Consider the following 71,056-nt stretch of genomic DNA (forward strand, 5'->3'; position numbering starts at 1 on the left):
AAAATTTTAAAGTTAAAAGTTTAAACAACTTAACCCCCAAAATCAAAACCCAAAGAAAATGGCGCCATGATAGAATTTTAGATTAAAAAAAAAAATTGGGTGCAACCATGAAAGAAATATGTGATAGAGTTTTATTTACATTAAAACTTTGATATTTTGATTAATTCATATCACAATAGAATTCTACTTGCATTAAACCTATATTTTTTTTTCCCGGTTATAAATATATGACTTTGTATATTCAACCCATATGTAACCACCAACATAATAGTTTCCAAAAAAATTCGCAAGTTTTTGTGATCATGCCTGGGTAAATTTATAAAACTATACTCCTCTTTTATAAACAAGTGCTATATTATGATTTAATTACTCCATAAGTTTATTTTTCAGAAATATTTCTTTGATTCGAGCAATTAATTCAAGCAGATTCAATTACTCCATAAGTTTATTTTTCAGAAATATTTCATTAATTCGAGCAATTAATTCAAGCAAAAAAGATTGGAAAATGAATAGAATTAATTAATTATTACATAAATTTGACACTTAATTCTGGAAGGTCTTGTTGAGTAGTGTGAATGCTAACATACCCGACAAGATTATGTATTAATGGGCCTCCCTTTGTGTACGAAAATAGACAAACACGTGCATCGCACGGGCTTCAATACTATTAAAAGAAATAAAGGAGAGAGAAAGGGAAAAGAGAAAAAGAAATCTAAAACTAAAATATAAAAGGAAATAATTGTGGAAATAAAAACCCCCCAAATTACAAACAATCAGACTAAGACTCATGCTTCTTCGTCATTTCCTCCCTTTGCAGCCTAATAGGCCCACCAATTCAAGAATTAATCAGACTCCCTCCTTCAATCAAAACAGGTGCCCCCTTCTTTCTTCGTGCTCATCTTCGTTGTTCCTTCTTCACCTTCGTTCGTAGCTAATCATCCTCCTCACAAGTCATCCTCCACTTCGATCAACGCCCCTCCATCAATGATCAGCGGTTCAATCGTCATCCACCGTCGATCCTCATCGTCATCAACGATCATCATCAGCTTCCATCCGTCTATCATCACCGTTCACCCTCATCTTCAATCATCATCATCGTCAATCTAAATTAATCCAACAACCTACAACGTTTCTCCTCTTCAAATCAATCACAACCATTCAATTTCATTAATTCCGTACAACATTTGAGCGCTAAATAAGTTCGGACGAACACTTGTGATGTTCGGGCAAACTTTTGTCGGTTTGGGCGAACTCCATTGAGGTTCGACCGAACCTCATACAATCAGGAACTCTAAATTTTCAGTTCGGTCGAACACCGTTACGGGTTCGGTCGAACCCGAATTATTCTGTTTTTGCTCTGCTTTTTGCTTTGTTTTCTTTGTATTTTTGTGCTCGATTTTTGTTGTGTTTTTGCTGTTGTTGTTGGTGAATAGAGAAAGGTGAGAGGAGGGATGTTATGATTAGGCTTTGATTTCATGTGGTGCGGTGGTTTCTGTTCGAGGCTGCGGGTAGGTGAGATGGAGAGCTGAGTTGCGGTGGTGTGGTGTGGTGCTGCAGGGGATGAGGTTGGTGTGGTGGGGTGTAGGTTAACCAAAAGTGTGGTGTAGGCTAAGGAAGGTGTGCATAGTGGGCTTGGTTTGTCACTAGAGGGCATTAGTCAACAGCTCGAGGCCCATGTGACAAAGCCCAAACTTCATTCCTCTCGTTCCTTTACAAAGTAACACAATTTAGTCCGGCCTTGAACTTGTACTCGGATATTCCATACAACATGCACCTACACAAATAAAAATAAAGACAATGGGAGAAACGAGACGAGACAAATAAAAATAAAACGGATAGTAATAATAATAATAATAATAATAATAATAATAATAATAATAATAATAATAATAATAATAATAATAATAATAATAATAATAATAATAATAATAATAAATAATGATAAATAAAAATAGAAAACTAATAACGAAAACTAAAATAATTAAATTATAAAATTATAAAGCAAATAAAATAAATAAGTTACGGAATTAAGACCTAAAAATTAACTGAAGTAGTTAAAAATGCAAAACTAGGCTATAAATAATCAAAATAAGAAATTAAGGAAAATAAAGACTAAATATGCTAAAAATATAATAAAATGACTCGAACAATGCCTAAATTAATATCCTTTGAGTGCCATAAATGTCACTCATCAAATGCCCCCAAACTTGAGTTTTTGCTCGTCCACGAGCAAAACAATGAAACGCAAAGGGAAATGGGATAGAAATTTTGAGCAAAATGAGTTATTGAGAAACTAAGCTAAGGAAACATAGAAAATAGAAATCAAGGAAGAATATACACTAACTCACTGTCATAGGAATCACGGTTGCATTTAAGCACATGCAACAAGCCCTTTAAACCCCTAAATCGCTCTAGAGGGCGAGTGAGATCTCGCAAGGGTTTCCAACAAGATTAACCCATAACTCTTATTAAACACAATTAAGAAAATCCGCCCAAAGTCATCTCATCAAGCATGGTTCACCAAACATAGTCGATTCAAACAAACTTTCAAAGCACGACCATCATCAATATGCATCCACAAGTTAGGAATATAGGGGATAGACTAATCTAAGGTGCAAGAGAATCACAATCAAAGGATTGAATCATCAATTAGGTTCACTAAGGCATTGAAAAGTCAACAATTATTCTCAAATGGATAAATATGATCACGACCACCTAAAATGCACATTGACTCCCCCAAACTTGACTTTTTCTAAGAGAATCTTGGATTGTATGATTAAGGAACTTGAGTAATGGGTCTAGAGTCTCGATTCTTGAGCCGCAATGACATTCATCATCACTAGGGAAAACTTTACTTAATAAATCTTCAAGCTCCCACTCAATCATCTAAACTAACCCACTTTCTCAAGGACTTGTGGTATTTACCACTTATTGACTCTTTTTTTCTTTTTGTAAACTTTAATAGGCTTATTGATATAAGTGCTTTGACTGAGTCCAAGCACCTTATTAATATAAATTCTTTGACTGAGTCCAATCATCTTTTTAGATCTATCTCTGTAAATCTTGATGCCCAGTATGTACTGTGCTTCTCCTAGATCCTTCATCGAAAAACATTTCCCAAGCCAAATCTTGACAGAGTTCAACATAGGAATGTCATTTTCGATAAGTAATATGTCGTCGACATATAATACTAGAAAAGCAATTTTGCTCCCACTGACCTTCTTGTATACACAAGATTTATCTGCGTTCTTGGCGAAGCCAAAGTCACTGACTGCTTCATCAAAACGTATATTCCAGCTCCTTGATGCTTGCTTCAATCCGTAGATTGATTTCTTAAGCTTGCATACCTTTTTAGCATTCTTTGGATCCTCAAAACCCTCAGGCTGTGTCATAAACACAGTGTCTGTTAAAACGTCGTTTAAGAAAGCGGTTTTGACATCCATCTGCCATATTTCGTAATCGTAATATGCAGCGATTGCTAACATTATCCAAATAGACTTTAGCATTGCAACTGGTGAAAAGGTTTCTTCGTAATCCACACCGTGGACTTGCCTGTAACCTTTTGCAACCAATCTAGCTTTGAAAACTTCTAGTTTCCCATCCTTGTCCTTTTTTAGTTTGAAAACCCATTTGCTTCCTATGGCTTGGTAGCCGTATGGCAAATCGACCAAATCCCAAACTTGGTTTTCAGACATGGAGTCTAATTCAGATTGCATGGCTTCTTGTCGTTGCTTGGGGCTAGGGCTCGTCATAGCTTGTTTGTAAGTCGCAGGTTCATCACTTTCTAGTAATAGAACTTCATGGCTCTCGTTCGTCAAAATACCTAAGTACCTTTCCGGTTGAGATCTATATCTCTGCGATCTACGCGAGGTTACATTTCTAGATGGTCCTTGATTCTCACCAGATACTTCTAAAGATCTCTGAGTTTCATCCTGAATGTCATTTTGAGCATTCTCTAGAGTTTGTTGTTCGACTCGAATTTCTTCGAGGTCTACTTTTCTCCCACTTGTCATTTTGGAAATGTGATCTCTTTCCAAAAAGATACCATCTCGAGCAACAAACACCTTGTTCTCAGATGTATTGTAGAAGTAATACCCCTTTGTTTCCTTTGGATAGCCCACAAGGATACATTTGTCAGATTTTGGTTGAAGTTTGTCTGAAATTAATCGTTTGACGTATACTTCACAACCCCAAATCTTAAGAAAAGACACATTTGGAGGCTTTCCAAACCATAACTCATATGGAGTTTTTTCGACAGCTTTAGACGGAGCTCTATTTATAGTGAGTGCAGATGTATTTAGTGCATGTCCCCAAAATTCTATTGGAAGTTCGGCCTGACCCATCATTGATCTAACCATGTCTATCAAGGTTCTATTCCTCCGTTCTGTCACACCGTTCCATTGAGGTGTTCCAGGAGGAGTCAATTCTGATAGAATTCCACATTCTTTCAGATGGTCATCAAATTCATAGCTCAGATATTCATCGCCTCTATCAGACCGCAATGCCTTAATCTTCTTGCCTAATTGATTCTCTATTCCACTATGAAATTCCTTGAATTTGTCAAAGGATTCAGACTTATGCTTCTTTAGGTAGACATAACCATATCTACCGAAGTCATCAGTAAAAGTGATAAAGTAGCTGAAACCACCTCTAGCATTTGTACTCATTGGTCCACATACATCTGTATGGATTAAACCCAATAGTTCAGTTGCACTTTCTCCAACTTTAGAGAAATGTTGCTTTGTCATTTTGCCAAGTAAACATGATTCCCACTTACCATAATCCTCTAAGTCAAATGGTTCTAGAATGCCTTCCTTTTGAAGTCTTTCTATGCGCTTCATGTTAATATGGCCTAATCGACAATGCCACAGATAGGTGAGATCCGAATCATTCTTTTTGGCCTTTTTGGTATTTATGTTATAAACTTGTTTGTCGTGATCTAATAAATAAAGTCCATTGACTAATGTAAAATAAAACGAGCAACTATTGTCTTCTATTAAAAAGGAAAATCCCTTAGCATCTAAGCAAGAAACAGAAATGATGTTTTTAGTAAGACTTGGAACATGGAAACACTCTTCCAGTTCCAAAACTAGCCTAGAGGGCAACGACAAATTAATAATAAGTTCCTACAGCTAATGCAGCAATCCGTGCTCCGTTTCCCACTCGTAGGTCGACTTCACCCTTGCTTAACCTTCTACTTCTTCTTAGTCCCTGTGAATTGGAACATAAGTGTGAGCCACAACCTGTATCTAATACCCAAGAAGTTGAATTAGCAAGTGTTACAATCTATAACGAAAATAACTGAAGATGGAACGATTGTTCCGTTCTTCTGATCTTCCTTAAGCTTTGGACATATTCTCTTGTAATGGCCAATTCCATCACAATAAAGACAGCTTGATGTGGACTTGTCCTGCTTTGTCTTCTTTCTTGACTCAGCATTGCCCTTGGACTTTCCACCTTTCTTGAAGGGTCTCCCTTTATCCTTGAGTAAATCCTTGGCTTCACAGTCGAGTATTATCTCACCCTTTTGGACCAGGTGGACAAACTCTGCGACTGTTTCTTCTCTTGGTTCACTCATGTTTAGTTGCTTAAAGCGACCAAACCCACTGTGGAGTGAATTGAGCAAGATAGAGACTGTCATCCTTTCACTTATTGGTGTTCCTAGCGGACTTAGGCGATCAAAATATGAAAGCATAAGGTCTATATGGAACCTTAGTGGAACACCAACCCTTTTTTTAGTGCGAAGGAGCTGAACATGTGCTTCTTGGACCTCCATCCTAAAACATCTGTTATGAGAACTAACCTTTATGCCAGACATTGATTCAATCAACTCATGGACATTTATGTCCCTGTCCTCCGTGTTTCCACGACAGATATCCCTCAGATTCTTGATGAGCGTAAAAGATTCGTAAGCTACAAACCTCCTAGCCCATTCATCAGGGATATTGTTCAGCATGAGACTCATAACCTTTTTGAGATCCGCATCCCAGGCGGCATGTCCTTCAGGGGTCATGTCTCTGGCATAGTAGCTTGGCATGGGATGGAACAATACATACTCAAATCCATTGAGTCTCACTATTTCAATCAGCTTAGCTTCCAATTCAAGAAAATTTGTTAGGTTCAGCTTGACCATAAGCTCAGAACCCATGATGATGTTTTGATTGTTGTTTGCCATAGTAAAAACTACAATTGAAAAAGAATAAACAAATAAATAACCACTCACAGTTTCTCTTAATAAACTTAAATTCTAGCATTCATGCATAATTTATTATTTATTAAGCATTTTATTCAAGTTATGTGTTCCGGCAGGTGTGAATAAAATGATTCCAAGACCCTTAAATCATTGAAGAATTAAGCACATTATGTATTTAGACTCAATTCTAAAATATTTTAGGTAAGCAAAGCCTTTGCTAATAGTCTAGAAACTACTCTTGGTTGATAGGTACATCTAAGAACTTATTAGGTAAACCTATCGATTTTGCCACGACATAAAAGGACTCCTTACTTATATCGTTGAGTTTCACCAAAACTAACATGTACTCACAATTATTTGTGTACCTTACCCCTTTAGGATCAATAAGTAACACCTCGCTATGGCGGAAAACTATTACTAAGATTGATGTAAAGGTTATCCAAGTAAGTGTTATTTTGGCATGACACCTTTTAACTCAATTTTTAAAGTTTGGAACTTAAGGCTCTTACTATGTTGGTTAGATTTTAAGTGAACTAAAATCCTTAATCATGCAACATAATCAAGCCACAATCTCATGCATAATTAAGACATATTTAAAGCAATAAATAACTTAAAGCATGCATAAGATATAAATGTGATCTAGTATGGCCCGACTTCATCTTGGAGCTTCAACTTCAAACTCCGTCTTGAAAATGGATTGGAAACTCCGTCTTGAATTTCACCATGGGAGGCGCCATTTTCTTCAAATAGGATAAGCTATAATTGAAACTAATTACAACTATTTGATGGTATGCAGACCATATTTAAAGCAATAAAACTTTGGTACTTTAGACCAATATTACATTCAAATTAATGGTACGCATACCATATTTTCTATCCTATTTGGGCCATACTAGTCACTTTCCATAACCTGCAAAACAATACATTTATACAATATACCATTCACCCATTCATTTATCAATGAATGGCCCACATAGCTGGTTAGTAGAACATATTATGCATCACATAAATATTTGCAGCAATTAATCAAGGCTTCCAATAATCTACAAATTATTCAATCCTTATTAATTCTAATCGAGTTGTTTTAACCTTAAAGGAATGTAGACCTAATCAAGAGTTTATGACTAAAATTCTCCCACTAAAACCAAGAAATTTACATGCTTTACTAATTTTAAACATAAAATTGTATTTCCTAGTCCAACTGGAAACATACAAATTTAGTTAAAATATAAAGCTCATATAAATTATTATTTAAATCCTTTAATTTATTTTCAGTTTATTAAATTAATTAATTTAAATTTAATCAAGGTTTTAATTTTAGTAAAATAATTAGTATAAATAAAATTTATAATAATTAAATTATTCAAAATTAAATTCCAGGAAAAAATAAAATTACGAATTTTAAATTTAATTAAAATCGTTTTTCCAACTGAAAATTAAAATTAAATTAAAACGAACCAATCGGGTCAAGACGAGGGCATGGGCTCGCGCCCATGCCTCGTCGAGTCCAAATAGCAGCAGCCCATGCCACTCGACTGATCGTACGACAAGGCCGAGCGACCATGCGCAAACGCATCAGGCCCAGCGAGCCACGCTTGCGCGCAGCCCACTCGCCCACTGTCGAGGCACGCTGCTGGGCAACGCAGTTGGACGAGCCAGCCATTGCTGCCCGCGTGCACGATGCATTGTGCTCGTTCCTTGCCCACTCACCCATCCCGCCCACTTGCTCGCAGCATTCGATGCTAGGCAGGGCTGCTGCCTTGCACTCTCGCGCCACGCCCTTGGTCGCTGCATTCGTACCGCATGGCCGACGAGCTCCCTTGCCCGTCGTCGCATGCCCGCACTATACAACACCCCTTAAGGGTAACACTTAGCGTCCATTGCTTCGTGCGTGCAAGATTCGTGAACGGATTTTATAAAAATCAAAACTTTATTATTTAAATTTATCGACTTATTAATAAATCATATTAATTTCATAAATTTAGGGCGAAAATTCGGAAATTTATTATTCAAATTAATTTCCGATCCTATTTATTTTCATGGATTCAAATCTAGGTCATAAAATTTTAAAACTTTTCAATTTTAACAAACTTTATGGTGGTTTTTAATCATGGATTCCTAATTAAATTGCTAATTAATTATGAAAATCAAATCAAATTCTAAATTATTCGAATTTCAACAAATTAATTACAATTACAAATTAGGTTGTATAATTAACAAGCTTAGGCATTAAAATTGTTAAACATGTACAGTAGGTCAAAAGGCGTTTATAAGAACGTATATGTGTCGTGTAGAGCTCTCCTTACTACGCCACATCGCCACTACTAAGTATACTAAGTATCATGGTATGTCATTGACAACAAAAAAGCATGTAGTAAGGATTGAACACTAGACCTCTTGAATTAAAAGTTTCAATTTTTACCATCCTATATAGCCACAATGATGTTACATCTTTCAATAAATAACAAGATATAACCTTCTAAAATGAATAATAATGAATTAAAGAAAATAACGGAAAAACAAAAGGGAATTAATTACTTAAGTTTTTTTTTTTTTTTTTTGACGACATTACTTAAGTTATAAATGTACAATTCTTCTCTTCTCAACTTAAGCTTAAAAAACAAAAAAAAAACTTAGGGTAATGGAGTGTAATTATGAGTGTAGAAGAGGGAAACATTGACAAGGGTATAAATAATCAACTAATCATGAAAACCGAGGAGAACTCGACTTTGTTTTGATTTTCGGATATGGGAAGGAAGTTTGTTGACCGGCCACTGATCTTGCATGGAAATTCGATAATGGCACCAGCTACGCACATATTTTTTTTTTCAAAAAATAAATCCCACTAAAAGTAAAACCCTAAGCAATACCCGGACCACAAACTAGTTTTTACATTATTAGGGTGTAACTTTAAATGATACCAACTCTAAGTAAAAATTTGTGACTCTTACACAAATTAATAATCCGTAAAAAGACTTGCACCCAAAAAAGGAAAAAATCCGTAAAAAGACACGTTAGAAAAAAGAAAAGAAAAGGAATAATACTGTAAAATCGTGCATCAATTTCCGTCATTGTAATTTGGTTCTTTTCCTGACATCTTCTCCCGCTCTCCTTTGTCGTTCATTTGGGTTCTCTCACTATCCCCATCAATTTTCTCTCTCATCAGTTTTGTACCTTTCAATCAATCAATCAAAGAACCTCACACCAAATTTCCATCAAAAAATCCAAAATCGATTGAACACCATCTCAACCAGTTGCAGAAAAGGGCAAGAAATTTCTCTAACAAAAATGGAGTTTATCACCTCTTTTTACTTCTCATGAATCACAAATTGATTAGGTTTTGTTTGTTTATCTAGTTTTCCGACAAGTTCTACTTTGTTCAGGTTAGTTTGATTTTCGTTCGCCTAATTTTTTTTTGTGTAATTTGAAAAATTGAGTTTAATTGGTTTATTTTTATAGAGTTGCATGATTCATAAGAACTTATTTATTGTAAATCCGTTGCATGGAATTTTATTATGCAATATGTTGTTTGATTACTTGAATTTGCTGTCACTTGAACTGGACGACTTATCTCTATGATTGTATCGACATTGACTATTATATTAACATCGACCGTTAGATGCTTATTTTCACTGCTTTTGCCAATTTGTGTTGCCTGATCAACAAATTCAAGAAACATGAGTAAGACAGATTCTCTCGGAGTTCGATTTCAGCGATTTTTTCTTGGATTATTTGTTTGCTGTAAATTTCACTTGAACTGGCGGTGTTTGTTATTTTGACATTGAATTTTAGATCAGATACCTAGTTTATTACTTTTGCATAAAATAAGTAATAAATTTAAGGCAAAATTGTCAAAAAGTACCTTCTTTTTGCCTCACTTAGGTAGCTAGTACCTTATATTTTCAGTTTTGTCAAATAGTACCTTAGAATTAAAAATTTGTTTTAAAAATGGTACCTTGTTGCAACATTCCGGCCAAAATCAAATTTTCCGGCCATTGATTCAACCTTCCCTCCAAAAAATTGTGCGTGCGAAACAAACCTAGCCAAAAATCACGCGCCTATGTTAACTTCTTATAAGAACACCAGAACAACAACACTTAGACAAGAATTTTAGATTTACACTCATTTATTTTGGAGGGAAAGCAACTGGAAATACTTTGAATTTGGTAAGATGATGAGCGCGTGTGAACACGCGATGATTTCCCTCTAAAATTGTGGCAATAGCCGGAATCATTGGCCGGAAAATTATGATTTTGGCCGGAGTGTTGCAACAAGGTACCATTTTTAAAACAAGTTTTTAATTCAAGGTACTATTTGACAAAACTAAAAATATAAGGTACTAGCAAAAAGAAGGTACTTTTTGACAATTTTGCCTAAATTTAAGCCACGAATTTTGGAAAGATTGCAGTGAAGTTTGATTTTCCTGGAATTACAAAGTATCTAAGATTCACACTTCACGTTGCGCAGAAGGTTCCTTATGATGGTTCATGTTAGGCGACCCCAATCATTTTGGGACTAAGCTTGGTTGTTGTTGTTCAAAGTATCCAAGATTTCAGGAAGCTATTGGATGCTCTTGTTCTTCATGAGAAGCATCTGCTGATCATAAATTCAAGTGTTTTTAGTAAATTTCTTTTGATACAAAAATAAAAGTCATTCTACAGTATTAGTGCAACATTTATCTTACTTTGTAGTATCAAGACAACATTATAGGTTATTGTACTATATCAATACATTGATTGGATGTCTCTTAGTTAATTTTAAACTTAATATTTAGCACACATGTGAAAATGACTAAAACGACTTAGTATTGTTTATGGGAGGGTTAAGTTAAAACTAAAAGTTTGGTGGTACACTAGCGAGACTTTTTGATTGAGTCCTTGTTTTGAAATTTCAGACTAAGAATTGTTCAATAATGACTCTTCCAGTTACTTGGAGATGGGATTTTTTGTACTGCCTGGTCATGTTTAACGGTGCTGATTTTCTTGAGTGTTAATACAATCAGGTATGGTTGTTGGAGAGAATGGAGAAGGTCCTGCTGTGCTGCAATTGCACAGATGGGATCCTTCACATATCCAATTGGATCTATCGGAATATCGGGAAGCTTTTCTCTCCCCTACAAAGGAGCTCTTGCTGTTGCTTTCATATCAAAGTGAAGCCATACTGCTCCCTTTATCAAGAGGTGACACTATTCTGTTTCAGGGTGGGTAAATATTTTAGTAAATTATTTTAATTTGTATTCACATATCTTAACTTTTTGTAGGTGACTCATACTGCATTACCTCTGAAAGTTGTAAATATGAATGTCAAGAGAGTTTAAATTTGTCATCTCCTTCCGCTCTTAGGTCTGATTCATTGGATAATACTCCAAGTACTTCTGAATCAGTGGCAGTGGTTTCTAATAATGGATTTTCTGATGAGAGCAATATTTCACGATCTAATAATTTCCCTTTTATATCTGATGTAAATTCGGTAGCTTGGGGCTTGTGTGGGGATACTTATAAACAGCACAAGGAAGCACCATTTAGGGAGTTTCTCATTGTAGTTGGCAATTGTGGTGTCACATTCCATGCATTTCGGCAAGTTGGTGAAACCGATGCAATTGTCAGGCAGTCATTTGAAGACGAAAATAAGCTAGGAAGATGGATGGAATGGGGCCCATGTAGTGTGTCTCCGCGTGATAAAGAAGCTCTTGGAGATGTCAGTGTTGCTAGTTCCTTGACCTCAAAGAAGTGGCTAAGGTCCTTTTTGAGCTCATCCAGGGTTATGGAATCTGATGGCACTGTTTGGACCCATTTTCCTGAGAACTCGGAGCTTCCCTGCTCGGCAACTGTTGTTTCATTTGTTGTCGATTTCACCGATTCTATACTTATGGACTTTTATTCTGGTGCTCGTTCTGTATTAGATGAAGGTGCACATGAAGAGAAAGGAGTTCACATTCCGGTGGGTCATACATCATTGGATGGCATAAGTTCGGATGTGAATGTTGTTGCCAGCAGTTCCTATACTTGTTTCAGAGTATTCTCAAGCTGGTTTCATTACTTAATTGGGTTTGTTTTGTCACCTGGGTATGATAATATCAAAAACAGTAGTGATTTTAGTTCTAAAAGCCGGGACATAGTGGTTATCGTTGCTCTCTTAGACACATATGGGCTTAAGTGGCTGTATTCTGTCAAGCTTCCACAAAAGGGTATAAGCTCGGAAGCTGAGTGGGTAGACTTCCAAATTTCTGACAAGTTTCTTATTTGTCTTAACAAATTTGGATCCATTCTTCTACATGGTGCAGTGACAGGGGAATATATTGCCTATTTGGATATCTTACATATACACGGACTTAAACCTGAAAAGAACTTGGACAAACAAGAAAATTTATCAGTAGATGTGAATGATAACGAAAAAGATAATATGTTACGAAATAAGTTTGACGATACTTGTATCCTGAATCCTCAAGCTCGCAGTTTTGCCTACAAACGGAGTTTCAAAAGATTGATGGTTGCTCCATATTCCTGTCTATTCAATGTTGTTGACGATTGTGGTGTGCTTTATATAATATGTGCTAGTGATCATGTGCCTGGTAAATATGTTATGTTTGACAAGATTCTTCCACAATATCTGAAGCTTGGTGTTTTGGCCCCATGGGTTGTTGGTCATTCTAATATAAGCCAACAGAAGGTGTTTTCCGCTTCAGGCTGTGAAAAGTCACTTATCAGGGATGACTTTGGAAGTTTAGGGTTCCAGCATGTTCAGAACTGGAATATTCAAGGGATGGTCAATGAAGATGACTTAAATTTGAGTGGTTTTGCTGCAGTTTCCCGGCAAAGCATTTCAAATGTTGCAGAATCTAAATGCTCTTGCTGTATAAGGAAGTTATTCATTCCCATTGCAAGTCATGGTATGGCGGACATTATTTGTTTTTCTCCTTTGGGGGTCACCCGTCTTATTAGAAGAAAGAGTACAAAAAGTGAAAGGAGTTGTATTGTTCATACCAGTTTGTACATAGAGTCAAACTTTTGTGATGACAATTGCTTGAATCTTGTAAATAAAACACTTGACTTGCAAAATGAAGCCAATGTTGTTGATGAAGAGGCTGTTGGTTGCATTTTCCAGGGTTCTTTATATATCGTTACAAGGAAAGGAGTATCAATTGTTCTTCCCACTGTCTCATTGTCATCTAACTTTCATCCCATTGAGTCTTTGAGCTACCAGTACACAAAAAATAGTGAAGTGGCGTCACTTAACTTGCAGAAGTCATTGATGTATGATAAATCGAAACAGCTTGGGTCACCATGGCAAGTGGCAGTACTTGATAGAATTCTTTTGTATGAAGGTCCCGAGGAAGCGGATAGGGTGTGTTTGGAAAATGGTAAGTTCTTTCTCCAACTTCCAAGCTAGTTTACTTTTATGTTCTGTGTTTTTATGCTTTGAGCTGAATGAGTGAATCCCCATCCCTTTTTAGGCATTTTAGAGTAGCAACTAGCAAGGGGTTGTCAGGAAGAACTTGTTGCTGATATTTTCGTTGAGAGTCCATGTCCAGTATTTATCAATTTGGTAGAGTCTACTATGTTATCTCAATACTTCTTTGCTCGACAGGCTCTCTCTTTAGCTGACTTTCACAAATTTTTGTCTCTTCCGGAGTAAGTGAAAGGAATGATCATGGGATTGTCATAATTATTGATTACATTTTATAAATTTCAGCAATCACTGATCTCATAATTAAGACTATAAGTTTTGAGTGTCCTTACTCCTTAGTACAGACTACAGAGTACTTAGCCTTTTGTTGCTTTGATTGCACATTTCTGTAGATAAGAAATTTGTTACTGGTAGAATAATATTACCCAAAAGGACAAAACTGTCCCCAGAATAGGTTTATAAACATAAGACCAGAAAAACCTTAAGATTCCAAGTCTTGTTAAGAAATCTTTTTTTTCTTCCAGCCATGACTTTCACAGTTACTACTTAATATCTAATCTCAAATCCTGACTCCCTGTACAAGCTTTTACTCCCGAAGTAAGTCTGTAGTTCCCATCTGGTCAACTTGACCATGCCACTTGTGGAACTAGTTGCACTATATTTTCCCATTGATATGGAGGATTACGAACTTGTATCTTGATGAACAATCGTGTACAAAGTATGGATTTGAGCTCCTTGTCTCAGTTCACAAGCCAAACCCCGAAGTGTGAATGCTATGAATTAACTCGTTAGTTGCAGATGCTTTTTTCATCTTATGTCCTATATCTAGAATTATTCTTATTGCCAAAGTAATAAGAACACTCCCTCTGTTTTTTTTATGCACATACTCTCCATTTTGAGGTGTGTATCCTTTTTATATACCTACTTTAACTTTATCCAGGTAAACCCATTTTACCATCTTACCCCCTTAACCCCACAATATCTATATCTTTTCACTCACCCTTTTCTTACACCCATCAGGCACCCATCCTTTTACTACGCTTCTCGTACTTTATTCACATTTTATTATACCCACTCACCTCTCCTAGAAACAAGAGTATACAGTAAATAGGTACATCAAAAACCCCGGAGGGAGTACTAACTTATTTTTCTGGGTTTTATCATTTACAAAAGAAATTTATAGTTGGTAGTAATGTATATATATCTTGTGATTGTATGCAGGGTGGAACCTCCGAATTTCCCGGCTGCGCCGACTGCAATTGGCACTGGCATACCTAAAATTTGAAGAGATGGACCTGTAAGATGTTCCACATCATTGCTTTCTTAAATTCGTGTTTAATTTTAATGGTGACATTACTTCTTTTTCTTTCCGAGAACTCCTGGACCATCTCTCCCTTAGGCTATCATGTACTTTTCCTGTCTTCAAATTTCTTCTTGTTAGGATTGGACATGCATATTAAGAGTGTTCATTACTCTTGTCATCCCAATATATTGTGCTCGCTTAGCATTTGCTCGAAGTTTTAGGATTTATGTTAGTGTTTGGTTATCAAATGTATTTTTTAATTAAAAATTAGATATGATGGAAGATTGCGAAGAATTTATTTTGTTTTAATGAGAGAGAAAGAGAGTTTGGGACCCTTAGTAGTGGGAAGAAAAAGGTTAACAAAAATTGTGGGCTATCGCCAATTTTACAAAGCAGCAAACTAAATTAGGAAAGATGAGGGAGGTGAGCAAAACTAAATTAAACAGGAGTAGGAGAGTTTAGGCTTCTTTGCCAGTTGTGCATATAGTTAATTTGAACACAGAAGGTGGAGCCATAACACATGGGTTTGGGTGGGGGTACTTTCTCCTTTAAGGTAACGAAAATATAATCTCTTGATAGTTCATAAAGGATTTCAAATAGGAATACATGATGATAATTTGATGGCGGAGAGAGTTTATTATTCACTAGGCCAATAAAAGAATAGTGCCGGTGCCACTTATACTGCAACGCTTTGTTCCAACTGTGCAATAGCCCCATAAATAAAAATCTGGACCGTTGATGGAGAGAAGCATTTCCCTGAAACGTACGCTGGCTCCTTTCCTTTTAAATAAGCACCACATTTCCTTAGGAACCAACTTTAACAACATCTGTAACTCAACCCTTCACCCTTCTTTTCTAATTTCCAAGCCTTTTCCTTTAATACAACACGCTCATTGAAAACTAGGCTAATTGTAAGTGCCAGAGAGGTGAGCCCAAAGATATAAGAGGAGGAGGTGATCAGTGGCTCTTCCTTACTTTAAGAAGCTACACCGACTTGCAAGACTTAGGTTTCTCCTTTAAGGCACATCCTCAGCTAGACAAGTGAGCTATTATGCTTTCTTCAAAGGATGGATGGGTGCTTCCTAGGCCCCATCTCTTGAGTCTGGAAAGCATACTGGTTGCATCCTTTTACTCCATATTATGAGCATCCTATATTCCTATCGGATCTGTGCTATCCTCCCAAGTTGAATCAATGTCTACCCTTTGCGTTGAGATTTCTCTTCCTCGAGTCTACTACTCCCTCCAACCCTTTTTGGTCTTCCCATTTCCTTTTTGCACGTTTTCCATTGCACATGTTTTATCGTTAATATCTCTACTTACATGTTAGTAAAAAGTATAAAAGTTTGGTATTCTTAAAGTACTCATTAGTACGAACCTACATGACCATGTTTTTTTTTATGCTTCTCCGTTCTTTTTACTTGCACCATTTGCATTTTTACACTATTCATACACTCTCTTTTATCAAAATTTTGTGATTTATACATAATGAATTATATATTCATGTGGGATCTTGTTAGATTCGTCTCGACATATATTTTTAAAACACCAACTTTTTATAATTTTAGCTAATGTATAATTAGAGATTACTGGCTATGATTTGCATTGACAAGCGTGAAACATCAAATGGTGCAAGTAAAAAAAAAAAGGAGGAAGTGTATTGGAAATAATTTAGAAGGTTCTATTTAATTGTGTATAGTTACAAGATTCCAAATGGGAAGAACAAAAAGGATCGGAGGGAGTACATAAGCAGTTGTGTTTGAAGGTTTCAATATGCAGAGAAATAATGAAAAGTTAAAAATTCACGAACATCGATAGGATTATACCTTCGGCCGTTGCCCAAGTGAAAAACTTTCAAATCCCAAAAAGTTGTGTAGGAATAAAAATAGTGATACCTTGTGTCGTGGATCTAATACTTATCGTTGTTCCCTTATGGATCTAGTTACATGACTTTATCTTAGTGTTCAACTTTACCATCCTAAAGATAGAGTCTTCCACCTAATCATTGTAAAGTCTAGATACGAAAACATCCAAATGCTTTTGATTCCTATTCCTATATCCTAAATCCTCACCTCCTGAATAGTTGCACTCTATGTTACTCCGACACTCCATTTGACGGTGGGTGTCGGTGTCGACACGACCCGACCCGCGACACGACACTCGACACGTGTCCGGGGAGGTGTCGACACCAGTGTCGGAAAAGAGTCCGATTTGAAGTGTCGAAATCGGGAGTAGAAAGATAAATTTGAAACCCTAGATCCAGAAATTGAAGGTGGGGAGAAGCGAGAGAAGAACAATTATGTTGGGGCTTTTGTTGTTGAAGAAAAAACGCCTAGATTGCACTCTTTGATTCTGATTTTCACCGATAATTGACTGTTTGAGAGTCTTCCATGGTTGTCTTCGTTTCCTTCCGGTCATTTTTCTGCCTTATGCTGAGTTATGCGTTGTTGGTGATGGTGAGTGACTGAGTGGTGGACTGGGCTTTCCAAACTTATTCTTTTTTTTTTTACCCTTTTTCAAAATACCCTAGGCCTACCAGTATACTTCGTAATAAATAAAAGAAAGGAAAAGATGGGAAGTGGGGAACAAACCCACGTGCTCACTGATAACTTTACAAAAAGTCAGCATTTTTTTTTTTTCATTTGTTTCTTACTTTTTCAATTCTTTGTACTTTTAAACTCTTTTAGATAGGTTTTATCCTGCTTTAGAATTTTAACTTAAACTTAATTAATATGTTTATTTTCATTTTTTTTTATAATTATATTATTTAACACTATTTTTGTAGTTTTTATTAAAAGTGTCGATTTTTTTTTTCCGACACTTGCAAGCGAGCCGTGTCTAAAAAAAAGGTCAAGACACTCCTTTGACCGTGTCGGAGTGTCTGCAAATATTTGGATCGGAGTGTCAGATACTCCGACACCTTGTCGGACACGACACCGACACCCGTGTCTGAGTAACATAGGTTGCACTCTTGCATCTTCTGAAGGTGCAATACATAGAGAATAGCATTAAGTCCACACGATGTTCAAAGTTTTGGATTTATGCAACTATGCAAGCAATGTTACAACATTTTATAAATATTTCTTAACAATTTAAATTTTAAGTGAGGGCATTATCAATATGTTACGTGGACACCAAAGTGCTCAAGAGTTGACTTATATAATAGAGATGCAAAATGGGATTTCCAAGGGTTGTGTGTACTAAAAGTACCTTGGAACGGCTCCCCGTCGTAAAACACCCAAAATTTTAAGCTTCGCATTGTATTTTGATATATGAGTTTTTGGAGGGAAAAAAACAGTTTAAGATTCGCACATTGTATTTTGATATATGAGTTTTTGGAGGGAAAAAAACAGTTTAAGATACGCACATTGTATTTTGATATATGAGTTTTTGGAGGCAAATCCAAGAAAATAATGGTTTTTTTTTTTTTTTTTTGCATATGCCAAAACAAAGCAGAGATTAACTGCATGATTTTACAATGTGCTGCCGAGATGTAGCTAAAACTTTTAGGATATTTTTTAAAAGCTTCAACCAACAACCTATGAAAAGCTCATGTTGTGCTTGTGGAAATTTCTTTATTCATCCTTTTTGGTGATGGCTTGTGCTGTTTTTGTTGCCTGGGATGACTCAGTCTGCATACTGAACTCAGAAATGAACTGAAAGCTATTACCAATTGCCTTTGGTTCAGTGGTGATTGAGGCTGAACTTGGTAGGGAGGACCCCGTGTTCGATCCCCCGCAACAACAATTGGTGGGAGAGGACTGAAACCTATCCACTCAGAATTCACCCCGAATCCAGATTAGCCCTAAGGGTGAACCGTTGGTACACAAAAGAAAAAAGAAATGAAAGCCATTGAGAGTAAATATTTTCTGGGTGCTATCATTAATTAGTCTTTCTTAACTGGAAAGCCTTATCTTGTCCGTCTTTTGTGGTAGTAGCAACGGGAAGTCAGGAGGATGATGGTCCTGAGCATTTTAAGCAGACACAATATTTGTATGTTTTTCTTTTATGATTAATTTCTTATTTATTTAAACTTTATGAAGACAAAAGAAGCAAGAGGACAAGGTGCCTGCATGAGTAACTTGCTTTAGTATTGGGGCCAACCACCAATGTGCTTCTAGAGCTACTCGATTTGCTACAGCACCTGTGCATTCCCCAACGGTATCCTAAAGTTCATCCACTAAACAGTAGTACAGAATGTCATGTAACTTCATAAAAAAATGTACAGCGCATGAGTGTAGATCGACAAGCTATGGGTTCTTTCGAACATAATTCATTACATTGTTAGAATCGATAGTTGGTGTATAGCTTGTCGCTAAGGTATTGGATGTTGGAGTTTTGGCTGAATCATTGCTTTATCTGTGACCATAGTGCACACCGTTGCCATCCAAGATTTAAAACCCTGCTGTTTCCTTGTTTCACTGTCCTTGTTATATTTTTTGGACTACTGAATATTTGAAACTTAAGGATGCTTATTTGTTGATGTCTTCTTTGGTGGTTTATTGAATGCACAGAGCCTTGGGAATGCTTGCTGAGGTCAATGTAGCTGAAGAAGGGATTTTGTTATTGATATTTGGGGCCATTTACATGATTGTTGACAGAGTTGGAAAAGATGCCGAGGTTTCTGCTGCTTTAAGGTATGATAGTTGAGTGTATGTGAATTTTTAAGGCTAACAGCCATAAGGCTCATATGAGTATATGACATATTGCATATCATCTTTGGTTTATTTATCGTGATGTACCTTATATATTGCATCCAATTTGGCTTGTCGTCTTGTGGTGTGACACGTGTTTTTATTGTTTATACATAAGGTAGGCAAGTATATGCATGAGTTAGTTTCTTTTGTCACGGGTCTCATGATTACCATATGTTTTCAAACATTTTTTTTTGGTCTTGTCTTGCCATCTCTTTTTTTTTTTTTGTTAAGAGGATAATATGATGCTTTTTTTTGTGGGAGTAGAGATATTAAACTAGTTCTGAGAAGAATTCGATAAGAATAAGAATTTGGATTTTGGAGGATTATAATTCCGACTTCTGCTTTATATTACGAGATTCATGGTTTAGTCTGGCCACATCTAAACAAATCTGAGTTATTATTATTTCTCTACTCATTCTGCGTCATGTTCATTTATGGCTGCAGAATACTAGCATTAGGAGCTGGCTTCGCAATCAAGATGCTTCGGAAATATGCTATTTTGCAACTTACGAATGAACGTGCATTACATAGGATGGATATCTGTTCTCAACCTCTACTTTTGTCCTCTAAAGAGCATAATGAATTTCCAGATTCAAGAAGGCTACACGAGATGGCCTATTATTTGGAGATTATTCGTAATATCCAATGTCAACTTGCTGCTAAATTCACGAGGCTGGGGAAAGGATCGGTATGGTTTCTGTTCGTTGTTCGCTTTCTTCCCCATTATGCTTGTCAATAGATAGATTTGGGTTGATATAATGTTATCAACTGCTTGCGGTTACAGGTTGATACCTTTGAAGCACAACATCCTGAAGGCCCACAGAGCTCATCCGAGGATCACTATCAGCTTTCTTCTGCTGCAGATAGTGTGATATCAATGGACAAACAAAACCAATATGAACCTACCTTACGGGATAGGGATGTGGGCTTTAATGTATCTGAGAAACTTTCATTAGTGCCTGTTGAACCACTGGGTTCTAAATGTCTGGTGAACTCAGAAATGCCAGATGAAGAATCAATCCTTGTGACAGGAGTGATTCCAAAAAAGAATCTCTTCTCTATGGAGAACCCTAAAGCAATGTTTGCACGTTGGGAGATGGACAATTTGGACTTAAGGAATGTTGTTAAAGACGCTTTACTGTCTGGCCGCCTTCCACTTGCAGTTCTTCAGCTTCATCTTCACCATTCAAAAGATTCTGTGGATTATGAGAAGCCTAGCGATACTTTTGCTGAAGTTCGTGATGTTGGAAGAGCAATCGCCTATGAACTACTCTTGAAGGTATTTTTATTTGTGGTTAACATAACTAGAAGACACAATATTTTGACGTTTTGTACTAAAAACTAGCAAAATGATAGGGTGAGACTACATTGGCTGTTTCAACTCTGCAAAAGCTTGGGGAAGATATAGAAGCTTGTCTAAAGCAATTGCTATTTGGTACGGTTAGCAGATCGATGCGGAGGCAACTTGCTGAAGAAGTGAAAAAATTTGAATTTATCAGGTCATATGAGCTGGCCATACTTGATAGAATATCGTTGATTGAGGTAACTGTAATAGGAGCTGTTGATACTTCAAAGCCAAGATGCTTAGTAGTTGCTCATAATTTTATTGAGCTGACATGGATATCTTTTACTTGTATGACAGAGAATTTACCCGTGCAGTAACTTTTGGAAAACATATGCATCCCGGAGAAAGGAAGGAAATGAAGTTTTGTTGTCTACTGAAGTATCTGAAGATTATAGCTTGCATCTCTTGTTTCCCCCTGCTTTCAGAAATCTTATTATCGAGTGCGGTGACATTGATGGAGTAGTTTTAGGTTCATGGGAAAATCTTGAGGGTTTCGGTAGCCCTGAGGCCGACGATGACAGCAACCATGCGGGGTACTGGGCTGCAGCTGCTGTTTGGTCTAATGCTTGGGACCAAACAACTATAGATCGTGTAAGTTGTGTTTCAAGTACTTCACCGTTGAATGCTTAATACTTCTCTATGACTGGTGGAATTTTGCAATGTTGATTTACTAGCCATCTGGAATAAAGTATTTGTGGTGCTTTTGGTGACGAATCCCAGATTTTGTTTATTCTCGAAGTTGTTTTTGTTTTTCCCCTTTGGGTTTTCGGGGGGTGGGGGTGGGTACTTGGGGATGTGTTTGAGGATGGTTTCAGTAGGAGATGGTTAATGATTTTATACTTTGATGACACTTTGCTTGAGTTATCCAACTAGTAAACTTTTTGAAATTCAGGTGGTACGATATTTGTCTTTAAATTCAACATACGTTATGTAGATGCTTATACACCTGTTTTTTTTTTAATGTCCTTTATCGATTTAGTTTATTCTTTGTCCGTAAAGGTACCGCTAAGCAAATTGTTATCTTCATGTCCTGTAAAACACCTTGTATTTTAGGACTCAGAGATCGTGGTATTTGCTTCAGGAAAAGCTTAAACTATATCTTTGTTGAGAAAACTTTTTCAGTGATCGCACTTTGTTGTCCTTTCGTCGTCTTACTCCCGTCTTCTCGAGGCTCATGATATCTGAACTATCAAAGAATATTGTGCTTTCAACACACTTTCTGGAGATTCTTTTTGCTTTCCGAACAAACATTTCCCTCTCATTTCACTGTAGTATATTTTATGGCTTCTTTAGAGAATGACAATTGATACATAAGCTTCTATTTTGTGGATATTGCTACTTATTTTGGCACTATTTTGCAACCTATTGGCTTTGGTCTTTATTACTAGGTAATCTGATTTGAGTATTTGTAGCTAACACATTGCTTTTCCGACCCTGACAATGATTAACATTTAATCGAGATTGTGGTTTATGCTTTGTACTATCTCCATCTTAATTTTTGTCACATTGTTAGTTCATGCTCAACGCATACTATCATAGTGCATTTTTCCCTGACAAGTAGATATTGCTGATTCTACCTCTATTCTTTTATATGCTTTAACAGTAAGCCTATGGAGCTGAAATTGACACATGCTATGCCTGATTGGAGAAGATTAACACGTAATTACGGCCTGTTTTGTTGTTTTGTAGATTTTGCTGGACCAACCTTTTCTATTGGGTGTTCATGTCATGTGGGAATCACAGTTTGAGTATCATGTATGCCATAATGATTGGGAGGAAGTATCTAAACTTTTGAACATGATTCCAAACTCGTTACTAGCTGAACGAAGCCTTTTCATCAGTCTGGACAGTTTGCAGTCTGCTTCTTCAACTAGATACAATGCCGACTTCCCAGATTATGGAAGTTATGCTTGCTCTCCTGATGAATTAGAAGGAGTTTGTATCGACATTCCAAATGTTAGAATATTTAGTTCTTCAGCAAATGATATGTGCTCATCATGGTTGAGAGTGCTCATAGGTAAGGAGCTTGCCAAGAGATTCATTTTTCTTAAGGAATATTGGGATGGAGCAGAAGAAGTAATCTCTCTGTTGGCCCAATGTGGCTTGCTTGATGGAGAAAATGGGATGTCCTCTCAGAATGGATCCTTGCATCACTCGGCCATTCTGGATTCTGCAGATGTTGGAGTAATGCACCCAAATACTTTGCAGGCCTTCCATAAACTTCTTGTGCATTACTCAGCGCAAAATAACTTGTCATATTTCTTAGACCTTTATCTTGATCATCACAAGTTGGCCTTGGACAATGAGTCTATCAGTGCATTACTGGAAGCGACAGTAAGTTTTATGTTTTGATATTAGTATATAATGGACTACTCCCCTCCCCCCCCCCCCCCCCCCCCCCCGCGTTGGTCCTTAAGTTTTTTCCTTGTAAAGGTGTCATAATAGCTCTGAGTTTCATATGCAGATTATTTTCCTTGTTTACGGGTCTCTATATGGATTTTGCATCCCCTACTCCCCTCAAAAAAGAAAGGGAAAAAAAGAAGATAGTTTTTTGTTCATTCTCTCAGTCTGTAATTTGGTGTAGTGGTAAATTACCTTTTGCGGACACTTTCCTCTACCCATAGAATTAATGAGGGGAAGCTTGAAATTTTAAATTGAAAAATGTTTACTTATTGTTGAATGTGTTTTTTAGCTCCAGGAACTACCGAGGTCCTTGAAATTGGTCCTTAAATTTGTACTCCAATTAATGAGTAATGACAAAACCATAAGTAGCACTGAACTATTGCGAAGAAATAGATCAAGTAGAGAAAAAGAAAATCTGAGGAAAAAGGAATATATTGTACTGCTGGAGAAAAGAGGCTTAAATGTTGAATAGAATAGACCAGTGCGAAGACATTCAAATCAATTTACCAGTTAGGGTGAATGGGTAGTATTTCTGTAATTAGGACTGATTTGATAGTTGAATGAGACAGACATTGATGGTGAGAGAGAGTAAACACTGTTTGCGGTGTATGCGAAGACACTCAAACCAATTTACCAGTTAGGGAGGGTGACTGGGTAGTATTTTTGTAATTAGGAGTAGGTCAGATTTGATTAATTGATTGAGACGGACTGTCGGACAGTGATGACAATGGAGAGAGTAAACACTGTGTGCTGTGTATGTGCTCTTACTGTTGGATATTTTGCGCCGTCTTTTCTTGCACCATTGTATGGATACATCAATTAATATGAGTTGGAGTACAATTATTTCGTGTTGTTTAATTGAATGAAAAAATCAAATTATTCGTCGATTCTGTTGCTAACAATTTAGCTACCTTAACTTTACTTCATTTTGTTTCCTGTCTAAAATGTTTCACATGTACCTACCTGCTAGTGATGGGTAATTCTGTACCTTTTCCCCCCCCCCCCCCTTCCTGTAGAGTGTTTTCCGTTGATGAGATCCATATTGGGTACAGAATGAAAATCCCACATAACGGTTTCATCTATTTTTTCTATTTTCAGGTGGTAAAAAACAAGTTGTAATTTTTTTTAGGTGGTAAAATACAAGTTTTAGTTTTTTAGGTGGTAAAAAACAAATTTTCAATTTTTTTAGGTGGTGAAAACAAAATTTCCTAAATATTTTTATGCATGAATATGTAATAAAGATGCTTACTCACAGGGGGATCATCAATGGGCAAAATGGTTGCTCTTTTCCAGGATTAAAGGGCACGAATATGATGCATCATTTTTTAATGCCCGTGCACTTCTAGTGCGTGATGTAGTCTCTGACGGTAGCCTCCCTGTATTGGAGGCTAATGAAATAATTTCTACTGTTGATGATATTGCTGAAGCTGGATGGTTAATGGCAGCTCTGGCCACATTAATGTTTGCTCCCTTGCCTATACAAAGCTGCCTGAGCAGTGGAAGTGTGAAGAGGAGCTGTAACTCTTTCCAGTGTACACTCGAAAATCTGAGGCCGGCCCTCCAAAAGTTCCCTACCCTATGGCGCACACTTGTGGCATCCTGTTTAGGACACGATACTACTCAGAGCTTCTGGGGTCTTAAAGGGAGGAATGGTAAATCTTTATTGTCTTTCCTTGGTTCTTGGTCACTCTTTGTTCAATTTCTAAGTATCAATAATTATTTGGAAATTCAGCTTTATCGGCGTATATCAACTGGCGGGATAGTGTCTTTTATTCTTCTGGTCACGATACTTCACTTATGCAAATGCTGCCTTCCTGGTTTCCGAAAAGTTTGCGGAGATTAATTCAACTTTTTGTCCAGGTTAGTTTCTGTTTATTCTGCATATTGGGCTGCTATTTATGTTTACAGAAGAACCTATAGCACTTGCTTGATTCTTTCATTCATTTCTCAAACAATGAGATTTAATATACTCCCCATTTGATAAATGATTTGATTAACTGACTTTGTGGAAGACTCTATGTTTGGTTTATTGGTCTGGTGACAAATTAGGATGTCATTTACATAGGAGGTTCTTTGGGCTGACACTGGAATATTCTGAATATTGATTATTATGGCATCTTATTTGGTATGTTGCTTTAGTAGGAAACTAGGTACAAGGAGAAATGTTATTTGGTATCAATACTAGGGGCTCACTTGTTCCATCATTAGGAATGATATGAATCAAGAAAGTTAAATAAGGGACAATAACCAGTTTATTCAAATCTCAGCTATTGTTATTCATGATGTTAATCTAATTCAATGTCATCAACGATGTAATTGATCCCATTCAACTCATAGGTGAAGTTTATCTTTGTGGGATTTAGTCTCGAGTTGATGTGTAGTTGGATAAAAAAGAGTACGGAGTTGGCTATTTTGTGCTTAGCCTATATCAACTCTTTTTTTTTATGGGTTGGGGGGTTTGGAGCCAACACCTCCAGCCTCCAGGATGTGAGCATGGTGTGTGGCAGTCAAATCTGAAAAGATGTGGTCAACTACCCACCACTATGTATTCTGACTCCATTCGGGTTTGTGAGTGCACACGAATTCGGAGCTGTGTTAATCCTGGAGGGCGACCGCTTTTGTTCTACTGCACCAGGAGGTAGTGCGGAATCGTCTTTTAGGACAGTGGTATCCCACGGCACAGCAATTGTACGTTGTATGTTCATCCGTTTGGTCGCATGTTCCAGATATGTCCTTCCTAATTATCTTATTGTTGCAACATTATTTTGTTATTTGATTTATTCGCAACATGTTTACCATCAACTGCACGCCTACACCCACAAGACACTCCTCAAACCCACCACCCATTTATGAATAGTGCTGACCGCTGCTGGGCCTGTGACCGAGAGTAATTTGAGAGGGAAGCAAAAAAAGGTAGTTTTGTATTTCTGGAACTGTGTTTGTATATTCTCTTTTGGGAAGGTACAAAGTTCGATTAAATAATCAAACTTTAGGAATCGCAAGAGATGAGCAGAATAATAAAGTCTGTAACGGCCTCCATTAAGGTTAATTAATTAAACCAACGGTTACGTAATCAATACAGATTCCCGTAACAATGTTTTAACCAAAACAGCCCGTTACCAAAAGGAATAGGTAAGGCCTACAAAACCCACCCACGCCCGCGTGTCGCATTCCCAAGTACCATGGCCCGTGGCGCAAGGCCCGAGCCCGACCCAACCGACGCGCGTGTGTGTTATGTGTCCATCCATACAACTCTCACACTTTCTCAAACAAGAGTTACACCCTCAACCCCAAATTATAAACAAAGTGGAAATGAGGAATTCTTTCAATGTGGGACAAAAACACTATTCACATTTTTACACTCTTTTCTTTTGTATTTCCCAACAAGGACTTCCAACAAAACAATGGTAGAGGGTGGTGGAAGTAGATGAAGGTGGCGATTGCACTGGCAGCAGCTGAATAGTAGTGATGGTGGTGGGGGAAATTTTCGTTTATCTTCTGTGGTTTGATTACTTTAGAGTGGTAGTGCACATCCCAGATTCGCATGGGAATGATGTCAGTGAAGAGACATGGCAATGGATCGGACTCGTGTCGATTGTAGCAAGATCCAAGTCCGATCCAATTACTTATCGGACCCCAAAACTTTATCGGAATCTGAGTCTAAGTCCGGAACTCCGAAACCCGAGTCCGATCCGATTTCCTTAACGGGAGGTCACGACCCGATCCGACATACCTCCGACAGTATCCAATTCCATCCGAATCCATTCAAATGCTCCGTGTAACAGTTTTTCTCAACATTTCCAACAAAAAAAGGAAATGTGTATTAAGACTATCAACAATTATGTGGTACATATTACTTTTAATTCTAAAGCTTACTTGTATAAAATTAAACAAGAACAAATCCAAGTTGATTACATACACTGCTCTTACATCGGTTACATAAATTACAATTAAAACTATTGTGAAATTGAACAAGAACAAATCTATGTCCCAAAATTCTATTTAAGTCAATACAAAAAATCTGAGAGTAAAAGGTTCTTATAATGAATCAATGATATAATCATATACCTACAGATCTACCCCAATATAACTAAACCAACCGGGCAACCGTACCTTAAACAATTAATTCAAACCACAAATCATCACAAATAGACCGAAATCAAAACCGCAACACAACAAATCAAAATCTCGCAACACAGTAAATTGATGCATGTTGGTTAAAGTAGCGTGAGAGAGTGTGAGGGTGGAAGGCGGCGATGGTGGCTGAAGTTATTGGGAGAGGGGGTAGAGGAGAAAGGGGATAGGAGAGAGAGAAAGAGATCTATAAGAACGGCGTGAATAATGTTTGGCTATTTTACACCCATCAAGTCCGATAATTGTAAAGTATCCGAGTCCGATCCACCTCCTATTCTGATTCAGACTTCTTCTATCAGACTGGGATTCGAATTTTTTACCGTCGGACTCGGATTCGAATTTTTTACTATCGGGCTTGGATTGGACTCTTTCCTTCGGATCGGGTCGGACTCAGATCGGATCCCGGCTAAATTGCCATCCCTGGGCCGCATTTGGGTCATCGCACTACAAATTGAGAAAGGGAATTAGTTTGTGAACCAAATTCTTGAAGAGAATCAAGGGCTTCAAATTCCTGTTAGCCCTCTGAACAAACTTCATTGTAGTGTATGTATGAGAGGTTTGGTCATATCTTCCTTAGATATCCCTCCTTGGTATTCATTATAAACAAGGTGGGTATTTACTATTTAGTTGTTCCTCAGGGTTCGTAAAGCAGAGTCTTTCTAAGGACTCTACGTTATGGGGATCCATGTCAGTTGTGACAACAATCTTTTTGTGGTCTAACACTGCAGAGAAGTTCCTATCCACTGTGGTCATGAGGAACTTCTGCTCTTTTTACTAGCAAATGTCTCATCTATCACATACAGTTTCAGTGTTCTAACTGAGCAAATAACTAATGGTTCTCCTTGCCTTGAGTGCCCCTCTTCACTCTCTCTTGCAAATTATTGCTTCTACCCTTTATATCTTTTCTGTTGTTGCTGGTGTAGGGTCCACTGGGATGGCAGTCAATGACAAGTCTGACAGCTGAAGAAGCTTATCTGCAGCGTGATATAGAATTTCTTATGAATGTCCAGGAATACTCTGAGATTAGTGCAGTGTCCTGGGAAGCCGCAATCCTGAAACAGATTGAACAGGAATTGTATCCTTCTTCCATAGAGGTAAGCCAAGATTATCTGATCCTCCTCCTTCAGTTTTTATGCCTATTTTGTTTTGTGTTTTGAGAAAGCTAAAGTTGTATTGCTATTCTTTGTGAGTTGTCTAGAAGATGGTAAAAAGAATGTATTCTCTCTCCATTCCCAAGTATGATGAACATTTGTTATATGCAATCCTTTTATGTCAGGAAACTGGACTTGCTCTGGAGCAGCACTTGCACCGAGGACGGGCGCTGGCTGCCTTTAACCAACTTCTTGGTTCTAGGGTCCAAAAGCTGAAATCTGACGGCCTTGACAAAGGACAACCTAGTGCATTGCTTCGTGGACAAGCAACCGTCCAATCAGATGTGCAAGCACTGCTTTCCTCATTAACACTAAACGAAGAATCTGTTCTTTCCTCGGTGCGATCATCTTTCTTTTCATTTTGGATCAGTAACTGTAAATTATGCAGTGAACCTAAAGCTTATAGCTATCTTGTTTGTGACTGGCTGCCATGTCCTCTTTTCAATTCATTAATCACGAAATATGGGCGCTTATCTAGTGTGTGGATGCAAGCCCTGTTCTCTTCATTAAAAAAAAGTTATATTTGGTAAAATATGTAAATCAGTATAATTAAGTTTTATTCTCCTAAGAACAAATACAACAGTAAATCAATAATAAGTTTAGCCAGTAAAAATAAGTTATTATAAAGTAAACTGAAGTTTCAATCACTTCTAATCTGTAAAAGTAATTCCAGTTCAGTAAAATGAGGTGAAGAGAACAGGGCTTAAGTATGTCTAGCTACCGCTGGAAATTGGAAAATGTGTAAGGTAGAAATATAGCAGCTTGTTTGCAGAAATAAATTTCTCGCTTTTATCCTTGCCATTGTCCTGATCTCCTATGACAATTCATGTTAGCCGACCCCAAATCATTTTGTTGTTGTTGTTGTTGTTAATCATTTTGTTGTTGTTGTTGTTGTTGTTGTTGTATCCTTGCCATTGTCCATGCTACTTTCCTGTTACAAAGTATGTCCAGGAAGACCTGTTTAGGGAGATAGTGGTAGTTTGTTCTATGTCTGATTATCTTGTTACGAATATAGAACTTGTCATGAATTTCTTGCTAAAAGTGTCAGCGCTTGCATCAGTCTACTAATCTTCATCGTTCTTAAGTTAAGAAAGTATTTCATCATTGAAAGAGTCAAAGCTACAAAGAATGATTATTGGGACTCGGAGTCCACCGAATTGAGGAATCCGAATAAGTATTAGATAGTCATGCTCTATGTCTGATAAAGACATGTCAGCGAAATCCCGTGAGTGTAAGCCCATGTCGATGCTGAAGACGCTACCCTTTCGTTGTATCATTTCTTTCCAATAAGAATTTCATTACTGAAGTTTGAGAAAAGCAGATGAGATGTCTAGTTCTCATATATTTTCAGTTCTATGCTTAACCTTATGAAGAAAAATACGTCTTTTTAATTTGTCACATGAATCTCTATCTGCGTACTTTCTTGAATTTAATTGATTTGTTTTGTTACTCTCCTTGCTTCAGGTTGTGCCCCTGGCTATTACCCATTATCAAGACTATGTGCTGGTTGCTTCATGTGCTTTACTGCTGGAGATTTGTGGTTTATCTGCTAGTATGCTTCGTGTTGACGTTGCTGCGTTGAGACGAATACATTCCTTCTATAGATCCAATCAAATTATGCAACAAAACCAACTCTTGTCCAATAGTACCACCCTGCATACTGCTTCTAGTGAAGTAACGGTTGCAGATTCTGTTGCTCAAGCTCTCGCAGATTATTACCTTCACCAGAGTGGAAGTGTAAATAAACAGGAGGATTTTCAGAAGCCTATTACAAATCACCATCCTCCAACTCTATTGCTTGTCCTTCAGCATCTTGAGAAGGCTAGTCTTCTAGTGTATGCTGGTGAAAAAACATGCGGGTCATGGTTGTTAAGTGGCGATGGCGACGGAAATGAATTAAGATCTCAACAGAAGGCTGCAAGCCAGCACTGGAATTTAGTTACTCTTTTTTGCCAGATGCACCAGATTCCTTTAAGCACTGTGTACCTCGCTTTCTTAGCAAGAGACAATGACTGGGTATGTGCCGTACTTGCTTGTTAATAGAGACATGAAGTTAGAGGATAAAAGATGAAGGTTATCTTAGATGTGAAGCAAGATGCTTTGTAATGTTTGCTAATTACTGTAATACTGTTCCATTAGGTTGGATTTCTCTCAGAGGCGCAGGTTGGTGGTTATCCTTTTGATTTGGTGGTTCAAGTGGTAAGAGACTCTTTCCTTTCTCAATTGGATCAGAATTCTTTTTTTCATGATAGCTAAATCATCAACTTTTATGGTTGTGAACTTTTCTTCTTTAATATGTTCCCCTTTCTTGGGGTGTCATTTCAGGCAGCAACAGAGTTTACCGATCCACGTCTTAGGACTCACATATTAACAGTCTTGAGAGGCATGCAGTGGAGGAAGAAGGCTTCCTTGTCTTCTAGTTCAGATTCTCCAAAAGGCAGGACTGAATTTTCCCATTCAGATCAAACTTTTGGTACATCTGCAGAACTATTTCAAATATTAGCTCAGTGTGAGAAACAAAAAGAACAAGGAATGGCACTTCTTTTGAAGGCAAAAGAGTTGAGCTGGTCTTTGTTGGCTGTGGTTGCTTCATGTTTCTCTGATGTCGCTCCATTATCTTGCTTAACTGTGTGGCTTGAAATTACTGCTGCCAGGTAAATTGACTCCTTATGTAAGAAAAAGTCGCGTTATGCTTTGAGGATCCTTTTCTCTTTCTTCTATGTGATTATTTTTCCATGTGAATATCCTCTAACAGTTTTAACTTTCAATTGAGAAAACTGGAAAAAAAAAAAATGTATGTGCATGCTTATGTTGCTTACTTGTCAGTATCTCCTATTAATACACGTCTTGCTGCAATGGGTGTTTGATATATTACACAATTTTAGCCAGAAATAAAGATTAGAGGTGAATAAAATGGCAATATTGACTTATTGATGTCTTAAAGGTCTGTGTTCGAGTGTTTTGGAAAGAACTGTTTGATGCTAATGGCTATCTGTCAATGATGAGAAGGATACGAGAGTTTCAGGAGGCTGCAAAATAGATAAGACAGTACTTGTATGATACTGGTGTTACAATAGTGAACAGATAGGTCTTTTACCTGATCGTCACGAGTCTCCTGACTTGTCAGACTTGACAGGAGGTCTGTGTCTAACAGCTGAAAATGTCTTTCGGACCTTGTTCTTGAGAAGGATACTAGATGACGATCAGGATGGAAGAGAAGGGATGCAAGGTTTTTGCTGAACTCAGTCTGTTTATCCCATAGGCAAATTAAACTGCTGAGTTAGATGGTTGCACGCTTGATCCTAACATCCTAAAGTGATCTTTATCCCAAAACTACTTTAAAAGGTCTCCGTACCCATCTCCAATGACACTTTCTGGTGAAGTTTCTGTACTATCTAAAATGATAATCATAAACATGTATATCAACATGTCAAAATATTTACCTTAATTTGGGCAATATTATACAGAGTAATTTTATGCTATGTTTAGTCATCATTTTTTATTCTTTAGATGTTCCCCTATGAGGCTATGATACTGTTCTCTGTTGTTTTGTTTAGTAATCATCTACCAGCCCTCCCCCAAACCACACACACCCCTTTACAACTTTTCCTTCCCCTCTTTTCAATCTTAACTCCACTTTGAGCACTATTGGGGCTTTCTTCATCCCTTTGCCAATGGAAGCCACTTATGTATTTACTTGCTTTTACCTGAGAGGCATTTCTATAAAATAAAAAAATTCAGTCAATTACTCCATTATCGAGCTAGGCCTTTGGGTAGTGATTCTTTCTTTACTCCTTACATTAACTTATTTTCTTAATTATTAGGATTATCGCTGTCCTGGAGCTCAAATAAGCATTTTCTCTTTCGTTAATGCTGGTTCTTGTCAGAGATATATTACTCTCTCCGTCCCAATTTAATCGTCGTAATAGATTTTTCACGGAGTTATTGTAAACTTATATCTATTATAGTTTAATATAAAAGTAAGTGTCGTGGGAAATAGTGGAAGAACTGTTTTTCAATTGAATGTGAGAGGATGTGGGGCCATATCTTTTGATAATGGGAAGAGAGAAGTAGTAAAATATTAGTCGGTCCATACCATAAAAGGAAGCATGGCAATTAAATTGGGACGGACGAAAAAAGAAATTGGGACAGAGGGAGTATTGTTTACAACATTTCTCTGGGAGCCATTTTCATTGGAGTGTCATAAGGTTTCACAGGGGTGCTCTGTGCTCATCTATTCAAACATGAATTTTCTATATTATGCTTTAGGTCCCAGTCCATGAAAGGTGTCTTTGTCTACAACCATGTATGAAAAGCCTCACTGAGGCTTTTTTAATTTTTTGGTTCTAGGTGAGGCGCATCTGAGTCGCACATCAGTCAATTTAAAAGAAGATTTATGTAGTGAGTTAGTGTTCCTCACTTCAATGAGGCACACTGAAACACGCCCAAGGCATGCCTAGCGAAAACCCTATCGCCTTAGTGCGCCTTGAGCTTTTTTATACATTGGTCTACAAACATGGCTGCTTTATTTTTCAGGGAGAAGAATTTATTTTGATGCGACAGCTTTTTTTGTTTTTTGTTTATTGATGACTTTCAAGTAGATCTCATATGATTTTACTGATGAATATTTTCCTTACTATCTAAAAGAGGGAAAAAACAAAGATCTACATTCTGTTCACTTCAAGAATTAAAAAAAACCCCATTCTGTTGGTTTTACTAAGCATCTTGGTTCCATAAACACTACATCATTTGCAATGAGTGTACTTCTAAACTTTTTATTGCTCTTTCTGATGTTTAAATACAGGGAGATCTCTTCAATCAGAGAAAATGAAATTGCTTCTCAGATAGCAAGCAATGTTGTAGCCGCTGTAGAGGCTTCAAATTCCCTGCCAGCTGGTGATAGAGTTTCAACTTTCCATTATAACCGGAAAAGTCCAAAGCGTCGACGGCTCATGAATGATATGCCAGAGGACTTCTCTTCTGCCACTATGAATTGCACCGTAAATGATCATGCAAAATTACTTGTTGAAGAGTTGAAGGAATCAGGAACTACGGATGATATCAAATTGGTGAAGAATTCAGATGACTGGTCCACGTCTTTGCCAAAACTGGTTGCCGTGCTTTGTCAACAAAATCAGTTCCTTCCTTTGCTAAGATCTTTTGAAATGTTTCTACCCTCTTGTCCTTTGTTACCGTTCATCCGTGCTCTTCAGGTTTGTTAGCTCAATTAACTTTTTGTATGAAAATACGCGAATTGCTGTTGGCTTCTTAGCTTTCTTGTTGGAATAGAGAGAATGTATTTGGTTTATGTTTTCTACTTAATGTACTCTAGAATTAGTCTGTTAACTTCTGTGTTTGGAAAAAGTATGCCTTTGGTAAATATTTGAAGATTAAAGATAAACATATGGGGCCTGTTTGGTAAACAGCGGTTTGAAGTGCTTTTAGCGGATTTGGCACTGTTAGAGGTTTGACCATGTTAAACAGCTAATTCATGTGTTTGGTTGTAAGCGGTTTCAGTTAGCGGATTGGACCTAAAACGCTAATTTTGAAAATGTACAATATACCAGCGTTTTCAATTAGCTGTTGGGATTTGAGAGAAGGAAAGACAACCTTCCCCCCTGGGATTTGGGAATTCCAGGTTTGAGGTATAATCTAACCTCCATTAATCTATCCTCTTCCATAATTTCACATCCATAACTGAGCAGCTACTTATCTTTACTCTCCCAAAAAAAGGGAATTTCTCTATCCTTTTCCATAATTTCACCTCACAAATATACTTGCATGTCTCCATTTGAGAAATTCAACCTTCATTGAAATAATTTCAGATCAAAATATGCTTATGAATTGAAGAGAAAATTTGATTTGTGAAAGTTCTAACTGGGTTTCACCGCTTTTTAATCTCCGTAAGAGTATAGGATTTGATTTGAATTGTGAAATTCCATTGATTTTTTTTTTGGTTCATGGAGATGGTGATGGCGGTGGATTGGCGTTAGAAGGTTTGGGATTTTGTGGTTAAGGAAGATGAAGAAAGGTGGGTAGAAAATTAGGGGTAACTGGTAAGTAGTCCATTTGTTTGGATATAATTTCAAATCATTAAAATATAATTTTAAATACATCAAAAAAAGTCTGCCAAATTAAAAAGGCAACTAAAATAGATAAACTGTACTCTGTATATTGTTGGAGTAGTTTCCCCCTGTTAAGTTTGATTTAAATAGTTTTTTGTTTTTTTAGCTGATGGTTTAAATGTTTGAATGACTTTAAACATTAATTTTATAAAAATTTCAATGTTCATCCAAATGATAATTACAAATTAGATCTAAATGAAAAAAATTCCTTATTAATGAAAGTACCCAATAATAAATTAATCAAATGTCCTTATTGGTCATTTTACACATCAAACAGCTATTATAAATAAGCTATTTACCAAACACTTTATTACAAACCGCTAATACAATCATCTAGTCAAACCAGCTTATAAAAACAGCTAGTCAAATCAGTTAAGACAATCCGCTACAGTTAACCGCTAACCGCTGATTACCAAACAGGGCCATGATTTTTATAATTATGTAGAAAATAACCAAGATTCTTCTTTATAAGCTGATGAGGAAAAGTTGCATGCAAACCTCTTAAAACTCTTAAATACCCAACTTTTGCATTACCAAATATCATTTGGAAGGCAATGTTCCTCTAAAGGTGGGAGCTTTTGTTTGGACACGAGCTTTGGGACGGATACAAATGATATGCTCTAAAAACAGCTGGGATGTGCTATCTCAAAACAATCAAGAATGGAAAATCCTTATTTTCCGACTCTTGGTCTCTCTCCTCATCCACCACACCACAATCTCTTAATAAGAGTTATGTAAAAACCCCTGAAATGCACTATCCATGATGCAAAAACCACTAAAATATCCTTTTTTTATAAAAAAAAAGCAAAAAACAAGCACAAAGCTCCACATCACCCCCCTCTTATTTTCTAAGAGGTAGCTCTTATTTAGAGGTTGATTGAGGTCAACCTCTAAATAAGAGTGGGCTAAGAGTTTCCATTTTCTTACTGAGAGCTAGCTCTTAAACTTTCTCTCTCCTTGAGTTGACTAAGAGTCCCCCACTATTGATGCTCTCACCTGTCAGTTGCTTGCTTTGGCGAGCTAATAGTGAATCATGCTCACATGAAGGAGAATTTTTGCGGTGCATGAAACGGTTGGATTAGTCCTTGAATATTAGAGATTGATAACAAATTGGTTTTTTGGGGCTTAGAAGGAGAAAATGTTGCTGTGGAAAAAGGCTTTGAATCTTTGATGTGTATTTTGTGGACCATTTGGCTGGAATTGTAGGAATTTTACTGGAGTTGTGTCTTCCCATGCTAGTTTGTGGGGTAAAGTAACTTTGTTAACGTCATTATGGGCAAAGGCAGCTGGAGATTTTTGGATTTCATACAATTGAGTTGATACAAAGAAATTGGGCTAATTTGTAATTAAATTATTTAGTTGTTTCCTCTAGAGGACACCTTAGCCTTTTGTTGTTTTCCTCTTTATGAAGTTTTAATAAAAAATATATTCTTATATGAATAAAAGAGTTGGTCTTTGAATGATATGAGTAGAAAATTTGTTTAAGTGTAACTGCTCAAGAATCAAGAGAGGGGTCATGTATATAAATGCAAGTAATGGGATAAAGTTGCTGGGAATTACAGTATTGACTCGGTTGTAGCACTTAAGTTATGTTTGGTTCATAGGAAAACATATTGAGCTAAGATAAGGATAAGTATTTTAAGGAAATCAACTTTCACAGTTCAAATTTCTTTGTTTTGTTGGGGGGGGGGGGGGTGGGGGTGGGTGGGTGGGTGGGTGGTGGGGCTTAAGGCATGCTGTGGGGAAATGTGGAATCCCTTTCTCTAAAAATGAAATTTATTTTCATATTGGAGAAAAGCTATTTTAAACCTAGAAACCAAAAATCGGAAAAGTTGGAAAACTAGTTTTTCTGGATTAGTTAGTTGGTGATTCTCTGAGCTTAAATTATCAGTATATTGGTTGATCATTCTGTGATCTTAAAACTTGGGTCTTATCATCTATTATATGCTCGTAACAAATCATTATTGCATTCATTACAGGCATTTTCTCAGATGCGTCTATCTGAAGCTTCAGCACATTTGGGGATGTTTTCAACCAGTAAGGAGGAGGCATCATGGATAAGCTCAACTGCAGTGAAAGCTGCTGATGCTATTCTTTCGACATGCCCATCCCCTTATGAAAAAAGATGCTTACTACAGCTTCTTGCTTCAACTGACTTCGCTGATGGAGGATCTGCTGCTGCATGTTATCGACGTCTGTACTGGAAAATCAATTTAGCGGAGCCTGTGCTAAGGAAGCATGAGGATCTTCAATTAGGAAATGAGACTCTGGATGATGCTTCTCTCTTATCCACACTTGAAAATAATGGCTACTGGGAACAAGCCCGCAACTGGGCTCGTCAGTTGGAGGCCAGTGGTGCACCATGGAAGTCTGCAGCTCACCATGTTACTGAGAGACAGGTAAATTTTGTTTCTTTTTTCCTATTGCAGATTCCTTGGAATCTGTACATCAGATTTGTGAGCTTCTGTGCTTCCACTGATTGTTTGATGCTGCAGCATATATTCTTCTATGCATGGTTTGCGTTGATATTTCTTAACACAGTCACTACAAAATTATATGTAGTAGAGACGGACTTTGAGACGGATACTACAAGCATCTCAAACTTGAGATGGATACTAAAATTTTGTCTCTAAATAATATTTGAGATGGAATTGTATATGGAGTTTCAAAATTTCCGTCTCAAATTTGTAATGGATTTGCCAAAATTCGGTTTCAAAGTACTTGAGATGACCTCTGTAGGGACACCCTATTTCCGTCTCAAATCCGTCTCTAATCAACACTTTGAGACGGATTTGGATTAACTAGAGATGGAATTCCTCGTCTTTGAAACGTGATTATTTTGTAGTGAGTATGTTCAATATTTATAGTAAACTGCTTAAACATTTACCATTGAGAACTGATAAAAATGTGTGGAAGCAAGATTATGAATTGCATCTCATAGATAGAGAAATGTTGTTGAGTCTATGCGCAACTAATGGATTTATGATGTGGGGCTGGGTGTTGACATTTGGCTGGCTGGAGCTTGATTCCTCTGTGTGTTGTAAGATATTGGAAGCATGTCCTGAAACCTAGAACAGTGAAGTGATTTGCACCAGAGGTGGACATAGAATTTCGCAAGCTAGGTCTGGGATGGTGATAGCGGTATTGGTTTCTGCCATAAAAGAGATCTTTTTACAACCAAAGAATTATACTGAAATAACACCCAAGAGGGTTAGGGTATAAAGTTATCACGCTTGTCTTTTTCTTCTTTTCAAGTGCGCTTATCAAAGATTTAATTCTCTGAACTAGAAGGTACTCCTTTCATTACGGATATATGCCTTATTGACTAAACAAATGGATTAGGAAGGACAATGACTGATATGCTTGGAATTGTTATGACAAAATCCCAACATTTTCCTTTGAATCGGAATATGTGGGCAGTGCTATATTTAAATCTAATGAAGTACAATTGTAGGCGAAGTGGTGAGAAATTGTATTTTACAATTGATGTTTAGGAACATAATACAGAAGCAACTTCAACTGCCTGTGTGATTGCAATTTTCATTGAAGCGGCAACCTAATCTGGTTCATGATTTATTTTTGTCTGTTTAGTAGGTTTCCGAAGTACTTGTGCTGCTGATACATATCTTTGAAAGCAGAAATCATATTTTCAGTGAAACAAATATTATCCTATTCTTATCTAAAATAAACCTATCCGTTATGCGGTATTATAATCAGGTTTCCGTAGTGCGTATACATTCACCTTAAATCTATTGTGATAACTGTTCCATTTGGTTTTCCATGTAGGCGGAGTCGATGGTTGCAGAGTGGAAGGAATTTCTGTGGGATGTACCTGAAGAAAGAGTTGCTTTATGGCGTCATTGTCAAAACCTGTTCATTAGATATTCATTTCCTGCTTTACAGGTAGCTATGCTTGCAATCCATATGAATATGAAATTATGATTTCAAACTTGAAACTTATTAGTCCTTGCCCATTCAGGCAGGATTGTTCTTTCTCAAACATGCAGAGGCTGTGGAGAAAGAACTTCCACCGAGAGAGCTACATGATATGTTACTACTTTCTCTACAATGGTTAAGTGGGATAATTACACAATCTATTCCGTAAGTCTCTCTCTCAACTGACTGCATTGCTGATTTGTCTTTTATCAAGTCATTTTCTCTAATTTTCCTTCTCTGTCCGTCAGTGTATGTCCTCTTCATCTATTACGAGAAATTGAGACCCGGGTTTGGCTTCTAGCTGTAAAATCTGAAGCTGAAATAAAAGGAGAACGAGTTTCCAATTTTACCAGATCTAGTCAAGATCAGACGTCCGGAAATAGTGCCAACATCGTAGACCAAACTGCAGATGTTGTCACGAAAATGGATAGCCACATAAATACTCTGAAGACTAGGGCTTCTGAGAAAGGAGATGTTAAAGAAAATAATAATTTGCACTACAAGAGCTCGCAAACACGGGATGCTGGCATATCAGCTGCAACTGGGAGCGCGAAGATTAAACGGAAGAATAAACCATATGGTTCCTCGCGAAGGTCTATGGTTGACATCATTGACAGGAGTACAGATGCTGATGACAGTTCTCTCCCTGCTTTGAACTTTATATATGACTTACAAGATGAAAACCTGGGAATTGATGCATCATTTTCAAGTTGGGACGAAAGAATTGGACCAGCAGAGCTTGAAACGGCTGTTCTTTCTTTATTGGAATTCGGACAAATAACTGCTGCCAAGCAACTGCAACATAAGCTTTCATCTGGACATGTGCCTGTTGAGTTGACAATTGTAGATGCTGCCCTAAAATTTGCGGAACTGTCAACTCCACTGAAGAAGCAATTCTTATCAATGCTGGATGAGGATATGCATTCTCTTATTCAGTCATATAACTTGCCAACTGAAGATCATCTCTTTGATCCACTCCAGGTCCTTGAACACTTATCCACTCCCGAGTCCTTGAACACTCTAGGTCCTTGGATAAGTCAAATAAACTTTGTTACTTATCCAAGGCAGCTTCATTGGTTTCCTCCAATATATATTTTAGGTCTATTCAGAAGTATTCTGAAGGTTTATCATTCATAACTTCATTCAGCTGAAGATGATTTTGCTCTCTTTTTTGGAATGATAGGTACTAGAGAGCTTATCTGTCATATTAACTGAAGGTACTGGACGTGGACTTTGCAAGAGAATCATTGCAGTTGTGAAGGCTGCTAACATCTTGGGTGTTTCATTTGTGGAAGCCTTTGAGAAGCAGCCCACGGATTTGTTACAGTTGCTTTCTCTTAAAGCACAAGATTCTTTTGATGAAGCAATACTTTTGGTACAATCTCATCCCATACCAGCGACTAGTATTGCAAAAATTCTGGCAGAATCCTTCTTGAAGGTAAAATTGCTTGTCTTGCTCCATTGAAACTTTTTGTGCATTAGAGCACATTTAGCAACCAATTAATATTCTGTATTTTGTGTTCTATTTTGGCTAATGTTCAATGATCTTGTTTTACACGCTTTCAAGCTATTTGGAGACTTTAATTTGTTGGCAAGAATTAGCAGTCATTTGGTGAATTGTGCTTAGTTTCATTTGTTATTTTTCTATATCCTTCTTATTTATGTGACTTATGTCCGTTTATTGTCCAACTCTCTATTAATAAGATCAAGTTATGTTTATAGTATGAATACTAAATATGTGGGCAACTGCTAAAAGAAATAAAGAATTGTGTTGTGTGTGCTGGTGTTTGTTTGCTGATTTCCTGTACTGTATCGAATCTTGTAAATGCTGTTTTTACTATTTCTGGAATTATTTATATGTTTCTTTTCCATGTTTCATGTGAAGATAATTAATTATAGGACTATAGGAGCTGGAATTTTTTGCCTGTAGTAATTTATATGCTATTTGGGAATGTTTCATGTGCTACTTTGACACTTGGCACATTGCTACAGTGGATCCCGTGCATTTGTTTCCTACCTACAATTGAACTACGTGTGTCATCCTTCTACCTTAGGAATACTGTTGTTTTCAGTCTTTTTAAAGATTAAAGAACACAGATCAATAAATTAGAGAAAATGTGTAGTGTTGTTAGACTTGTTTGGTAGGTTGATTCTCATAGAAGCCTGTCCAAGGTTTTTGTCAGCTTCATATTTAGGTATTCAGGGACCATGGTTACTGAGGAAAGGGTCACCAAACAACTTACTACTTTAGCCGCTTTATTAAAATTATTATTTGTTGTTGAAATATTGATCATGTAATTAGACATGTAAATTCTTATCAAATTTCTGAGAGGAGCAAATAGTACGTTTACGCTGTAAATTTATATAGAGTAATGTTTGAGAAAATTTTAAAATTAACAAGCTTTTGCTCCAAATTTCAAATGAAAATGTGAGGTAAAAATTGTCCGTCGACAGGATTTCTGACTGTTTTGTTTTTATGTGTTAGGGTTTGTTAGCAGCACATCGTGGTGGATACATTGATTCTCAGAAGGAAGAAGGGCCTGCCCCTTTGCTGTGGAGATTTTCAGACTTCCTAAAGTGGGCTGATCTGTGTCCCTCGGAACAAGAGATGGGGCATGCTTTGATGCGATTAGTAATTACAGGACAAGAAATTCCGCATGCCTGCGAGGTAAGGTGTTTACTGTTTTTGTATGTTTGTTGCAGGGCCGTCTCTCGCAATTTGGAGGCCCTGTGCTAAAATAAGATATTGGGCTTCAATAAATTTTTACGAGTAATTATTTAATATAAAACACATAATTATTATATTAATATTGTTAATTATTATATTAATATTGTTTTTTTTATACAAAATATAAAGTCAAATTAATAATATGGTATAACGTTTTATGTGTGATGGTTTGAGAAAATTGATGGACATGAAAAAAGCAAATAAAAAAAGGGGGCATGAGAGGAATTGAACCTTGGTCTTGGCTACCACACTATTATTTCTTTACCAACTGGGACAAAGATTACTTAATGCATAATAAAGGAGCTGTTAAATATATAATATTTTTTCTTGGGGGTTTAACCAACATAATTTCTTTTTGGGGCCCCAAAATTTTGTGGCCCGGTGCTGGAGGTCCGCCTGGACCTCCCTTTAGCCGGCCCTGGTTTGTTGTGTATAGGAAAAACTAAAAAATATAAAAAAGCCATATTAGTTCTCCTGCCTCTTGAACTCTACATAACTAGCATAGAAAAAGCTCCAAAATTGTCGCTGGCAAGGTCACTTGTCTGAATTCATCTAGATTTTAAAAGAGAGAGATGGCCATCATTCAATGTAAAAACAAAAACTGGCCATTTCAGCAATAGCAAATCAGATAACACAACTCAAGCGAGATATGGCTTGGCTCGAGTAAATGTACGTTTCGTACTTGTATCGAGTAATGAGGACCACTTTTCTGCTTCCTTCAAATACTACAACACTGAGGATAACATAGTGTGTGACATTCTCTGTAGCATTGAAAGGGGAATGAAAATTTAAATAAAATATGTCTTCCTATTATATGTTGTGTAAGAAGGACCAATTTTCACTCCCCTGCATATGCTACAGCATGATTTCTGGTCTGCAGTGTTGGTACCAATGGGACTTATGCTTCGTGGCATTCCTGTAAACCTAATCTCATATTTTCTTTGTGCCTGTAGTATTGCGTCTACTAAAGCATGTCTAAATTATTATTATAGGTAGAACTTCTTATTCTGTCGCACCACTTCTACCACTCATCAGCTTGTCTAGACGGGGTCGATGTTCTTGTAGCCCTTGCGGCAACAAGGGTTGAGACTTATGTTTCTGAGGGTGAATTTTCTTGTTTGGCTCGTCTAATAACTGGAGTGGGAAACTTCCATGGACTGAATTTTATACTCGGCATTCTTATTGAAAATGGACAACTGGAGCTTCTTCTTCAAAAGTATTCTGCAGCTGCTGATGCAAATACTGCAGTCGCTGAAACTGTCAGAGGATTCCGCATGGCTGTAGTTACAGCATTAAAGCATTTTAACCCCAATGATCATGACGGTTTAGCCATGGTTTGTATATTGTTTTCTCATTTTTGCAATTCCTTCAAGGGGTTACTGTTATTGCCATTACTCACTGTTTCCGTTTGTGATCATGTATCTGTTTTTGGATTTGTGGTAGGTTTATAAACACTTCGACTTGAAGCACGAAACAGCTTCTTTATTGGAGTCACGAGCTGAGCAGTCTTACCAGCGGTGGTTCCTTCGCCGCAACAAGGATCACAATGAAGATCTCCTTGAATCAATGCACTTTTACATTGAAGCTGCAGAAGTCTATTCCTCCATTGATGCGGGCAATAAAACACGCTCTGCTTGTGCTCAGGCTTCCCTTGTGTCCCTTCAAATCCGAATGCCTGATACCCAGTGGTTAAATTTATCTGAAACCAGTGCTCGCAGATTACTGATTGAGCAGACACGATTCCAGGAAGCATTAATTGTGGCTGAAGCTTATAATATTAATCAACCTAGTGAGTGGACACCGGTGTTATGGAACCAGATGCTAAAACCAGAAATCGTAGAGCAATTTGTGGCTGAATTTGTGGCTGTGCTTCCTCTACAGAATTTTGTACTTGTGGAATTGGCAAAATTTTACAGATCGGAGATGGTAGCAAGGGTAGACCAGTCCAATTTTTCAGCCTGGCTCACAGGAGGAGGTTTACCTGCTGAATGGTCTAAGTATATGGGAAGGTCATTTCGCTGTTTGCTTAAAAGAACAAGAGATTTGAGGTTCCGTTTGCAGATGGCTTCCATTGCAACTGGGTTTAATGATGTGATTGATGCATGTAACAGAACCTTTGACAAGGTTCCTGAAAATGTTGGACCACTTGTGCTGAGAAAAGGGCACGGTGGGGCATATCTCCCATTGACGTAGGATGGGAAATTGAACAAAAAGAAGAGTTCAAGGTCTTTGATTCTGAAATCTCTGGTTACCTGTGCTGCAGAAATGTGTGGGCCCATCTCCTGACAATGTATATGGAAATCGTTGAAGGCGGACGTGTCAGCGTTGACGACGATGATGCAAACTCTGTTGATAACGTTCGGTGTTGGTGTGCTGTCCTCTAGAGTTCATATGTTTGGTATTCAGGTTATTCGGCATGAAAACAATTTTGTCCACGACTTAGTAGTGGACATTCTGAGTGTAGAAAATTAGGTTTAGGTACAAAGCTTATTGGTTTTCCCGGCAAGCATTCGGCGGAGGCCCATGCTCATCATTTGAAGTGATTTTTTGTGAGGTATGCTGAGTCTCAAATTTTGTAGGACAAAGATATATCATTCTTTCGAAAGGAAATGTAAAATCTGTAAATATCAGTCCTCAAACAAGAGGACAGTTGAGTAATACAGTGGAGCTCGAATTTACCGACTCAAGAAGTAATTTAATTCTGTAGAGATCTGAAAGTTCTAGATATGTTATGTACAAGTTATTCGTGCTGCCTGCAGATGGTCTTATAAATAGTTGCTTCAGCTTTGAGGAGCCTGGTTTGAACGGGCTCTAATGCTCTTATTTGATGCACAAAATTCCCAGACCATTTCAGTACTTCCCATCTTTCAATACCATTTTTGCTAACAAAGTTTACAACTCGGATTTAATTTTCTTTGGACCATCAGTGAATGGGTTCGGGTATGGAAATATACGAGACTCAGACTCCTTTTTCATGAGTCAAAATCCTTAGTCCCAGAATTTGTTTACCATTTATGTGTTATTTTTTACTATTGGTTGATATTTGTAATTAGTTAACCACTTTTATTTGCATATCTATAATTATATTAATATTGACCAATGGAAAAAAGTGGCACACAAGTGGTTCATGGATTACGGGATAGAAGATTCCGACTCATTTTTTCTTGAGTAAATCCTCAGTTCTAGAATTTAGGTACCGTTCCACTTTTATCTAAAATTCCTTTAATAATAATCAATGGAAAAAAGTGACACGCAAGTGGTACATGAATTGTATAACGGAAGATTGTGCCTCTTATTTATAATTTTACAAGAAAAAAAAATTTCTCATTCCTGGAACTTACGAATCAACATCCAGATATAAATAAATTTATATTCGTTACAATAACAAATTTCTTACATACATTCGATAATAAGATGCACTCTCTTACATAAACAAACCCATATGCCAGTGATGTCTTGGCCTTCTAGTGGTTAAGACTGAGAGCTTGTGTACAATAGGTCTCATGATCAAATCTCCCCGCACCCATTTGTAATTTATATTAACAAACCCCCATATGGTTGTTATTTTTCACGCGATACTCTTTTTTAGATTTTTTTTTAAAAAAAAAAATTAATACCATTACAGAGTACTCGATATGAAATGAAAATAGGGGCCTTAGACCGATTTGTCTAAAACGTAGAACATTTTGATGTATGGCTAGAACAAAAAAGAAATTCCAAATTTTGTTTGAACACAAGTGAAAGAAAGCATATGGCTCCTCACTCTTCAGCAAGTCAGCATTGAGTTCCTAAAAATAATACCACCACCCATATACTTGGTATTATTTTTAGAAACATATTTATCCATCCATGGCTACTAATCTAATGCAACCCCAATTTCCACAATTATCCAAAATCAAAATCCCAATTACCTCACTCTCACTTCCAACTCCAATATCCAACTATACAAAATTTAAGCACTGCCCATTTTCTGGGTTTAGACTCAGAATTTCTTGCAATTCTCAAGAACATAACTCAAGTTTGCTTGTAGATGATGAAGACCCTAATGCCCTTACTAAAGCAAGTATTTACCAAGCTATAGAAGGTGCATTCTCCTGAAAACTACAACTTTTTTTATATAATTTTTTTTGTGTGGATTTTGATTAGCTAGAGAAAAGATTCAATCTTGTCTAATGGGTAAGTATTTGATTCTTTGTGCGTATTTATAATTATATAAAGAGTGAATTTGATCCCAGTCTTCGGTATCAAACCCCGAAACTAACTTTTAACCAACTGATCAGTTGACATTTAATTTGTGTATGTAGGTATCAATAGAGGTGTTTTTGGGGTTACATCTGCAAAAAAGAAAGAGATTGAGGATTTGGTGATGGAACTTGAAGCTAATAATCCAACTCCCAATCCAACACACACTTTGGATAAGGTAATTAATCTGTTAGTTGATTGATTGGTGCTCATTTGATCATAGGTTTATTTCTAATTGCTGTTTTTATTTCTGTAATTGGAAAGGTTAGTGGATGCTGGAAGCTCATATATAGTACAATTACTATATTGGGCTCAAAGAGAACTAAGCTTGGACTCAGAGATTTTATCAATTTGGGGGAGTTTTTACAGATCATTGATATTGCTGAGGTATATTTATATTTATATTTCTAGTTTCTTGTTTTAAGAACCTTGTCAGTTTCCAGTAAATGCTTATTTATCCAAGTATCAAGTGCTTTTTGTTGCATTTATTTTTAAGGAATCATGTAAATTATGTTATATGTACCAAATTAAGCAGGGTTTCAGGGGATTGCACACAACCTTATTGCACGAATGTCTCGTTCGCTTGATTAATTGGTTGTACTTCGCTTAGTTTGGTTTAACTACAATAATTAACCTAAGTTTTCCCTTGCACAATAATAGGAAGTATATAATTGTAAGGGTATAAATTTGGGATGCAAGAATTCAAACAGTTATGTATTGAGGAGTTTGTAATTGACGCGACAAGTATAACCAACAAAGACTTGGTGGATCATCTTGGAATGTCATCTGAATCTTGGTTTAAATTAGTTCATTGCTGATTAATTAGATCATACAATTCAAAGGGGGAACTCCTTTTTGGTGAATGTATTTCGTAGTTGTCCTCTTAACACATTCATAAGGCTATTGATTTTGTGTTGATGCTAAACTAATGGAGGGCAAAGCAGTTAACACAATCAAGTTCAGTGCAAAAGGATTGAATCTGCTAAATGGACTGTTGACAATTCAGGCTTCTTTCAGCGTTGCATCACCATCGGTAAACCTACACCTTCTTTAACTCAGATGAATTTATCAAATTGTCTGAAATAACCATTGATTTTTTTCTTATTAATGTACAGAGAGTGAACATTAACTATGACAATTCACAGATCACCCCAGAACAGGTACGTGTTCTATCTACTATGTTTCATACAAAATTTGGATGATAACATAAGACAGAAAGAGACTAACAGAATTATGATTTTCCTTTTCTGGTATGAATGACATGAAACAACAAGTTGATGAATTTATTCAAGAAAAATTATGATCTTTTACTCAGCATATTCAATCCAGAAGGCTGGCTGGAGATCACGTATCCTTTGTCGATCAACTCATTTATTATGCTTATAAAAATTACTCCCTCCGTCTTGTTTTACTTGCTCCATTTTGACCAGAAAGCTCTCACAAAAACTGGTCAAATGGAGCAAGCAATATGAGATGAATAGCTAAGAAAACAGTTGATCCTTGATGCAAATGATGTGTAGATATGTAGACGACTCGATGAGGATAGGAAGAGATGATAAAGGCAACATCTTTATACTAGAAAGAGCAGCAAATGATCAGTTCTAGCTGGGTCTTCACACCAATGGCCTAATTCTATCATGCGCTTGAAGATTTTACTAGGAAAAAGTAGAACACTCAAGTATGAAGAAGGTATAAGTGTATAGGAGTAACCTTCAATTATTCATGTACATGTCATTTTGTCAAATGTATCATTTTTTACTCTCACAAATACATTACACCATTGATATCATTTCATTGTCTATGGATCTGTCTAGCATGTTAAACAATTGATTATATACTCTCTACATCTTTTATTTATAAGAGTGAAATTTCGTATGTTTGAGACCTGTTAGTTTCACAGAATTCCTCAAGAGGGGGGGGTGAATTGATATTTTACGGTTTTACAAAAATTAAACTACTAGGAACAGAAACAGTAAAATATGCAAGCAAGATTTAGCGTGGAAAACTCTTTAGGCCCAATAGAGAGGAAAAAAAACCACGGCCCCTTTGGAGACTTAAACACTTTCACTAATTAGGCAAAACAACTCAGTTTTTACAAACCTAATCTACTCGGGCAACAATCTGTAAATTCCCACTGATTACAAATAACTAGGAACAACCCCTCGTTGTTCCTTCCCTTATGGAAACAGTCCCTCAACTGCTTCACCTCACATATCTCTCGTGAGATCTTCTCTCTTGCTCAAGTAAGCCTGACTCAGGCTTATCATACAATAACTCAACACTTCAATTGTAACGAATAGATATTAAACTAAAATAAACACAAGAAATAAAACCATGCAACAAATACTGCTTTTAATTATATGGGAACATGAACATACTCTAAAAATTAAGACTTTAAGGTGATACCTGAAAGCTTCCGGATTAATGTTAATAAGTCTGATTAAAACTTTCGTAAAGAACTTGAAGTCTATTTATATGATTCTAAGTGTTTAACCTAGAAACCCCAGATTCTAATTCAACACTAATTAGGACTCTTTCAAAAGATAGATTTTTACAAATAAATCATTAAAACGTGTTTTGGTAAAATCAATCTTTACGAATTTAATAGTTGTAGAGCAACTCAAATTCTTAAGAGTATAACCACAAGTAGGATAGTAAATTCAGTTTAAACTTCGACATTATCTTTTGGAAAACAAAATCGAATTTCTTTTGTTTCAAGATATAACTTTATCTAAATAAATCTTGACTTGGACTCTAGCTACGAACTACTCTGTTCCCATACTAAGCAATATTTGAACTACACTGGTCTTATACCTTTCGAGATTATAAGACTTGCTAGGCTTCACACCTCTTGCTTCTCGATTTAATCTTTCCATAAGCTTTGGACTTGTTTTCTTCATAGCTCCTCAGCTGACTTCTTCATATGTTTTTCTTACCACGAGCACTGTGGATTTATAGTGAGATGTTCCTGACATTCCTTAGATAAACAGTCGTGAGTATAGTTTAAGCTTTTCACCATCAAAGTCCAGGAATCAACAATTTCCCCCTTTTTGATGATGACAACCTTACAACTTGACAAAAATGAAATATGCTTAATTGACTAAGGAATGAAACATAGTGCAACAGACATGCATACTCCAAACCTCAACCAGGAATAAATATGTCAATTACTGAGGTTTCGAAACCACGTATAGATACAAACATTATGAGAACAAGTTGCCCCCAATATCTTCCCCCTTTGGAATTATCAAAAAGGGTCATTTGAAAAACGATTTCTGAAAATAGAACTAAGAATATATATATATGTGAATTATGTTACCCCAACAAACGGAGAAGCATCTTGCAGCTCAAGTCGATCAACGAGTTTGACCGCACCCCTGCAAGCAGAACAAGGAAAAAGCAACATAGAATACAAAACAAGCAATAATTCTATAAGTCAGTGTGGGGCAACTATCAGAACGTAGGAAAAGCGCACTAATGAGCATTAGTCATAAACCTGGCGCATCAAAACATCCAAAAAAAATGTTCAAAGAGCAGAGAAAGATTAAATTGTTTGAGAGATAGCAAAATATATGGGGTGGGGTAATCAGATAATTGGGCAGGGTCAGGCTGGGGGGGATCTAGGGGCAATATCCTCAACATTGGCCACCTCCTCTATGACAATGTCAGCAAGGCGCTCCGTCATGTCGTTGAAGAACTCAGCCTGATCTTGCTGCATCTTGTGTATCAACTCCTGCAAAGATGTGACAGCAGATAATAGAACAACATTGGCCAGCTGCAGTTGATCCACTTTGGTCATCAGGAGCTGAAGTGAACCATCTTGTGAGGGAGCAGCAGGCTGGGTTTCACCTTCCTTATCAGAATCAGAGTCCTCAACCCTGTAAACCGGAGGTACTCCCTTGGAGGAACTTGCAAGACGGTTGCTGCGACGAATAGGCTGATTGGATACAGGTGAGAGATGGTGTTGCTTGATAGGTGAGGTGGCTTGTACAGGACTTCCATCCTTTGGGAACACAGTGTGAGAAATATCCTCAGACTGACCCTCCTTCTCTTCACAGGGAAAACCCACCTCGCCTTCTTCTTCTGAAAATTCCTCCTCATCTTCCACATCCTCATCCCCCTCGTCTTCCTGTGGTGTTGTGTCTCCAACAACCGACTTACCAACACAGACCACCCCATCAACCACACTCAGACTGATCCCATTTAAGCAAGCTTTGTTAAGAATATGGGCAGGAGTAAGAGGTTCAGCTGTGTAACGAGTAAGGTCAACTCCAACCTTCCTCATGATGAAAGTAAGAAGAGAACCATACCCAATCATGTTGTTTTGGGAGATACAGTGAGTGAGGTGGGAAATAAAAATGACAGGAAAGTTTATTTGGCGTTGGGATTCTAAGAGAAAGATATAGATGAGATCCAACCTACTAGCTAGGGCCCTCTCACTAGTGGAAAAAGGGTCATTTGCATCGCACTTTTAAGCACATTTGCGTCGCACATCGTGCGTGGCAAAAGCTCTCGACGCAAATGACTAAAAGTCATTTGCGTCGCACATTTGTGCGACGCAAATGAACCTTATTTGCGTCGCACATTTAGCAAATGTGCGTTGCAAATGACTTTTCAGCACCATGCCTGAAAAGTCATTTGCAACGCACATTAGCTAAATGTGCGACGCAAATGACTTTTCAATATGTTAAAAAAAATGTCATTTGCAACGCACATTAGCTAAATGTGCGACGCAAATGACTTTTCAATATGTTAAAAAAATGTCATTTGCAACGCACATTAGCTAAATGTGCGACGCAAATGACTTTTCAATATGTTAAAAAAATGTCATTTGCAACGCACATTAGCTAAATGTGCGACGCAAATGACTTTTGGATATTCTAAAAAAAATGAGCTGCTGATTTTATTTAATCCATAGATTAAATAAAATAAGCAGCTTTCAGTACTAGTATATTCAGAGCATAAAAATAAAAGTAAACTAGGTGAAAATTTTGACAATATTTCCTTTGTAATTTGACCCTCCCCAATACCGGGAATGTTATAATACATTAATATATACCTGTCAAAACAGTTTACAACCCAATAAAAGGCAAATTCACCATAGATCAACCAACATGTTGATAACCTAACTACACTTTAAACATAAAAGTTTAAGTAAATATCTCTATCCTGGATATAAAAATGGAAGATGTTAGAAATCAAATCTATGACAAATCAAGATAGGACTTTCAATACAAAGATGGGATGCATTACCAACGGTGATAGTCACAGTTAAGGCAGAGAACTTCAAGAAAGTCCAGCAACTGGTGAAAATAAACACTCTTTAGGCTGGCTTGGTTTTGTTCTTGTTTCAACTGGCTGCTGCCAGAATTGCTGCTTTCTACTTCTGCCAGAACTGCTGCTGCTGCTTCTAGCTTGTAATCGATAACTGTTGTTGCCAGAACACCTGCTGCTGCTGCTGCTGCTGCTGCTGCTGAAGCTATGTTCACCAGTGCTCGGACGCTCAAGGGATGAAAGATGTCACCCAATGGATGACCGAACCAGGCAGAGTCGGCCAGCAGATAATTGACGACCTTAGAAGGATTACATGAGCTGTACTTTGGTTGCAAACCATCTCCATGGTGTCGCACCCCGATGCTGCTCCATGCCACAACTTGTTATTAGAAATACAACAATGAACAATATACCAATTTCATTCATCTTGATTAAAGAACATAAGCCATGTAACCGATTCAGTTGGTACATTCTGCTCATTTATTCTCCACTTTTAAATTCTCAATTGATCAAATAACGAGACTTTGACTAGCTTTTTAAACTTGGTTCAAGAGCAAATCTGAAAGCATATGTTTCAGAAAGCCTAGCCATTCCACCAAAATCGAATCCCAATGGTTTTCATAAGAAGAGATAAGCTTATATAGCTGCATAAAACATAATTCCTATTCATTATGTTTATTGATCATTAACCACGTGTGCTAATGGCATAAAGATCATAGAGTTGGCTAAATGAAAATTGTCATAAACATTGGTTTGACATGTTTCTGATCTGTTGCAGTTTATACTTGAGATTCAGGCTTCCCTATTGGGTAATGTTGCAATAATAATGAAAATCATAAATCACAGGTTCAAACACACAACCCAAAACCACAGAATATCAAATCAAACCCAGAAAATCTATATTTGACCAAAGAATTCAAACCCCATATCATATGACTAGAATGCCATCAAACCATCATACTTAGCAAAATAAATACATCAAAATTTTTAAATATCATAAAACCAGAAAATTAAATCCATCAAATTTTCTTGGGAGGCTGCAAAATAAAATGACAAAAGAGATTAGAGAAATACCAACGAATTTTCTTGGGAGGCTGCAAAATTTCATTGTTGCCAGATCTTAAGTGACGAAATTTTTGCTTCTTCATCAAAGTGATTTTTCCTTCGCAAGCCTTTGCTGCATCATCCTCATCATTATCTTATATGCATGTTTTTTTCTTTGATTTTTCCAAGAATCGTCAAACTTTAGCCTTGCACAGACATCAAATTTGAGTTAGCCAGATCTACTCATGTCACTTCCTCACGATTAGCTAAACACTCAAATTAAGCATTCTATTTACATAACCTACATAAATTTATGCAACTATGGACAAAAAATGAAGTGAAATTTAACATATTTGACGAGAAAACTTAAGAAATACCTCCAGAAATCAGAAATTTGAACAAGTGAAAGGAAGAGCGAGGAGAGGAGATAGAATCAGCTCCTCAAATTATGCTATTCTTCGTCGCTCCGCTGGAACCTAGGGTTTTGCCTCTGAATACCAAATCAGCATAGCTTGAGTTTTCAAAGAAAATGGAGAGATTGGGATGGTATGGTGAAAGAAGGCTTTGAAGGGCAAGCTCAATACTTAATTTTTTTTAAGGAGAGACAGAGGTTTTGGATTTTCAACAATGAAGATCTGGGAAAGAGAATATGCAAGAGAAAGGGGGTAGAGGGGAGACGGAAAAGGGCTTAGCATTTTAGGTCATAAGAATGACGGTGTTGCACCAAAAAAAATTAGAAAAAGAAAAGGAAAAATAAAAAGAAAAAGAAAAGATATTACTGCATCGCGCATCTGTAATATGTGATGCAAATAACAGGTCTATTGCGTCGCTTAATAAGGCAATTTGTGACGCAAATGACTGAATTGACCTACACGGGGTAAATTGCGTCACATGTTAGTTAAATAGCGATGCCAATCATAATGTTTACCCAAATTAGTTGCTATTGCGTCGCTCATTACAATGTGCGATGCAAATGTACCGACGCAATTATGCATTTTTGTACTAGTGAAATCTGTCCTAACTGATGTTCTAGGCTTTTTACTATAACTTTAAGCAAGTTCGTTCTGGAGTCTGGAACGACCAGTCTATGGTCAAATTGGTCGCCATTAACTGATACTATTAAGAGGACATTGTATATCACTGCACCTTATTCCCCTTCCTCATGACACATTTCTAGTCTACTTCAGAAATTAAACCAAAAATTCTCAACTTTCCAACAAAACTCTAAAAGCGCTAACCAGATCAATAACCAACCATTATTCTCAACTATAACACTAACTAACCAATCCAAATCAATAAAAACATCTATGAAATCAACAAGAAATATACCAGGAAATTAAGGGGGGAAAGAGTAAAAAAATCTAGCAAAGAAATCACAATATATCACAACAATCAATCATTCTAAAACAAACAATGCAAATTTCGGATGAAAACTAAAATTAAGAAGAAGAAAAAAAGGAAACAAAGAGAGTTATTCAAAGTCAGTAAGTAAAGAAGAAAGATACAAACTTCTATCTGAATTCATACAACTTCAAGCTGATTAACATTTGCAAGCCAAAATGTATAGCTTAATCAAGAACAAACAACAATAATTCAAAGTCTTACTATAGTCTCATACATTTTGGAAACATGAGGAATGAAACTTACCATCGGAGTAAATCTTCTTACTCCCAAACGAGACTCAATTCAGCCAAACCACTGCAACAGAACATTCAAATGAACACAATGTCAGAACAAAAAAAATCTGCGCAAAATTAACAAAAACAAATTCATAATCCCTAGCAAAATATTACGCACACTCACCCCCTCATTGTTCTAAATTATTGGAAATTAGTGACCTAATTCACGTAATTTCTCACCAAATCCCAAACCCAAAAAAAGAAACCCTAAATCTTTCAAATTAAACAAAAAAGTAACCACAAAATTCAATGAAAGTGTACCTGATTGAGTAAATAAGGGAATCAATTGAAGAATTAGGGTGAAGAAGATGGAAATTGAGGGTAAGTAAGTGTACCTGATGGAGACAGGGATCGATTCCTATTCAGTGGGCATTCTCCAATGGAGGCGGCGGCGGCGGCGGCTGTGGCCTACGGTTCCAGCGAAACTCTCTCTAAATGTAGCTGCGCCTGGTGTAGGGTGAAGAAGATCGATGGAGGATGAGGGTGAAGAAGATCGAAGATCGATGGAGGATGAGGGTGAAGTCGTGAAGGTAGCTGCGCCTGTTTGTTTTGTTCTTCTACAAATTAGGGTGCAGTACGCGTGGGTGAGGAATATAAAAACTTCCGAATTTTTTTTACCTCCTCTGCGTCGCAGAATTACTAATCTGCGACGCAGGTGACTTAAAGAGTCATTTGCGTCGCAGATTAGTAATTCTGCGACGCAAAGGAGGTAATATTTTGCGTCGCATTATTACTAATCTGCGACGCAAATGACTCTGAGAACATTTTAGAGTCATTTGCGTCGCAGATTAATAATTCTGCGACGCAAATGACTAATTTTAAAGCTTAGAACTGTCAATTGCGTCACATGTTTAAATGTGCGAGGCAAATGTGGTGATGCAAATGATTGTTTTTCCACTAGTGTCTTGTCGTGACGCGGAACAAGACCTCGTCGAACCACATTGAATAGGACCTTCTGAAAGGGAGTTAGAACATATATACTGGTTGAGAGCTTTTGGGTGTTTACCCTGACCACCAAAATAGGAGAACACCTCCTTCACTGTTGCACCACCCAGCTCGATTTGACCCTTCCCCTTGTGATAGACCTCCTCTCCTAACACTGGAACTTTGAACCAGGAACCCAATTTTTCAGCATCGAAACTAAATTGCTTCCCATTGACTTCAGACTGACAAACCCCCTTCTTATTGATGAAATTTGAGCGAAATTCCCCCATTGCTTCAGGACACATGCAAGCTTTAGAACAAACTTCAAAAAGATAAGTTCAACCTTGAGATTCTATAGATCGACTCCATTAACTCGACAAACCCTACTTCTCGACACCAAGCAAAATCATTGCTAAGACCTGGGAGCATACGATCAGGGGGAAAAAAGAAAAATTTTGTGGGTTCGATTTTTACCTTCTTCTCCATCGGAAGGTGAGGTCCCCCCTGAGTTGATGCAGCAATTTCCCTTTTCAAGACTAACTTCTGTTGGTGGTGAGTTTTGCGGTGGATTTTGCAGCTGGTGGTTTGGGAGTTGGTTGCTTGGGAGCCATGGTTTCTGGGTGAATTGTTTGAAGAGGAATGACGGTGATTATAGGTTCGGAGGGAAAAGAAGAGTCTGTAGGGTTTGGGAATTGGAGTTTATAGAGGGTCATGATTATATAGGGGTGGTAGTGCGATTTAATAGGAGAGATAAGATTGTATTTTGAAATTTAAAATTTAGGGATTTGAGGAGAAAGAGGGGATGTTCCGCGATTTTTATAGGCGGAATGATTGGAATAGGAAGAGCTGTGTTTTGGGAATCGGAGTGTGGGAAGCGTGTCTGAGTGAAGAAAAGTGAATAGTAATGCATGCACCGGGTTTTGTAAGATTCGATGAATCAAATTAAATGTTTTCCATTCATTTTTAGCATTCCCACTTAGACTTAGAATTAATGCAAGCTTAGTAAACAAGTGTCATTACCTTAGAAATGTGCAGACGTGACTGTGGTTATGCACAGCTGGATTTTGCAATCTGAGTCTGATTGTTAGTCCATTCACAAAAATAAAAGGAAAAACGTAAAAAAATAGCATTTTTTTTTTTTTAATTCCAGAAAAAAGTAGTAGATAAGTAGGGGCAAAAAGGATCATTTTATTCATATCATACCAAGTTCTAACCTTAGTTTGTCGTGTCTGTCCCTGTTTAATGGTTTGGTTAGGATGTCAGCAAATTGATCTTCTGTGGGACAGAATTCGAGCTTGACTAGTTCCTTTTCCACGTAGTCTTTTAGAAAATAGTGATGAATGTGAATGTGTTTGACTCTTTAATGATGAACTGGATCCTTTGATATGCAGATAGCACTGGTGTTGTCACATAGTATAGGAACACATTTTAATTTCATACCGAAGTCTCTTAGTTGTTGCTTGATCCATAGCATTTGAGAACAGCAGGAAGCGGCGGCTACATATTCAGCCTCTATTGTGGATAGGGCCACATTGTTTTGTTTCTTTGATGCCCAAGAGACGGCACATGCTCCTAGGAACTGAACCATCCCTGATGTGCTTTTTCTGTTTACTAAATCACCTGCATAGTCAGCATCTGTGTATCCTTTGAGGTCAAAGTGATCATAGTTAGGGTACCATAAGCATAAATCATCAGTTCCTTTTAGGTATCTTAGAATTCTTTTGAATGTTGTAAGATGAGATTCTTTAGGGTTAGATTGAAAACGGGCACAGACCCCTACACTAAAGGAAATGTCTGGTCTGCTAGCTGTGAGATAGAGTAACGAGCCAATCATACGTCTGTACCTTGTTTGGTCTACACTTTTACCTTCTTGATCCTCATCTAGTCTCGTGGTTGTACCCATTGGAGTGTGATTGCTTTTAGCGGACTCCATTCCATATTTCTTGATGAGATCCTTGATGTATTTCTGTTGGTGGATCATGATGCCTTGTTCCGTTTGCTTAATTTGGAGACCTAGGAAGAAGTTTAGTTCCCCCATCATGCTCATTTGAAATTCATGCTGCATTAAGTCAGAAAATTCCTTGCAAAGATCTTCATTAGTAGCACCAAATATGATATCATCAACATAGATTTGAACAATTAGTATGTCAGTATTTTTTGATTTAAGGAACAGGGTTCTGTCAACCTTACCTCGATTGAATTGATTGTCTAGTAGGAAATGAGAGAGACGTTCATACCATGCTCGTGGGGCTTGTTTCAGTCCGTATAGTGCCTTGTCCAGCTTGTAAACATGTGTGGGATATTCTGGATCTTCAAATCCTGGTGGTTGTTCCACATAAACCTCCTCCTTAAGAATTCTGTTTAGGAAGGCACATTTTACATCCATTTGATAGTGTTTGAACCCCATGTATGATGCAAATGCTATAAGTATGCGTATTGCTTCCACTCTGGCAACCGGAGCAAAAGTCTCTTCAAAATCTATTCCTTCTTGTTGATTGTACCCCTTTACAACCAATCTGCCTTTGTTCCTGGTGATCGTTGCATGTTCGTCTTGTTTGTTTCGGAAGACCCACTTGAGACCTATTACTCGATTGTTCAATGGTGTAGGTTCAAGGTGCCATACTTTATTCCTTTCAAATTCATTAAGTTCCTCCTGCATGGCAATGATCCAATCGGAGTCAGTTAGTGCCTCTTTATAATTTTTAGGTTCAATCATGGATAAATAAGCATAGAAAGCACAAAAAATTTTGAGTTGTGATCTCGTTGTTGTTCCTCGTCTAAGATCACTAATTATTTGGTCGAGTGGATGTGAGCTTTGATGTTTCCAAGGTCTGGGTTGGAATGGTGTAGTTGTTTCTTCAGCAAGCTGTTCCACTTGTTCATTTGGCTCTGTGTGATCTTCGGTCTGTATCTGTTCCTCTTCAGCTGTGCCATCTTCAGGTGTTTCTTCATTTTGAGCTTGTTCTTCTGTTTGAGAATTTTTTTCTTATCTCTTCATCTTCTGTTTCTCTTGTAAGTCCTAGTTCGAAGTTTCCATCAGTGGTTGTACCTGTAACAAAGTTTTGGGAGTCAGTTTCATCAAATATAATATGAATGCTTTTTTCCATGCACATGGTCCTTTTGTTAAATACTCGATATGCTTTGCTGTTTGAGGCATATCCTAAGAATATGGCTTCATCGCTTTGTGCATCAAATTTTCCCAGTTGATCCTTTCCATTGTTGTGGACGAAACATTTGCAATTAACCAAAGGTTCTGAGATGTGTTATTGAGGGTTTTCTTCCCTTGTACAATTCATATGGGATTTTGTTCTTGATAGCTCTGATTAGTACTCGATTAAGTATATAGCATGCAGTGTTCAGAGCTTCGGCCCAGAAACTTTTGGGGAGTCCACTAGCAATCAGCATTGTCCTTGTCATGTCTTCAAGAGTTCGGTTCTTCCTTTCTACTACCCCATTTTGTTGAGGTGTTCTTGGAGCTGAGAAATTATGATTTATTCCTGAATTTTTACATAGGTCATCGAACTTCTTATTTTGAAATTCTGTACCATGATCTGACCTGATGTGGACCAGTTTGTGATTGCTTTGACGTTGAACCCTAGAGGCAAATGCCAAGAACTCTTCAAATGTTTCTTCCTTGCTAGCTAGGAAAATCACCCATGTGTATCTTGAGAAGTCATCAACAATTACAAGTACATACTTCTTTCCACTCCTGCTCTGAGTTCTCATTGGTCCACATAAATCCATGTGTATCAGTTCCAGCGGTCTTGTTGTGCTGATTACTCCCTTTGATTTAAAGGATGTTCTCACTTGTTTACCTTTGATGCAGGAATCACAGACTGATAATTTTGCGAACTTTGTATTTGGAAGACCTGTAACTAGATTTTTTGAATTTAACTTATTCATTAGAGAAAGACTAGCATGACCAAATCTTTTGTGCCATAACAATGGATCATCTTCAATAACGCTGAGACATGTCAAATTGGAGTGAGGGACAGAGTTGAGATTGACCACGTATGTGTTCCCTTTTCTCTGTCCCTCTAGGATCACTTCACTGCCTCAGTGTTACTGTTGATGATCAGACATTTATTTGAGAAGAATTTTGCATAATTTCCTTTATCACAGAATTGAGAAATGCTTAATAGACTATGTCCTAGACCTTCAACTAGAAATACATTATCGATGGAGTGAGACTTTGACTTACCGACCTTGCCAATTCCAATGATGTTACCTTTCTTATTGTCTCCAAAAGTCACTTCCACCTTCGTAGGTTGTGAGTGAGAGAAATCTATTCCTGTCTCCTGTCATGTGCTTGGAACAACCACTGTCTAGGTACCATGTGTTGTTCCCCCTCACTTCGACCTGCATGATAAGTTTAGTTAGAGTTCTTAGGAACCCAGCATAGCTTGGGTTCCTTACTTGGAATTAGATCATTTTTCTTTACCCATTTAGTCTTAGTAAGATTGATGTTCTTTTCCAAGCCCTTTTGGTTTTCAAGTGACTCTATAATGACCAACTAGTCCACAGAAGGTACAAACAATGTCGCTATATAGATCAACTCTGGTCTTTCTAGGGTGATGCTTGTGATTGAATCCCAACCCTTCTGTTCGTTTGGTTCGGGCTTCTTCTATCCATTTTGGTGTTCCTTCTATTCTGTGCCTAGTCTTTCTTGCTAGTTCTCCTTCTAGGTTAGCCTTTTCTTGGTGAACCTTGACTAGTTCTAGTTGGGTTCTTTCTAGCACCTGTTTGTAGAGGGTTTTTGTCTTGGCTATCTCTAGGTCAACCAGCTCTTGTTTTAGCCAAGTGTTCTCATTTCGCAGAGCCTCACACATTTCTTTTATTTGAAAGAGAACCGTCTTCTTCGTGCTCAGCTACAAGGCATAGGTGAGCGGTTTCTTCATTTGGTTGTTCCTGTTCCTCATCTGAGGATGAGTCTCCCCATGCAGCAATCATGGCTTTTCTTACTTCTGTTTTGGAGAAGGAGTTCTTGTTGTCTCTGAATCTTTCCTTGGGTGCTTCATTTCCTTTTCCTTTTTCTTGTTCCCAGAGAGGACAATCCCTAATGTGATGTTCCAAGTTACCACACTTGTGACGTCCATTGTCAGTTTTGGAGAATTTCCGATTTGGTTTGCCTCGATGATCTTCTTCTTTGTAGTTCCTGAACATTCTTCTGAACCTTCTAGCAAATAGTGCAGTCTCCTCATCTTCTTCTGAGTTTTCATCATTTTCAGTTTTTAGAGCCAGTGCTCTATTCTTTGGGTTCTCTGAGGGTATGGCATTCAGTTGTAGCTCATGGGTTAAGAGAGATCCAGCTGCAGCCAGTTGTTCCAGGTTGAATTTTGTGTAGTCCTTAGTTTCTTGCAAGGCAGTAACTTTGTCCATCCAAGGATCCTGAGGAAGACTTCTTAGTACCTTTCTTACTTGTTCCTCATGAGTTATGATTTTTCCCAGAGAATTCAATTCATTGATGATGTTTGTGAAGCGAGTTATCATGTCTTGAATTGATTCAGAAGTCTTCATGGAGAATAATTCATACTGGTGCATTAAGAGGTCATTTTTCGATCTTTTGACTTCATTTGTTCCTTCATGGGTGACTTGAAGCATATCCCAAACTTGTTTAGCATTCTTGCAGCCCATTACTTGATTGTGCTCGTTGGGACCTAGTCCACAGTGAAGTATTTTTACAGCCATGACATTGAGCTGAAGTTTCTCATAGTCAGTTTTGTCAAATTCTGCAATAGGTTTGGGAACAGTTTCCCCAGAGGTGTTCAGCTTAGTGACTTGGAAGTCTCCTACTTCGATGACTCTCCAAACTTGGTAGTTTTCAGCTTTGATAAAAATCTCCATCCTGTTTCTCCAATAAGAGTAGTATTTTCCACTAAACATAGGTGATCTTTGTGTAGAGTACCCCTCTTCCAGTTTCTCCGTAGTGTTCATTGTTCCAGAATCGTTTTTCCTGTCAGAATTACTTGCAGTAAAGGGTTCTGGCTCTAATACCAATTGTTAGTTTCACAGAGTTCCTCAAGAGGGGGTGTGAATTGATATTTTACGGTTTTACAAAAATTAAACTACTAGGAACAGAAACAGTAAAATATGCAAGCAAGATTTAGCGTGGAAAACTCTCTAGGCCCAATAGAGAGGAAAAAAACCACGGCCCCTTTGGGGACTTAAACACTTTCACTAATTAGGCAAAACAACTCAGTTTTTACAGGGCCACAATCTGTAAATCGCCTCTGATTACAGATAACTAGGAACAACCCCTCGTTGTTCCTTCCCTTATGGAAACAGTCCCTCAACTTCTTCACCTCACAGATCTCTCGTGAGATCTTCTCTCTTGCTCAAGTAAGCCTGACTCAGGCTTATCATACAATAACTCAACACTTCAATTGTAACGAATAGATATTAAACTAAAATAAACACAAGATATAAAACCATGTAACAAATACTGCTCTTATATGGGAACAGGAATAGACTCTAAAAATTAAGACTTTAAGGTGATACCTGAAAGCTTCCGGATTAATGTTGATAAGTCTGATTAAAACTTTCGTAAAGAACTTGAGGTCTATTTATATGATTCTAAGTGTTTAACCTAGAAACCCTATATTCTAATTCAACAATAATTAGGACTCTTTCAAAAGATAGATTTTTACAAATAAATCATTAAAACGCGTTTTGGTAAAATCAATCTTTACGAATTTAATAGTTGTAGAGCAACTCAAATTCTTAAGAGTATAACCACAAGTAGGATAGTAAATTCAGTTTAAACTTCGACATTATCTTTTGGAAAACAAAACCGAATTTCTTTTGTTTCAAGATATAACTTTATCTAAATAAATCTTGACTTGGACTCTACGAAATACTCTGTTCCCATACTAAGCAATATTTGAACTACACTGGTCTTATACCTTTCGAGATTATAAGACTTGTTAGGCTTCACACATCTTGCTTCTCGATTTAATCTTTCCATAAGCTTTGGACTTGTTTAGCTCCTCAGCTGACTTCTTCATATGCTTTTCTTACCACGAGCACTATGGATTTTTAGTGACCTGTTCCTGACATTCCTTAGATAAACAGTCGTGAGTATAGTTTAAGCTTGTCACCATCAAAACCCAAGAATCAACAAGACCCCATATGGAAATATGCACATGTAGAGTTGTTGATCTCACGTCGGAATAGAAGGGTGATAATAACCAACTTATAATTATGGGATGAAACCTCCTCTTAGGCTCAAAGTGGATAACTCTACTCCTTGTTTTGCACAACTCATATCCGTGACAAAAAATCATCATGGTATCAGAGTTTAAAATTTGTCTACTTAAATGATTTTGAGATGAAACCTCCTCTTAGGCTCAAAGTGGATAACTCCAACCCTTGTATACGGCGCAGACCTAGGACGAAAAGTCTATCACTCCACAACAAACTATTTTGTCATATAAAGTTATGCATGAGGTTTTAGGTGTTAGTGCATAAATATTTAAAATGATGACTCTCATAAGTCATGCCATATTTGTGTTTAAAGTGAATAAAAGGATACTCTAGTGAATTGATATTACCTTTTCTTGAAAACTTTTCTAATCGCGGCGTACTATACAAAGAAACTTTGAAAAGTGAGGGTGCCCAAAAGTCCAAATCAAGAATGGGTAAAAACATACGAAGTACTTCGTATTCCAAATAATTTTATACCGAAGAGGACTGGGTTGGGCCTTGGGCCTTGGGCCTAAGCGTAGATATTACGCAAAATTAGAAGAAATGAATGGAATTTTCTAATTTCAATTTATTTTTCGGGGTTCACGGTGTTTGACGTTTGAAAGCAGCGGCGAAAGAGAGGCGAGATATCAGAGATGGGAGTGACAAAGGAGGAGTTGGAGTCTTCCCTCACATCAAAGCTCAGCCCTATTCATCTCGTAATTCTTCTTTACCTCTTCTTTTTTTGTTTGTTTGTTCTTCAATTTTGTTTATTCTTTACCTATAAACTTATATTGCTGGGATGATTTTCAAATGTACTTTATTCCGAGAACTTCCCATGAAAATTGGATTTATTATCACTATTATTACTAGTATGTATGTAGTCGGAGTTAGTTTTACAAAAAAATAATTATAAATTGATGAATGACAGCAATTTTGTGGGAGAAGTTGCAGATTAGTTCTTATCAGTATTAGTTGTATTTTTAGGTCTGCCTTAGTGCCTTGATTGATAAATCTTTAATTAATTCCTAAACTATGTTACTCCAAATTGCGGAAAATGTTTTGGTATGGTTTACCTATGAAACTGAGTTCCAATAATGGATTCATCAATTTTGTGGGAGAAGTTGCAGATTAGTTCTTATCAGTATTAGTTGTATTTTTAGGTCTGCCTTAGTGCCTTGATTGATAAATCTTTAACTAATTCCTAAACTATGTTACTCCAAATTGCGGAAAATGTTTTGGTATGGTTTACCTATGAAACTGAGTTCCAATAATGGATATACTATACAGGTTATTTATGGGGTGTAGAAATGTATAATTTTGTAGGAATTTGAAATCACTAACGTCTCCAGGTTATGCCTAATATTATTGAGTTAGAATCTAGTATCATCTTTTGCTGGTCCTTTTCGGGCGTTTCTTATTGTTTTAGAAAGAATTAATATGTTGGTTTGTATTTACTATGATTGAGGATTTATAATTTATTTTATTGGTTTACATCAATTATGCTGAATCTGTATGTTTTGTGGGATGATTATGCTTGCAATGTTGGCTGTTTGATCCACTCTTGAAACACCTATAATGATCACATTTATTGTATTTGTTTGTATTGTAATATCTGCTTGGGGGTAAGCAGCTAGTCCAGATAGTTTCTACCCCGTTCCATGAAACTGTGAATTTGCTGGTATTTTAGATAAAGTTGTAAGGATTTCGTGAAGTCCAGACAATGACTTTGCATTTTCCACTGTGGACTTTGAAGACACGCACTGATTGCTTAGCCTTCTTCTCTGTGTTTACTAAAGCCTGTGGCTTAACTAAGTTAAGGTCTTTTAAACAAAAGTCTTATGTGATTTAGTTTTCCCTCTCTGGATTGGTAATTTGGTATATATGTTGTGGACTTACAGTGGTAACAAAAGCTAAAAGCGATATCATAGCATGGGAATCATATGAGCCATTGCTTATGGTGATCATTTTCTTGAACTATTGGCCCTAAATGAGTAAATGGTGTTCTGCTAGCTGAATTGGAATCTTTTTCACCTTCATTTGTGTTATGGTCTTTTATTGATTATTGATGTTGAAATACGATCACGTACTCTTTTGCTGGTACTTATTCTTCTTTTCTTATCCTGGGGTCGTGTTTGGTGGCTATATATTCTAGTAGCTATTGACTGTGTGTCTGCCTATTGAATCAAACTGATTTTCTGATTGAATACTCTTCTTCTCTTTTCACGATGCAGGAAGTTGTTGATACCTCTGGAGGGTAAGTCTGTTCGAGAAAATATCTTTTGTTAAAGTAAACACTCATCGATCTACCTTGATCAGAGATTCAGAGTATCACGAAAAAGATGTATTTACATTTCTCTTTGTACTGAACTCAGGTGTGGTGCAAGCTTTGTAGTTGAAATAGTTTCGGCACAGTTTGAGGGAAAGAGATTACTGGAGCGTCACAGAATGGTGAATGCTGCTCTTGAGAAAGAGATGCAAGAGATCCATGCTTTGTCCATAACGAAAGCATTAACTCCCGAGCAATGGAAACAACAGAAAGATTCTGAAAATTCACAAGCCGCTGCTTAAAGATGCTACTACTCCAAGACAGTTTGATGCAGCTGATAAACTAGGGCCTGAATGTACTTGGTGATATAGCAAATAATGAAAGTAATGCTAAATTGCTAATTAATCTAACACTCTCGAAAATACTGTAGATTATTTGGTGACCCTAATCAAACAGTGTAATAATATACTTCAACATTAACTAAATTAAATGTTGTTCTACATCAAATGCTGATGGGGTGCTTTCTTAGGAGTCATATTTGTATACAACTGGTTTTGCTGTCTGAACATGTTCTTGTTCGTCATTGCTTGTTTAATTTGGGTTGGGAGGATGCCTGAGATCGATTGATGCAATATCCATTGATTATTGTCAAGCCGTTTAATAAAGTTCGTGGCTGTGGCCGTTTTCAACAACAGGATTCCCATTTGCATAAGTTGAAGGTATGAGTAGTAACTTGCATTATAACTGTAGTTGACAAAATGAAAAGAAGACCAATTTCTGGAATGGTCGGCTTCTTTACTGTTTATTTTGCAAATGGTTGGCGCCAACTCAAGTAACAACAACATCTTGGTTTACGTACACCGTCCAAACAACAACCCTTTTTCTGTGAAATTGACTTGAGAATTTGTTCATCAAATATACTAACCTAACCAAATTGATGAATTATCATGTTGCCATCCCTTTTACTATCTCAGAACATGTAAAAGTTATTGACAAATTGATAAGACTTAATTACAGAGATTTTTTTTGTTTATAAGTACATATTTATAAGTATCATTTACGTAGGGTAGTTATAAGTATTTCATAAAGGTCTCCAAAAAGTCAACCTTAATTGTTCCATTATAAAATAGAGATTGTGTAGATTGGTTTTTCACCGGCATACCGATATCCTTTCACTATTTAGGTGGCTGAAATTTTGTCTATTACTTTCTCCGATCCCTTTTATTCTTTACGTTTGGTATCATGCACGCGATTTTACAAATAATTAATGTATATAAATATTCTCTTTTTGTTTAAATTAAACAATGCAAATTATTTTCACTTTTTTCAAAAACTTGCATTGGAAAAATGAGAAGATTTAATATTCCAATGGATGAGAGATTTAATGTTTAAAATGACTTAATGAATTTGATTGGTTGAAATAATCATTTGACACGATTTTTGATAGAATATTAGGAATTTGATGGTATAATAATATAAAAGAAAAGATTCTAAGTGTAAATAAAAAATGAAACACTAAAAACGAAAAGCATAAAGAATAAATTAGGACGGAGGGAGCACTATTTTAGAGAATTGATGTTTCATATGCATTTCTTACCTTTCATAAAAAATCACTAAAGATTTTGTATAAATGAAGGAATCAATGAGAGAAATGTAACTTGCTTATGTATGCCAACTTGTTTAACCTTTTTTTTCAAGTCTATCCATACAAGTTCAACTTGTTTTACTTGCTTATGTATGCTATCAGCCTATCATAGTTATATTTTCTCATTTCACTATCAACTTATTAATTTGTCAAGCTCACATTATTGACCATCGTTAACCTTTTTTTTTTTTTTCTTTTATTGGTCCCACAAATCCAACTTACATACACACATATTAACCATTTCATCTTTCACTTACCACAATCTGGTAAATCATGTTCACCTAATTTCCTTTGTTTTTTTCCCTACACTTGAAAAACCCTAATTTCACCTCCCCATCTCCCCCCATAAAAATTTCATTCCACAATCAAACTCAAAAAACAAATTAAAAAAGAGTTAAAATTTTTACCCAAAATACCCACTTCAGATTTTCACAGAAACCCAACTTAAAGGGAAACTTTTTTTCTGGGCTGTAAAATTCTGAAGCTAGGAAATTCAGAAATGGTGGAAATTTCAGGTGAAAGGCGGGAAAATGAAGTGGTTAAGTCAGAAAAAGTGGGAGTAGCCATTGAAGAGAGAGAAAATGATGACGGTGTTGCAGAAGCAGAACTTGCGGTTGCTGTAGCTGAGAGGAATTCAGCAGCAAATAGATGGCCAAAGCAAGAAACCATGGCTTTGCTTAGGATAAGGTCTGAAATGGATTTTGCATTTCGAGATACTGGCTTTAAAGCTCATCTTTGGGATGAAATTTCTAGGTATGGAAATTTCCAGTCCATTTAAACTAAAAACTTCATTTTTTTCAGGTGAGAAGAGAGATTTTTAGTTGTGAGAATTTCTGGGTATCTGGTTTTTTTCGTGTGTATAAGGAGCCACGAAGGATTGTGCATATATGAGATTCGATCCCAGGTCTCGTTATTTTTTTGGTTGATGAAATTTTATTAATATGTGAGAATATTTGTTGGTTCCAAATCATTTTTGGATTAAGGATTTGTTGTTGTTGTTGAAACTTTCTGTTGGTTAAAATATTTGGGTATTTGTTTAGGGTGAATTAAGTTTCAAAATGTGACACCAGTTTATGAGAGTGGGTAATAAATACTTATGGTTGGTTGATAATAGGGATGGATTATATGTACATGCTCAACTTTTTGAACAGTTCTGCTAATTAGTTTTAGGATTATGGATGGATTTTGTATTATTGAGATATTATGTCTGACAATTTGGTGGTTATCACTTGTCACTCAGTTTTCTGGTTAGATGGGATAGTTGATAGACTAAATTTTGCATTGCTGAATTTGAGTTTCCTGCCTGATTATCCCTCCATGAACACGATGAGATGTTCATTGCAGAATGCAGAGAGTGACTAATGCTTACTGAAATCTAGTTAAAATTGTCGACTTGCTTCTTGGCGGCCTTGCTGCTATTGCTTACTGTACTCTTGAAAGAGGGATTCAAGTTTGATTTTTATGCAGTTCAACTTTGGATTTCCACCATCAGAATGTCTTGTTAAGAACTCAAGCTATATGGGCGGACTCTTATTTGTAAGATAGCTTTTACTGGGTTGTTTGGTGACTTTTAGTCGGTCTGTACCAATGTACCATACACCGTGTTATATCAGTTATTTTGTTCTTTCTTCATCAAGTACGTGTTTTGCTTAGTGTATAGTAAGAAATTAGTACCTACGAATGGTGATTATACATTTCTGCTGTGTTCTTGTTTCTTTGATTGATTAATTGGGGGCTTGGACAAAATGGTGTTTGAATGTTGATTGTTTTCAGGAGAATGGTTGAGCTCGGATATCATAGAAGTGCCCACAAATGTAAACAGAAATTCGAGAACATATACAAATACCACAAGAGACTGAAAAATTGCTCATATAGTCGTTCAAATCGCAAGGCATACCGGTATTTTGATCAGTTAGAAGCTTTAGGTAACCGTCAGATTTCTTTCCAAGCTTCAGCTTCTGAGCCAGCAGATACCTCTATGAACGACACACCATATGTTGTGTCTCCAATCTATAGCCACCCTCAGAGTGTATCCCAATTGACGATGCCTTCATCGGTAAACTTCGATCCTTTCACGATTTCAACATCTACTATCTCAACTTCAGGAAGTGAATCTGAGGGAGCTCGGACGAAAAAGAGAAAATGGGTAGATTATGTTGATATATTAATGAAATCTGTACTTGAGAAACAAGAGGCTTTGCAGAATAAGTTCCTGGAAGCAGTAGATAAACATGAGCGTGAGAGGCAAGCAAGAGAAAAGGCATGGAAGATGCAAGATATGGATAGAATCAAGAAAGAACATGAGCTTTTGATGCAAGAGAGGTCAATATCAGCAGCAAAGGATGCAGCAATTGGATTTTTGCAGAAGGTTTTCGAGCAAGGAAAGTTTTCTGGGCCAATCATGGAAAACCTGAGTCAAGAAATGAGCATCGTGTGTAACAAAGAGAAAGATAATAACGGTGAAATCTTCTCTTCACGGTGGCCAAAGGAAGAAGTTGAAGCTTTGATAAAGACTAAAACTAATATGGAGTTGGAGTACCAAAGAGTTGGTCAAAAGGGGCCTATGTGGGAAGATATTTCTACAACAATGAGAAACTTTGGTTATGATCGAAATGCTAAAAGGTGCAAGGAGAAATGGGAGAACATAAACAAGTATTACAGGAGAGTGAAAGACAGCAACAAACACAGGAATGCCGAATCTAAAACATGCCCTTACTTCCACCTCCTTGATCAACTGCATAATCTGAAAACCAAGAGGTTTGATAACAACAGTTCAGAGAATTCTGGTAGTAACATGAGACCAGAAGAGCTCTTACTACACATGATGAATCATCATCATTCAAGGCAACAGCAACAAGAACAGGCAGTTTTACATCAAGAACAAGGTGACTTGAATATGCAAAACGGCAAGCTTAATCATGATGAAGAAGCTGGTAATGATGCAGAAGGTGATTATCATGTCGTTGCTCACAACCCTTTGGCTGTGAGCGTTTGATTAAGGACATAATGCAAGAGACGTTTAATTTATCAAGTTGAATTTCGAGAAGTGAAGGAGCATCCGGTTGTGTATAAAATCACTTACTGATGGTTGTGGTTGTACAAGGAAATGTGACGTCTCAAAAGTGAGGTGATGATCGTCATTTGGAGAGTATATATGCAATAGAGAATAGAGTCCGGGAAATTATATGTATGTCTTTGTGTAGACATCTCTTTTTCTAGTTTTTGGCAGTCTAGTCTTGACCCTGTGCTTGCACAAGGTTGGTAATGAATGTCGATGTAGTGTTTTATTTGTTTGGGGCAAATAAAAATAGCGTGGAAATGAGGCCCTTTTCTTCAGATCGATATAGTTGGAATTTTATGCAATTTTGAACGCCTTGAACCTATTTCAGTTCACTGCAGTCAGAGAATGGTATGTTAATGATATGTTATGAGTTTGAAATGGATGAAAAATCCTAATTGAATGTTTTCTTAAACATGTTGGCACCTAGAGGCTAGAGTTAGGTGCACCAAAGGGTATTTTTTTTATCGTGCTTGTTAACGCATGTACGCCCGAGCCTTGATTCATGTAAGCTCACATTCTTGACGCCAATGGGCAAGGATGTACCTCATGTTTATCATTGCCAACACATGAACACCCAAGCCTTGATTCATCATTGATGCAAGCTCTACTTCTTGATACCCATAGGTAAGAACGTACCTGTAACACCCTAATAATTCATTGCTTTTATAACTATTTTCTTGATTAAACAAAATAATTGCTAAAGTATTATCGTCATCGTGATTAACGGTTAAGGCTAAGTACCCGAATTACGAAACGGAAGTAACTAACTTTCAAAACATAATTAACATAGTTAATGACCTCATTTATAACTTGGAACCATTAAGGCCCAAATCCAAAATACAACTTTTATAAAACTAGTTGTTGAACCGTGCGTTAGCGCGCACGGTCCCCCTAAGTCTCGGTAAAATACGGACACTTATGATATTTTGGTTAAGGCAATAAAGATGATAAATGAGAAATGTCATGATAAAGTCATATTTGCATATAATAGACAAGCTTCTAAAACGTTCCTTTTCCTATTGAAATGCTTGCAACTTGTTTCGCACAAGTATTCTCTATCAAGAAAACCTATAATATCAGGCTTGTTCACTAGCTTATGGACTTGGATTCCAGCCACAAAAACCTAAACATACTGACACCCAGGGAGCAAGTAGACTCGCACTATGCTACCATAGAGAACCTGCTCCACAATAGCTTGCAATGATCTTCCTTTGTTTTCAGATACAAAAGCCACTGCATCAAAATGATTGGATGGATCCATAGCAGTAGGAGGAAATTTTCTGATGGAAGCCTCTGAAGCTCCTGGCACCTGAAGAGGGGAAGAACAAAGTTAATCAAGTCTAACCTCATTTCATATCAATTATTGCACTAAAAAATAAGCTTTATATAGTTAAATGGATATATAGCTAGAAACCTCAATCAGATTGGGTCAATAAGTATGAACATTCCATCACTTATCACAATGAAGACAAGTAGAAATATAAGCACCTGCAAGCGAAGTGATTACCTCAGACATAATATTCTTCATCAGCGCTTGTTGTTTCTGCCTTTGGTCAAACTGCATGACGTAAACATAATTCATCATTAGCCATGCCATAGAACAATATTGTTGTAGAATGCAAATATTCACATTACATGCAAAGAACCACTTCAACTCCTAGACTTTATGGACACCAATATAAACTTCAAAAGCATTGGAAGCTAGTATAAGACAGGTCTTACCATCATCTTCTCCACAATGGACCTTGTTACAAAATCCAAGTCGGAGAGCTTGCTGCTTTTAAAAGTTCTTACCATTTTATTTATGTTGAATATTTTGCTTCAACTAGATGATCTTACCAGAAGCTTCTAAAGTTCTCTAAGCATCGATCTATTAGAATGTCTAGGGACTAGACTCATTCGAGAATTAAATGGACAAAGATATTAAGTTGTTTAACCATTGGTAAAGTTGAGTGTTAAACTCAATGCTTTATGATCTCAAAAATACATTGTATTTTGAATCTACAAGCACCAATTGGTTTTCCATTCGACTTTGTTAGTAAAAAAAAAACAACCATAAAAGTCTCTATAAGAAACGTACATTTTAAATTGCTCATTTTCTCTCATTTTCGTGAACCGTTCTTGGATTCACAACCAATCGAGGAAATTTACTGTTACCTTTCTAAAAGGATTTACTGCAGTGCAAGATATTTAATTATAAACAATAATTAAAACATACATTGAAGCATGCAAAGTCTAAACATTTATCATGAGTAATAACTTGAAAATTAAAGCAACCATGCAACTTAAACAAGTCATTGGCATTTTATTCGAAATG

General features: G+C 37.0%; 5 protein-coding genes across 8 annotated transcripts; 4 read left to right on the plus strand and 1 right to left on the minus strand.

The window, feature by feature from the left end:
• Positions 1–9,268: 9,268 nt before the first annotated feature.
• Positions 9,269–44,173, plus strand: LOC110796306 (uncharacterized). 2 transcript variants are annotated; one of them, XM_056840712.1, is made up of 26 exons: positions 9,269–9,576; positions 11,196–11,372; positions 11,454–13,553; positions 14,822–14,897; positions 19,415–19,537; positions 20,042–20,285; positions 20,382–20,876; positions 20,954–21,139; positions 21,240–21,533; positions 22,632–23,276; positions 24,601–24,997; positions 25,078–25,205; positions 28,403–28,573; positions 28,756–28,968; positions 30,095–30,646; positions 30,770–30,829; positions 30,956–31,284; positions 33,435–33,843; positions 36,735–37,154; positions 38,542–38,658; positions 38,735–38,856; positions 38,940–39,672; positions 39,875–40,129; positions 41,177–41,359; positions 42,412–42,753; positions 42,863–44,173. In XM_056840712.1, exons 2-26 carry the CDS (start codon positions 11,198–11,200, stop codon positions 43,610–43,612), a joined length of 9,519 nt encoding a protein of 3,172 aa, XP_056696690.1. In that variant the 5' UTR covers positions 9,269–9,576; positions 11,196–11,197; the 3' UTR covers positions 43,613–44,173. The 2 variants fall into 2 exon arrangements, with proteins under 2 accessions (XP_056696690.1, XP_056696691.1); XM_056840713.1 differs by lacking the exon at positions 9,269–9,576 and having other exon boundaries at positions 11,177–11,372.
• A 926-nt stretch (positions 44,174–45,099) lies between these two features.
• Positions 45,100–47,536, plus strand: LOC110796305 (fibrillin protein 5 homolog). Of its 2 annotated transcripts, XM_022001361.2 has the most exons (7): positions 45,104–45,503; positions 45,724–45,839; positions 45,926–46,048; positions 46,596–46,694; positions 46,777–46,821; positions 46,936–47,009; positions 47,182–47,536. In XM_022001361.2, the coding sequence occupies exons 1-7, from the start codon at positions 45,269–45,271 to the stop codon at positions 47,264–47,266; spliced, it is 777 nt and encodes a 258-aa protein (XP_021857053.1). In that variant the 5' UTR covers positions 45,104–45,268; the 3' UTR covers positions 47,267–47,536. The 2 variants fall into 2 exon arrangements, with proteins under 2 accessions (XP_021857052.1, XP_021857053.1); XM_022001360.2 differs by having other exon boundaries at positions 45,100–45,503; positions 46,936–47,536.
• A 3,114-nt stretch (positions 47,537–50,650) lies between these two features.
• Positions 50,651–52,798, minus strand: LOC130470493 (uncharacterized). 2 transcript variants are annotated; one of them, XM_056840714.1, is made up of 3 exons: positions 52,357–52,798; positions 52,010–52,185; positions 50,651–51,298 (listed from the first exon to the last, which is right to left on the minus strand). In XM_056840714.1, exons 2-3 carry the CDS (start codon positions 52,081–52,083, stop codon positions 50,911–50,913), a joined length of 462 nt encoding a protein of 153 aa, XP_056696692.1. In that variant the 5' UTR covers positions 52,084–52,185; positions 52,357–52,798; the 3' UTR covers positions 50,651–50,910. The 2 variants fall into 2 exon arrangements, with proteins under 2 accessions (XP_056696692.1, XP_056696693.1); XM_056840715.1 differs by having other exon boundaries at positions 52,010–52,178; positions 52,357–52,780.
• A 9,541-nt stretch (positions 52,799–62,339) lies between these two features.
• On the plus strand, positions 62,340–64,599 carry LOC110796304 (protein BOLA2). The gene is made up of 3 exons (XM_022001359.2): positions 62,340–62,483; positions 63,999–64,021; positions 64,140–64,599. The coding sequence occupies exons 1-3, from the start codon at positions 62,421–62,423 to the stop codon at positions 64,333–64,335; spliced, it is 282 nt and encodes a 93-aa protein (XP_021857051.1). The 5' UTR covers positions 62,340–62,420; the 3' UTR covers positions 64,336–64,599.
• A 1,320-nt stretch (positions 64,600–65,919) lies between these two features.
• Positions 65,920–69,014, plus strand: LOC110796308 (trihelix transcription factor GTL1). Its single transcript, XM_022001364.2, has 2 exons — positions 65,920–66,431; positions 67,452–69,014. The coding sequence occupies exons 1-2, from the start codon at positions 66,178–66,180 to the stop codon at positions 68,671–68,673; spliced, it is 1,476 nt and encodes a 491-aa protein (XP_021857056.2). The 5' UTR covers positions 65,920–66,177; the 3' UTR covers positions 68,674–69,014.
• The last annotated feature ends 2,042 nt before the right edge of the window (positions 69,015–71,056 follow it).

The sequence above is a fragment of the Spinacia oleracea genome, chromosome 3, assembly GCF_020520425.1.
Source record: "Spinacia oleracea cultivar Varoflay chromosome 3, BTI_SOV_V1, whole genome shotgun sequence".
Lineage (NCBI taxonomy): Eukaryota > Viridiplantae > Streptophyta > Magnoliopsida > Caryophyllales > Amaranthaceae > Spinacia > Spinacia oleracea.

What these genes read in the sequence shown, in the direction of transcription:
- LOC110796305 (XM_022001360.2), top strand. Translation starts at nt 45,269, where the DNA reads ATGGCTACTAATCTAATGCAACCCCAATTTCCACAATTATCCAAAATC. An exon ending in TATTTACCAAGCTATAGAAG is followed by an intron (nt 45,504 to 45,723) that starts GTGCATTCTCCT and finishes TTGTGTATGTAG; the next exon opens with GTATCAATAGAGGTGTTTTT. An exon ending in CACAGATCACCCCAGAACAG is followed by an intron (nt 46,822 to 46,935) that starts GTACGTGTTCTA and finishes TGAAACAACAAG; the next exon opens with TTGATGAATTTATTCAAGAA.
- LOC110796304 (XM_022001359.2), top strand. Translation starts at nt 62,421, where the DNA reads ATGGGAGTGACAAAGGAGGAGTTGGAGTCTTCCCTCACATCAAAGCTC. An exon ending in AGCTCAGCCCTATTCATCTC is followed by an intron (nt 62,484 to 63,998) that starts GTAATTCTTCTT and finishes TTCACGATGCAG; the next exon opens with GAAGTTGTTGATACCTCTGG. An exon ending in GTTGTTGATACCTCTGGAGG is followed by an intron (nt 64,022 to 64,139) that starts GTAAGTCTGTTC and finishes TACTGAACTCAG; the next exon opens with GTGTGGTGCAAGCTTTGTAG.
- LOC130470493 (XM_056840714.1), bottom strand. Translation starts at nt 52,083, where the DNA reads ATGAAGAAGCAAAAATTTCGTCACTTAAGATCTGGCAACAATGAAATT. An exon ending in CCTCCCAAGAAAATTCGTTG is followed by an intron (nt 51,299 to 52,009) that starts GTATTTCTCTAA and finishes GGCATGGAGCAG; the next exon opens with CATCGGGGTGCGACACCATG.
- LOC110796308 (XM_022001364.2), top strand. Translation starts at nt 66,178, where the DNA reads ATGGTGGAAATTTCAGGTGAAAGGCGGGAAAATGAAGTGGTTAAGTCA. An exon ending in CTTTGGGATGAAATTTCTAG is followed by an intron (nt 66,432 to 67,451) that starts GTATGGAAATTT and finishes GATTGTTTTCAG; the next exon opens with GAGAATGGTTGAGCTCGGAT.
- LOC110796306 (XM_056840712.1), top strand. Translation starts at nt 11,198, where the DNA reads ATGGTTGTTGGAGAGAATGGAGAAGGTCCTGCTGTGCTGCAATTGCAC. An exon ending in CCTATGAACTACTCTTGAAG is followed by an intron (nt 20,877 to 20,953) that starts GTATTTTTATTT and finishes GCAAAATGATAG; the next exon opens with GGTGAGACTACATTGGCTGT. An exon ending in AAGAATCTGTTCTTTCCTCG is followed by an intron (nt 28,969 to 30,094) that starts GTGCGATCATCT and finishes TCCTTGCTTCAG; the next exon opens with GTTGTGCCCCTGGCTATTAC.